The 72,089-nt window shown below is 33.5% G+C and overlaps 1 protein-coding gene and 1 long non-coding RNA gene across 2 annotated transcripts in view; both read left to right on the forward strand.

Annotated features, from left to right (window-relative positions):
- The first annotated feature begins 22,080 nt into the window (after positions 1–22,080).
- On the forward strand, positions 22,081–40,720 carry LOC118184257 (reticulon-1-like). Its single transcript, XM_035353899.2, has 8 exons — positions 22,081–22,976; positions 23,849–23,884; positions 28,929–29,136; positions 32,267–32,405; positions 32,493–32,562; positions 33,742–33,788; positions 35,771–35,829; positions 40,127–40,720. The coding sequence occupies exons 1-8, from the start codon at positions 22,259–22,261 to the stop codon at positions 40,170–40,172; spliced, it is 1,323 nt and encodes a 440-aa protein (XP_035209790.1). The 5' UTR covers positions 22,081–22,258; the 3' UTR covers positions 40,173–40,720.
- Positions 40,721–71,638: 30,918 nt separating this feature from the next.
- The window catches only part of LOC146995329 (uncharacterized), a 4,734-nt gene continuing 4,283 nt past the window's right edge, over positions 71,639–72,089 (forward strand). The window contains exon 1 of the long non-coding RNA XR_015043198.1: positions 71,639–71,733. This is a non-coding gene — a long non-coding RNA (uncharacterized LOC146995329). The remainder of the gene's footprint in view (positions 71,734–72,089) is intronic.

The following is a 72,089-nucleotide window of genomic DNA, read 5'->3' on the forward strand; positions in this document are numbered from 1 at the left end:
AACAAAAATGCACTGGTGAACATATCTTGCAGGGTAATAAAACCATTAAAAAAGCACAATAATTGCAAATAAACACATAATATGTTTAATAAATAAATACAGTATGAGAAAAAAAAAATCAAATAGAGCTAAATTATAGTTTTAGATCATAATTTAATATGCCTTTAAAACGTTGTATAACACAATACTACCACAGAATACTAAAAATATGGGCAAAATAGCTAAGTACAAAATATAAACAAACACACGTGGTGAATAAAACTCATATATCCCACTTTGGAAAATTATTTAACAATAATTAGATAGCTATCGGAGACCTAAAATACCATTAGTGCTTTGTACTATAAGTATAAAGTTATGAAAAAATACTATTATTGACACATATGTATTCAGTTTTTAGTAATAGCCCTTTGAAAGTACCTATTTAGCACAAAAGCTATCAGCTCTTGTGAAAACCCGGTTGTGTAAGTCCCGGTTATGCAAATCGGAACCAGAGGCTATTGCAAATTTACAAATTAATTTTTAATAATTTAATTAAAAGTGATATCAAAAATCTGGTTAGATAAGTCTTCCAGATCAGACTTAATGTAACTAAAGTTTCTAGGATAATATTAAAATGTTGACATAATGCATAGAAATAGGCTGTATAAAAAAGCAGTTACATAGAACAGAACCAGCTGCCTCTATACTATTGAATGAACAGAACTTACAGCATTAAATTCACATATAAATGATATTAAAACTGAATACGCTCTTACTACTAACAACAATTGAGCATTATCAAGAATTTGAAGTAGGATTAAATAATAAGATTAAGTTATATTCAGTAATCAAGACCACAGAATCAAATGTTAAAATATAAAGTGCCTGTTACTAGGCTCTACCGAACTGTGCATACGACCTTAGTCAAGGTCGAGTTGTTGTTGACAATAAGGCTGACGCAAAATGAAGCTGGTCAGTTATTCAATGTTACTCGCAGCTCAATAGATAGAATGTAAGAAGCCTACCTTGGCAGTGATAAGACGAACATGGTAATCCAATGTAATCCTGGGTAATGAATTTTTAAACACTTTTATCAATGATTTCTTGGACTAGAATAAATTTCGTAAGGTTAACACTGTTGACACACACAAAAGAGACGCTACGAAGACAAGAACAATGGACGAATAACAAAAACACTAATTTCACAAAAACCACTAGACGCACAAACACATAACTTATATCAAAATGCTCCTTCAACACTCACTCAACTTAAAAACAACTTTTCTATCACTTGTAATTAAAATTTCCGCTAATTACAGGGAATAATTGCGGAGCGCTTACAGACACGTCTTACTCCCTCGGCGGACCCCTGAAAAAAAATTCTACATCCATTTCTGACTCTCAGACAAGAACTGTAGAAATTACCAATTCAGTTAATGTTTTCAAAACATCCTTTTCAAGGCCCACCAGCGGCCGAGCGGTAAAGTCGCTGAACACTGGTAGTTCGGTCCGAGGTTCGAATCCCGTGAATGGGCTGGCTGCATGGACGCTTTCGTGGTTTTCCCCATGTGTAACGTGTATACGAGCCAGTTTCCCTTAGAAAGTCCTCCACGAAGGCATCCCTCCCCTTAGGCAGATAGCCCTCGAGGCTTTGCCATAATCACACACACACACAAAACATCCTTTTCAGTAAATCTTCGAAGCGACGAAGGCAAACATCTCAGTGCAGAACAACGTACTCAGTCTTTTACTGCAAGAATTCAAGAGTTGCTTCGAACCAGGGAAGACCCAATCCCATATAGTGAACATCGTATTAATCCTGGAAATAGTCCACCAGTTTCAGAACCTCCTTACAGAATGAATTCTGAAAAAAGAATTAGATTCTCTCTTGGCTTATGGTATAATCGAAGAACGTGAATCTCCATATGCCAGTTCTGTTGTTTTGGTTCCTAAACCGAAGGATAGCATAAGACTTTGCGTCGACTATCGCAAACTAAATGCCACTACTATAGCAGACACGTACCCTTTACCACGCATGGACGATCTGCTCACAGAAGCAAAGTTAACGGCCTATACATCAACCATCGATCTTAAATCAAGGTGTCATCAGGTCAAAATACATGAAGCTGATCAAGATAAAAACAGCTTTTTTTTTCCCATTTGGGACTTATAAATATTTGCGCATGCCTTTCGGATTACGAAATGTGCTCGCAACTTTTCAACGCCAAATTGTCAAATTTAAAGCACGCTTAAAGATGTGTTTGCTTTATCTTATTTAGATAATGTCATTATTTTATGAAGGAGTTTTGATCAACATGTTAGAGACTTACAAATTTTATTTCTGTATGATTCATTATTATTATCAAATAAGCAATAGACATTATTTTTAAGTGTAATGGAGTAACTGGGCATGATTCTGGTACTTAATATGGAATGATCTGTGCATATAAAAAAGAAATCGTAATATGTTATTTGCAGTTCTCAATTTTCGAAACATATTATTTTCAGCGTTTAATTCTGTTTATATAATTGATCTGTTATTAGCATTTCTATTTAACCAAATTCAAAAATCAGTCCTAATATTAAACTTTAAAAAAAAAATTATCAGTATGAAGATTCTTATAGTTTAATATAATGTGTGTCAAGTAATTGCTCACGTGCAATAATATTATTTGATATCGTGCTTAACATTTTTATTTTAGTTTAATTTTTGAAAACGCTGTTGTTAAAAATGTGATGGGGGAACTCTTCGAAAAACTTCTTTCTTTTTGAGTTCATGGAAGTTTGATGAATCTTTGCTGAGTCTAGAATTCAGGTAATGTCTCTTTGTCCTTATCTGAGTGTAAAAGGAGAAAAAATTCTTTCCGTGTAAATAAATCACCGATTTGTTGAAAAAATTCTTGTTCCTTTCAAGAAGAAGCACTTTCGTTTTTACAGATATTAAGTGAATTATTTTCTTTGCTTTCACTAAGTAAAAAAGATTGATATATTACAGGTCCGTAGCCGGTTAGTCACGGTATCCGACACAATTATGTAAATTTTTCTTTAACGTATTCCAACAATATGTATTGCGTTGGTTCACTATAACCAGGATACCACTTTTCAAATTGTTACTACCAAAAAATATTATCGCCCTGTATTATTTTTAAAGAAATTAAATAATAAAGATCTGGATGTATGAATGTATGTTTCTGGCATTGTGAAAAAAACGACGATACCTAGAGCAATTAAATTTTGAATAATGTAGTCCTCCACGCAAACATATCAACCAGCTAGTTCGAATTATGAATTTCCAATTTAGCCCAAAGGATAATTAGTCTCGAAGCGGCATTTTGAGTCGAATAACTAAAAGCGTTGAATTACTTTTCAAATTGTTGCCACCAAATATCATCGCCTTGTATTAGATTTAAAGGAATTAAATAATGAGGAAATTTGAATGAATGTATGTATATTACTCACACTGTGAAAAAACAGCAGCACTTAGAGCCGTCATATTTTAAATGTAGTCCTCCACCCGAATATAGGCACGTGGAAGCCCAAATTTTGAATTTCGAATTTGTTTTATTAACTGTTTCATATTTTGTAAAACTCTAGCGAATTTTTGATTAAAAAACTCAACGATTTCAAAACGAGCAGTCGCAATACTGTACGGAATGCAACTTTTTTATCTCCAGCGCGCGAGACTGTTTATGCTGTCGGCATATCTATCGGCAATTCTAAAGAGTTTCGAGAGCATTTAGGGTAAATACATTTAGCCTAAATGTTCTCGAAACGTGTATGTGTGTGTGTGTGTAAATAATAAAAAAACGCGTCTTTGGGCATAATACTATAAAATCTGAAAGAGTACAAATATTTTCTTAATTACTTATTTCCCATTTTATAAAACTTTAATGAAATTTTGATTGACTAACTCAGCAGTATGAAACCGAGCAGTGACAATACTGTTCGAAACTAAACTTTTTTATATCTTCATTGCATAAGACTATTGCCAATCGAAAAAAATGTAAGATATCTTTCTTTCAATTTTAATTAACAAACTCGACTTCACTAAAGCAGTGTGTTGTCAGTGTCGGAAAAAAAATTCTCTTATCTTCCACGTGCCAGCATGTGGCTATTCAATAAAGCCTGATATACTTTCAAATTTAATCTGGAATGTTCTTGAATAATAAACTAAGCGATTTAAAAGCCATAGTTTCAGTTCTTAAGAATGCTTTTTTTTCTACTTTTTAATGTGATATAATAATGTTACTAAACACATATTAAAATGATGGGGTGTTTAATTAGAAGTATTCAATATTTTTATGAAAGTACATTAGAAGAACTCATTAAAATCATTATATTCTATTTCTTTCTTGTGATAACTATATTATGCGTCAGGCCTCATGTGCGGCTAGAAATAATCTAGCGAATATAGAAACATGTATCGCAAACTCTAACACTCTATCGAAAATTCTAAAGATATTGTTGCGTTTTTTTACTGACACCAGTTGTTACGTTATTTTCTTCCTTCACGTTCGTACGGGGTTCGTGTGGATTTGAAGTGAATAACGACGACACTTGATGAAGTATCGAAACACACTTTATTTAGCCAGTACTAATCAGGACAGCTCTAAAATCACGTTACAGTCGTCGAAGAACTGCTATAAACATGCTTACACAATCAGTGACACAGCTTTCAGTTTATCAGGCTATAACGGTGAAGACAGCTTCACCGCAAAGCACCCGACTCTGCTCGGTCGTTCTCGTACTCCACGTACTGTCAAGATTATCCACTCTACAACTCGCGATGCACTCGACGACACACAGAGCACTGCTCCCGACTCTTCGGTTCAGTCGTTCCCGGAGCTCAACACGCTTTCTCGACGATGCACTATCCGCGATACACTCTTCGATGCACTCGACGACCCACTCGGCGCTAGACTTCGAGACACTCGCTCAATGACTGACTATCAGCTCTCTGGACGAGGCACACATACTAACTGACTGCGGACGAGCAGGGTTTATATAGCTTTCGACTTGTGTTCGAGAGCATTCTGGGCTAAACCGGTAAGAATTCGTTCCAGAAGGTTCTCCAACGCCAATTTTGTCGCCAAATGTGGCAATCTTGTCATTTTATGGAAACCCTAAAACTGCTTTGCGGGGAAGCCATCTTACCGCGCCTGTACATTTCGTAACAGTATACTGTGCATATTGTGATTTTGCTGTTGAATCGAATTTTATGTGATGTAAGTGAGATAAACATGATATTTCATAAATAATCTTAACACATAAAAAGTTAATAATGAAAAGTTATTTTTTGGGGGGTAGGCATCTTACTAAGAGCATTGGATATTGCTATGATGAACTTGGAAAAGAGTAAAAAAATATAAAAATGTATGCGAACACTGCATTCGGAGTTCTAAATATATACTGCTATTCAGCTGTTACAAATTTTGGGATTTTGTTGTTGAACTGTATGTGGCCTAAGTGCGAATAAAACGTTGCTTAATAATAAAGCTAAAAAGACACACACACACACACACACACACACACCAAAAAAAAAAAAAAAAAAAAAAACTGGTCAGCTGTGCTTAGTGAGAACGTAAAAAAGCTTAACAAACACTTTTGAGTTGCTGCTAAAATCTACAACCTTTTTTTTTTTTCTTTTTTAAGTTGTAAGTTTTTGAGGTTCCTCATGAAAAAGTCTTGCATAGGGGCCCAAGAGTTCTACTTTCCCAACTGGTAATGCCATGTATAATATGTTCATGTAATGCGTGTCAGTAATATATTTTAGAGTGCTCTAAAAACACTCTAAAACATGTTGCTGAGAAGTTTAGTACTGTCAAATAATGCTTTGTAGTATGAAATATTATACTCGAGATGTCTGTAGAAAAATCAATGTTCTAAATTTACAAGAATTCTTATGATATATATTTTAAACAATATTTTATCAATTTGCTGAAATCTGCAGTTTTTTTTTTTTTTTTCTATTATGCTCCTAACGACAACTATTAATAGTACAAAAAACCTCTCAGCTCAGGTCTATCCAATCGGTTTTGCAACGCCATCTATCAGTCATTACAATCGCCAATAGTTTTGTTTAAGAATATAGCTTTTGTTACCAATACCAGGGCCCACCAGCGGCCGAGCGGTAACGTCGCTGAACAGTGGTAGTTCGGTCTGAGGTTCGAATCCCGCGAACGGGCTGGCTGCATGGAAGTTTTCGTGGTTTTCGCCATGTGTAACGTGTATACGAGCCAGTTTCCCTTAAAACGGTCCTCCACGAAGGCATCCCTCCCTTAAGACAGATAGCCCTCGAGTGCTTTGCCGTAATCTAATAAACCAAACCTTGTTACCAATACCAGTATTGAAATTATTGCTAACGGCCAATTTTACCAGCTCTGTTGATTTTGTTAGAAATCAGCCTCAGTCACACCGGATTTGATGTGAAGCGATAAACTGAACTGAAAAGACAATGAGATACATTCAAACATGAAAATAAGAGGAGGAATAATCTTGTTGTTTACATTAGCTACATATAAGTCACGTGATCGCCGATGTCATCGGAATGTATCTCATTTTTGTATTTGCTTTTCGACTGTGTGCACGAGTCTGCGAGCCAGTAATGATGAATACGATCATTTTAAGTGTATAATTCTATTTACTATTTATTTAATCATTTATAATACATATCATATTAATAAATAATATCATATCACAAATCATTAATAATTAACTATAACTTAACTGTTCTTAGAGATTTATTCCAACGACTCGACAGATCTTAAGCATCGGTTAGATGTGCGAGAGCCTCTTTAGAGAATAGTTCAATCCTATATAGAATATATCACAGTGGCACGCAAACTTGACGCTAATAGTTAACAGCCGATTAACCAATATGGATGTTCCGAAATTAATAGTGAAAAGAATGGGATTAAAAACGGATTTTACTTTGTATTCGAATAAGATTAATAATGCACCTTCGAAAGAAATTCCATATGTCGACGAACTTTTCGGTTTTAGAATTGCAGTTCAAGGACAAGTTCAAACGGATGGCAAGTTTCAAAGAAGAATTAGAAGACGCTATTTTGCTATCTGAGGATTATTCTAAATAAAATTAGGAAGAAGGTATATCGAAATCCGAAGAATATATATCACGAACTGACTTCTAAAATAAAAGAATGTGTAATTGCAAGCAAAGTTACGTTGACGGCGAGGGATTCTACCGAAAAAAGGCAGTTTAAACTCCCAAAAATTAAGTTAAGGAGGTTTAGTGGGGAAGCTAAAGAATTTCTCTCATTTTGCGCACAATTCGAAAAAATACACACCGATGTAAGTTTGCCCGCTGAAGACAAGTTCCAGTATTTATTGCAGGCTATAGTGCCAAAATCGAAAGTTGCAAGGGTCGCAGAAAGATTTCCAGATACTGCAGCAAATTACCAAAGGCAGTCGTGCAAATACGGGAACGTATTAGTAGAGAAGATTTACTGCTGCAAGATCTCATGAGTATAATGATGAAGAATATTACGTCGGCACGTTCTTAAACGGATCTTCCGATATTATATGAATGAACTAGAAACGAAAGTCGGAGTATTAGAATCCTTGGGAAAGAGTCAAGAAAATTATGGTGACTTCTTAACAACTCTTGTCGCATCGTGTCTATCTGAAAGATTAGTTATCGCGTGGAAAAGGAGAGAAATAGTGTTGATTCGTCTAAAATGGATTATAGATCTTTGAAGAGTACTACTTTGATAGACGGTCGAAAAAAATTACGTTTGGCGGTAGATGGTAATCGATAAGCCGCAATTAAATACGTATTTAAAAGGTATGCAAAAAAGGTATTAAAAATTTATATTTATTGAAAACATATAAATAAAAGTACAAACTATATATATGTATTGAATTTAAATATTAAAAATTAAACACATTTATTTTACGTCTCTTGATAATTCTTTAAAATTAGGTGAATAATTGGTGACAGCACTTCTCATTCTTTGAGATGATGCTGGGTAGTTAATACTGATCGGTGTTTGGATTCACGAATTTTAAAGTGGAATAAAATGATTCACATAAGTACGTTGTTCCGAATATTGAAATAATTCGACAAGCAGCCTTTTTTAATTCAGGATACTTCGATTCTGGTACAAATTTCCAAAATTCAGTAATCGGTGTCGACTTATATTTCAATTGTAGAGCTTGATCTTTTTGCATCTCTATTAATTCTAATTCTCCAGATGCTTTTTGGGTCACAATTATATTGGAAATGGAAAACTCACCTTTAATTATGTTAATTTCAAATGGAATCAGAAAAAAATCAAGAGACGATTTAAAATATATAAAGTCTTAAAATCTATTTTGGAATTCTATCAATATTCCTTCTAGCTTTTTTATATACTCGTTGAGTTTTTCTTGTTTAATGTTGTAAAACAAATTTTTAATTCGAGGAAAATGACAAAATGTTTTATTTTCAATGTCCTTTTGAAACAGTCGTAATTTAGTTTGAAAACTAAATATACCCTGTGAGGGGTCAGATATTAATTTATCTTCCCCTGTAATTATAAATTCAGTGTTTGCAAATGTTCCATGACATCAGTCAAAAACCATCGTCTAATTCTGAATAGATTATTTCCTTTTGTTTTAGAAATGCAGTTATCGGATCAAACAAATCTACAAATCGATTTAATATGCTGTAGCTAGATAACCATCTAACAATGGAAAAGAAATTAATGTCATTTGGAAGTTCTTCGTCCTTTAATTCTTCAAGGAAATTTTTGAATTGTCGATTATTTTTTGCGTTGTTGCGAATGTAATTTACAATGTGTAACACTGTTTTCATAACATCAGCATATTTTAAATATTTTGTAACGAGTTGTTTTCGGTGAATTATGCAGTGAATCTTTGTGAATTATGGAATTTGAGCTCTTAAAAGCCCAATAAGACCGATTTTTTTTTACCCAGCATTGCCGGAGATCCATTGGTTGCAATGCTTACAAGTTTATTAAGAGGCACATCAAAAGTTTTCATGGAATCTAATGCATTTTTATTATCGACACCGTGGGTTGACTCTTGAAGTGATACAAAATCTAAAAATTTTTCTTTAAAAACGAAGTCAGGTGAAATAAAACGTATGAAAACTTCCATTTGCGGAAGATCTGTTATCAGGGTCAATGTTCCTTCTAACTTTCTTCGGGAACATGCAAGGACCTGACTCAGAACAGAGAGCTTACTAAAGCTATGTTCAAAACTGTGGGAAGTAAACAGGATACACAAGAAGGGTATACAAGACCCTTTATTTTTCTCTATTTACAATGACTTCCGTACTTCGGAATACACCGACCCGCTACTTGGGGTCAAAATGTAAAAGTATAAAAATAAAACTAAACTCTAATTTAACTTTAGAATAATAAACGTGGAAGATTGGCCTTATATTAACAGGAAGCGTATGTAGTACAGAGACTGTGAACACTACAATACGTTTAAAATTTATCAAGAGGATTAAAACCTCTGGCCTGGAAGGCAAACAGCAACTGCGTAACTTCTAAGGTAAGCGGCCTGCTTTGACTCACTGCTTCCTCTCTCTCGCTTGGCAAAAGGCCACAACTTAAATACTTGGCGTTCGCCAGACAAACTTTCATAAAAACCTTAACGCTTATAATTCTGGCCGGAAGTAGAAAATAAGAAGTGATAGTAAAGATTTAAAATAAAAATAAACGTTAGTAAAACTTAAGATCCTTACATACTTCCCGCCAGAGTTAATTAGTTTGAAACTGAGGTCTTAAACGACCTTGTTGAAAACTTTTAGCTCTAGAATCTAACGCGAGGCCAATCTTTTACAAACATACTTCGCTAGAAACTAGAAATTTAAAAGAAAGAAATTTGTTTTTTTTACAATAGCAGCTCCCAGGATATACAACAATTTTTTTTCATCTGTACTGCATCTAAACAGGAGCTTTTATTCAATTCTGGTTCCTTCCAGAGATCTGGAAGGAAAACTAGTTTAATGAAATGTTACACAATGAAATGGCAAGTAACATATACAATTATACTTCTCTTAACATTCTTATTTCATTCATGACTATTTTAATTATCTCTCCCCGTGCTCTCTGACATGTGTTGTAAAAGAACACCAAACACGAATGTGTTTCTGTCTACGTGTTCCACACTTCCTCCTACAATCAAAACACTAACGTGTTAAAATTCAACATAACAAGACCTCTTAACACACCCTAATTTCAACTCTAAACCCTGAGGTACTATTCTGAAAGTGTCTAACTCTAAAGTGTAGCGTCAGAGAGCCTAACTACATCATTCAACCTTTAACACATATTCGCCATGCTTTAGTCTTTTTACAGTCACACGAATAAAAATTTTAACATTCACTTTTACCATATCCCGGTATTTCTTAACATTTAAAATAACAGTTCACATTGTATATAAGAACATATCAACATGCTGTTAATTTTACACATTTGAAAACATACATTAGTAGTACCTTGTTAACTTCTATTCTTTTCAAAGCAAGTGCCAATTCTTTCTACATTGAAATAATGCATTTCAAAAAGTCTTTCAGACTAAAACTTCTTTCTTGCTAGAATGTTTTAAATAAAATTTATACAATAACTTTTTACAATATTTAAGTCTTTACACAACGCTGTTATACATCAACTTTAATTTTACGCGCGAGTAATTGAAAAACATAATACCAAAATCTGTAACAACTCATTTCTCGCCCTTTTGGCGATAAAGGTAGACCTCGCATGAGGTAAAACTTCTTGAAATCTGCCACTTGCAGTAAGAATGAAAGATTAACTTAAGTTTGCAAAGTAACATAAAATTTTACTTATCTTTGTGATATTCAGACATCCTTTTCTGGGCCCAGTCTTTAAAGGTATTGCAGATAGTTGTGTGATTTATCCTCCTTCTTGTACGGGCTCGCCCTTTAGTGCTTTCCTCTGGAAGCTTCCTTTTTACACCAATTCGGCCACCCTTGAATACCTTCTTTTTCTCCTCTGCTTGTGGTCTTGGCCGTTTGATGGCAGCTGGTCTTGGCGGAACCGGGAACCTTCTTTCGTGTTCCTGCTTGGACCTCGTTGCTGGCCGTTCAAATTTTCCTTGTACTTTTTCCTCCGCCGCTGATGGCCCTTCCGCAGTTCAGTGACTTTTGCTGCGGAGAGTCCTGTCGGATGAGTAGATCTTCCGTTTTAGAGCCGGGTTATAGTTGCCGTCATTTCTCCTGGTTCTCTTCACATACGTCGTCCTTCTCCCTTCTTCATTCTGGGGGTGTTCGTGAACTCTCTTTTCTGGACGGTGGAACGGCTTCTTTTTCTTGCTACCTTCAATTTTTCCGCGGGGCAATTTTCTTTTCACTTGCTCCTGCCTCTTATTGGCTTGCCCTTGGACTTGTCGTTTTTTCACCTCTGGAGCTTGTGCCTGCGGTGTCTGCCGTGCCGGATCCTGCAAAAGATCTGAAAATATTTGCATTTTATTACGATCGAAGTAGGGCTTGATTTGATCAATGTTTGCGGAACAGGTTTCACCATTTCTGGCTTTTAACACTACTACAGCGTGAGTTATTTTTTCTATAACATATGGTCCTTCAAATCGTGGAAAAAATTTGGCAGTTTTATCTTCTGGTGCTGAAGAAAGTGAATGCTTAATTTTTAAAACTTCATCCCCTACTTTATAAGTTACTCCCCGTCGCTTCAAATCATAATAGAGCTTCTGTTTTCTTTGTGCTACTTCCGTATTCTTTTTTGCTTCTTTTATTAGTTTTTCTATATCACCCATTTTAAATTCTGGGCCTCTTTGTTGCACATAAAATAATTTATCTAACGGCGTTATAATCTTTCTGCCTAGAAATAACTCAGCAGGAGTTTTGCCCGTAGTATCATGTTTTGCGGTCCTAAGGGCGAAAGCAAATTCATTGACATAGTTATCCCAGCTTTTATGAAAATTTTTAACATAACTACGGATAATTTTCACTATATTTCTATTGACCCGTTCCGCTATATTTGATTGCGGCCGATACGGGACCATTTTTAAATGACGTATGCCCAGTTTTTGGCACATGTCTTCAAATATATTACTTACAAATTGAGGACCATTATCCGATATAACTTTTAGGGGCGCCCCGTATTTTAAAATATATTTATTTAAAATAGAATCAGTAACTACTTTCGCGGAGGCTCGTTTTAGGGGAACAATTTCGGTCCATTTACTAAAATGATCAACCATAACAAGGAGATAGCGACTTTTATTTAACTGACTTTTTGAGAAAGGGCCCAATAAATCGATGCCAATTCTTTCATTTGGAAATTCGGATTTAATACTATTTAGAAACCCGGCCGGGCGGAAATTAATATAATTAACTGCTTGACATGTTGGGCAGGACTGGACATACGCCCTTGTTAACTTTTGCAGTTCAGGAAAGTAGACTGCCTCGCGTACGCGTTGGATAGTTTTTCGAATACCAGCATGAGAAGCTAAAGGGCTGTCATGGAGCTCCTGCAGGATATTTAATCTAAGACTAGCTGGGATAACAGGTCGAAATTCGTTGTTGGAATTCGTAGTTTTTGTATAGAATAATAGACCATCTATTAGTTCGTAATGGGCCGCCCTATTTCTTATCGCCACAATATCTTGGTGGCTAAAATTTTCAGGATCCTTTAAATACTCATAAATACTTCCAAACTCAGGATCCTTACCCAGTTCGGTTATTACAGTTTCTCGGGAATTTATTGTACATGCTGTGAGCATTGCCACCTTTACAGTATTACCTTGTTCGTCTATTTTAATTCTTGATAGGGCATCTGCTACGATATTTTCCTTTCCGGGGGTATGCTTGATTACCAGATTATATTCTTGCAGCTTGAGTGCCCATCTTATTAACCTGGGGGATAAATTTTTCCCTGAGTACAATCTAGTTACCGCCGCATGATCAGAGTACACTGTTATCGGCGCCTTTCCAAAATAGACTCGGAACTTTTGCACTGCTAACAGAACTGCAAGTGCCTCTCTCTCAGTCGCGGAATAGTTTCTTTGTGTTTGATTTAAAGTTCGGCTAAAAAATGCCACTGGCTGCTGATTTTGCGAAAGTACCGCTCCTACCGCATAATCCGAAGCATCCGCTGAAATTTCTAAATTTTCATCCTTTTCAGGAAATTTCAACACAGGGGCTTGCGTTAATGCTTGTTTTAATTTTTCGAAAGCACTATTGGCTTCGGCCGTCCACGAGAATCTTGCCTTTTTCCTTTTTAATTTTAACAATGGCTCAGCGATAGCCGCAAAATCTTTTATAAAGGACCTATAATATGAACAAAGTTCTAGAAAAGAAGAGAGCTTCTTTGCCGTGTTTGGAGTCGGATACTTTTGTACAGCGATTATTTTTGATTCATCTGTCTCGATCCCTTTTTGAGATATTTTGTAACCTAAATATTTTAATTCAGGGGCTACAAATTTGCACTTTTCGACATTAACTTTTAGACCGGCCTCATTTAATAAAGAAAACACCTGTCTTAAATCCTGTACATGTTGGTCGAGATTATCACTAGTAATAATAATATCGTCTAAATAGATAAATGTGGACTTTCCAAGAACAGGTCTTAACACAATGTCCATGCATCGCTGAAATGTTGCCGGGGCCCCTGAAAGGCCAAACGGCATACGCAAAAATGCATAAGTGCCAGACTTGGTTATAAAAGCAGTCTTAGGCACGTCCTCAGGCCTAACCCCTATTTGAAAATAACCAGTCGTTAAGTCTAAAGTCGTCATAAATTTGGTTGATTTTATGTTCCTTAAAATTTCTTCTATGATCGGTAACGGATATACCGGATATTTAGTTATGGAGTTTAATTTACGGTAATCAATAGCGAATCTCCATCTTTTTGGATGCGTCAAAGGATAGTCATTATTTTTCTTACATAAAACCACCGGGCTAGCATAACTACTTGAGATGGGCGTTATGATCTTTTTACGTAGCATATCGGTAATATGCCATTCTATAATTTTTTCCTTATTCTTATCATACCGGTATGGTTTTTGGCGAACTGGCATTGCATCTCCGGTGTCAATACTATGGTTAGTAACCTGAGTAAATCCTGGAATATCACTAAATAACGAAGCAAATTCACTTACCACTTTTCGGATTCTTCCTTGCTCGTCATTAGGCAGGTGGTCAAGATTTACCATCGGCGGTTCAGCCTTTTCAGTACGAACTGGTTTCATTGTCAGCTTAAGGGACGCTTCATTAAAATCCAGTGTTGCTTGTGCGTCTGAAAGAAAATCTATTCCTAAGATTAAATGTGCTTGCAGATTCTTTACTATAAAAAACATCACCTTTACTTGTTCGTCCTTGATACGGATATACAAAGGTACTTTACTTACGCACTTACATTTTTCTCCTTGCGCCGCTAACACTGTCGTATTATCCGAATTATATATGCGGTATTTGCGAAAATACTTCCTAAAAAAATCTTCTGCCACACAGGAACACTGCGCGCCGGTATCCAGGAGTGCGGTGGCTGGGATATTATTCACCAAGACTTCAATCTTCGGAAGAGTCAAATTTTTCACCATTACTGTATTTAACTTGAAGGAAGAGGGGTTTTCTTGGCCTTCGGATTTCCGCACCCTCTCGTCAGCAGAAATCCGTTTTAGTTTAAATTATTTTTCCTTTCCGTGCTTTCCTTCTTTTTCCACTGGCCTTGGGACTTTTTTCCTGGGTTGCTATTGAACTGTCGACGTTCGCCGGCTGTTTTTGAATGCTCGGGTTTCCTTGCCCACTGATTCGCTTTTTCTCCGTAGCCGTGTGCTTGAGTTTGCTGTAGTCTTGGCGTACCAAATTGGTTTCGCTGTTGATATTGGCGTCTTCTTTCGACGTCCGCCGTTCTTCTACTTTCAAACTGGATTGCTAGCTCAAATAACTTTTCCAGTGTAGTCGGATTTCTTAATTCAATAAAGTCTTGCACTTGGGGCAGTAACCTCGGCAAAATCACTTGAATTATTTCAGGATCCGGACGGTTTCCATACAAGAGTTTGAAAACGTGAATTTTTCTTAAAATAAAGCTCGAGAGGTTTTCGATTCTTTGTTGATATATACTGAAAAGTTCCGTTTCTAATTTCGCACGATCCCTTACAACAGGGAAGGCTTTTAGTAGGGCAGTCTTGAAATTTTCGTAAGTATAGGTGGGACTTCCTGCTTGACCCAAGAGACTTCTGCCTATACATTTGAACCAGTTAAGCGCTTGGCCCCTCAAAACGCTGGTAGCTAATGTAACTTTTTGAAACTCGTGCACTGGGTAGAGCATGAAGTGGTCATCCAATTTTTCCAAAAAACTGGTTACCGGTGAGTTTCCATTAAATGTTGCTTCTGGTTTCATCGAAGCGCGCATGGTCTCGACGATGTAACCAAATCCTTCCAGGGCGGCAGCTGGCATTTCTGGATTCTGAGCCGTTTCTGCAGGCAGCACAGGTTCTTCTTGAAACTCGGCCATGGTTATTCTTCTTCGTTGGGCGCCACTATCAGGGTCAATGTTCCTTCTAACCTTCTTCGGGAACATGCAAGGAGCTAACTCAGAACAGAGAGCTTACTAAAGCTATGTTCAAAACTGTGGGAAGTAAACAGGATACACAAGAAGGGTATACAAGACCCTTTATTTTTCTCTATTTACAATGACTTCCGTACTTCGGAATACACCGAACCGCTACTTGGGGTCAAAACGTAAAAGTATAAAAATAAAACTAAACTCTAATTTAACTTTAGAATAATAAACGTGGAAGATTGGCCTTATATTAACAGGAAGCGTATGTAGTACAGAGACTTTGAACACTACAATACGTTTAAAATTTATCAAGAGGATTAAAACCTCTGGCCTGGAAGGCAAACTGTATCTGCGTAACTTCTAAGGTAAGCGGCCTGCTTTGACTCACTGCTTCCTCTCTCTCGCTTGGCAAAAGGCCACAACTTAAATACTTGGCGTTCGCCAGACAAACTTTGCATAAAAACCTTAACGCTTATAATTCTGGCCGGAAGTAGAAAATAAGAAGTGATAGTAAAGATTTAAAATAAAAATAAACGTTAGTAAAACTTAAGATCCTTACACTGTGATATCTGTCGATTCGTCAAGGGCTAAGCTGAATGCTATACAGTTCTTCAAATATTTTTTTAAATTATATTCAAGAGATGTATTAATTGCAGTTATCTGCCGTTCGATTGTGTGTCTCGAGATGGGAATTTGTGAAACAATTTTGTGCAATGCTGCATTATTTGGATCTAAAACTTTAAGTACGTCTTCCAAGGTCTTTTTAATAAACTCTCCCTCTTCATGCGGTCGTTTTGCAGGAGCAATATTCCAGGCAATAACAAAACTGGCTTCAGCCACATTATTAGCTTGATTGCTAAAGGTAATCAAAATTGACTGTTGTGTATTTAAATTTGATTATAAAGAAGCAAGTTTATCTGATCTTAATTTGGAATTTGGTGGATACTAATTAGAAAACTGATAATGATTGGTTTCATAATGTCGACGTAAATTGCTAGCTTTATAATTTTTTACCTTAGAATTATAAATAACACATAATTCTTTTCCGTTATTGTCAATAAAAAAGAAATTCTCCTCCCACTCATTATTAAAACTTCTACTTTCTTGCTCGTATTTTCTTTTTTTTTTTTTTTTTTTAATTTTATTTTCGTTCTGTGTCGTCGTAAAAGAACTGGAAATAAATATAGAAATTTAGAAGATACAAGTGTTACTAAAACAATAACAACACGTGTTATATAGTACGAAACGAATTATAGTTAACACCAAAAATTTCAGATTACAAATTAAATCCGTAGCAGAGTGATACAAATTGTTTCCTCCACAGCACAATGTCAACTGCGTTTCAATAAAAGTTTGCATACTCAAAATCGGTCTGGAGACGGTCGATTTCGTAGGCCGTCATTCGTCGAGAAGCATTCGGGCAGACAAGGCTTTGGGCCTTGATTCCCATATGTTGCTCATAATTCGCGAGGCAGTCGAAGGGGAAGACAATCCGACGAACGGAACTGTTACGCCACTGTTTATGTTCATTCGCGCAGTTTTCGATGAATCATATCATTCTTCTTGGACGGAAATGAAATTTGTACAACGTTGCACTTAGTCTTTCATATTTGTTCTCAGTAATTTAAAAGCCATTTTGAAACACATGTGGAACGATAATAATTTTTTTTTAATATAAAAATGAAAAGGGAAATGAAAAGGGCTCTCGATAAACGTGCCACAAATAATCCTTCAAAGAGTCGCAGGTTGGCCACCCCTCATTTATAGTAAACGCTGAAGCGCTGAAGCATTTGAAGTCATTTAATTTTTTAAACAATGCATTTTAATAAATTCTGCTTTTTAAATATTATTTATGGCTAAAAAATCGATTTAATTTTGTATTTTTATTTGAAATGTTTTGTTACATACATACGATATTTTTAAAAAAATTATGCTGTGGATGATGTAATTAATGACGTCATTTTGTTTTTTAAATAATGCTTTTAATATGTATAAATTTTGCGCTTTAATATGTATAAATCTTGTATTTTAAATATTATTTATGGCTGTTACTTAAATATTAAAATATGATTTAATTTTGCATTTTTATTTGAAAAACTGATTTTATTATTTATGATTATTGGCTAGCTTATTGGTTACAGGATATGTGTGCGTTACCGCACTATTTTAGAAATTTTATTCGTTATCCCTCCACACAGTTTTAGAGTTTGTTCTAGTCTGAATTTTACTCTATATTTGTATAGCAATGGCTTCTTCAATTTTACCAATGAATGTCGCTGTTGAAAATTATCATGAATTATTAATATCGGAATCTATATAATTCTCCTTTGAGATCTTTTTTTGGCCAGCCTGGCTTTCCAAATTAAAGGTTCATTTATTACCTTCACCCCGATATTCGGAATCTTAATAACAGTACCTATTATTGGAAATATTTTTTTTATTATTATTCTCAAATTTTTACTTTTTTTTAATCTTCATGACCCATTAATTGGGCTATAAATTGTTTTGGTTATGTATATAATTTTGTTTTTTAATTTTTTTTTATTCCCGTACTTGCATTTTTTTCACTGACATCTAAATTATGATTCTGATTTTTGTAAATATATTTCATTTGTTATAAAAAAATTAATACATTATTTTCAACAATGACTGAGCTATTTTTTATTGCCACACAGATGTTTTACACTTAAATTACTATATTCTATAAAATTACTTTATTTTGAAGTGCTTCAGTTCAAGTAATATTTTAATCTTATTAAACATTGGCGCCATGTTTTACAGCGGTGTTTTTATTCTTTGTTATAAAAGTAATCCTTTAACTTTACTTTAGTATTTTACATTTCTAGTAAATGTATTTATTTACAATCGCATGCCATCTTGAAAAACGACGTTTTCAACTAAAAATTAATACATAATTTTCAACGATTTTGAATTTTTTTAAAATTTAGAATACTTTGCTATGCTTAATGCCGTTTTCCAAGATGGCAGGTGGCGAATTGTTTCATTTCAGGTGGCGAATGTAAAAACCGCGCCAACAATTGGGAAAAAAAGAAAAAAAAATCTCCAAACACCCGTGCACCCGTCTACCAAAGGTAGAAACCATTAAACCTTTGAAGAGTTTAATGAGTTTTCTAAAACAGGAAGTACAAGAAGAAGAGATGGTTTTATTCTCCCGTAGTGTTTTGGAGCTAAATGAAATGCTACGAAAAAGAGCCTTTAACAGAAAAGTATACTGAAATACCGTCTACCATGACGAATCAAGGAATGTGTATGACGGTGAGTATGGCAAATCAAGGAAACTCAGGTAGGCGAAATTTTAATTGTTTATTTTGTGATAAAGGTCATTTAAGTCAGGAATATTTTATGACTAGAAAGTTGAGTCTAGTACATTTTTTTTTTAAACGGAACCTCGTTTTGTTGTTTACGAACAGGTCACATATCTAGAAATTATTAATCTAAAAATAAGTGTATTCAGTGTAATAGAAATCATTAAATTCATATGTGTCCACGACAGAGATTTAAATAGTAAAGAATCAAAACAGAAGTTATTAAGACTTTGTACACTAACTGTAATGTTGAAGATGCTTTACTAACGATTGTAGCTTTGAAAATACGAAATCGAAACTATGAAAGAACGGTTAGGGTTATTATAGATACAGGGTCTCAACGTATCTATTTGAGCAATAGAGTAAGATTAATTTGAAGTCCAAACATAAACAGAAACTCGTTCTTTGTCTTTTTGCAGGGAATGAGTCTAAACCACGTATACACGATGATCATAAAATCAAAATCAGTCATATAGAGAACACTTTTTCGTTTAATATTTCTGTATTATCAGAAGGAAAAATTTGTGAGTAAAATTCTAGTATACGGTACGGCCTTGGCGCGATTTTTAAAATTGTTGCCAACAGCAAAATGAGCCATTTACTATTCATCATAAATACCGGGTGTACCGTATACTAGGATAAGTCAATTTGTGAATTCATTCCAAGAGTTATTGCTACTGCAACAATTTTAGGAGTAAAAGGAAGAAATTTATTAGTAGTACCTGATTCAAGTATTAAAGAGAAGGTATGCTCCTAGGAGCTGATGTTGCATGGTATATATTAACTATTGTATCAATGATACTGAGAACTGAACTGATTCCATTCGAAACTAAATTTGGTTACATTTTAATTTTGGAAAGAAAACCTGCCTGATAAATTCAGAAATTGTGAACAGTGTGTGCTATATGAGAATGAGAATTTTCTTAATATTGGATCTTGTGTTTTATCTTTGCATTCTGCAAATTACAGCATTCGTGAGCTATTGGATCTTGATGTTATTGCTATCAGGGACCCATATGAAAGTTGAAAGTCCTAGTAAGACATTAGACAAGTAAAGTTTTCTGATGCAATATATCAGTTTTAAAATAATTTGACTTCCTGAAGGAAGGTATAAGGTATTGCTACCATTCAAATATGAAACCTTTTTAGTGAGTAACAAAGAACTGACTCTAAGCACGACATAAGAAATCGTGCACGCGCGCAGTGAAGGATATCTAGATCCTCACATATTTATACAGGGTGATTCAGAATTCATCATCAATATTTAGTAGAGAGGTATGAAATAGAAAAAGAACGAGATTTCACGTAGGAATGCATGGGCGCATATGCCATGTAGTAGGGCAAAATAAACCCAGTTTAATAATGGAAAGGGTAGTTCGGTCCGAGGTTCGAATCCCGCGAACGGGCTGGCTGCATGGGCGTTTTCGTGGTTTTACCCATCTGTAACGTGCATACGAGCCAGTTTACCTTAGAAAGTCCTGCACGAAGGCATTCCTCGCCTTAGGCAGATAGCCCTAGAGGCTTTGCCATAATCACACACACATACTCAATGATGAAAAGAACACATAAGAAGGAAGTGGTAAGGAAAAAAAACATTTGTCATCTCACATGTAAACATTTCTTTGCATCGGTTTTACAAGCAACAGGTGCTCGAACTGTCGACCATGTGCTAGAAGGCATGACTCACAACGGCGTTGCATGGACAACCGGACTTTCTGGAATATGCCGGGAATTTCTCGGATGATTGCTGCAGCAACCCGATATGCGTGCTACAAGGTCCATAGCACTATCAACAAGGGTCTCGTACACCATCTTTTTCATATCACCCCATAAAAGAAATCGATTGGACATAAATCCGGTGAAAATGGTGGTCAAGAAACCGGTCCACCCCGACCAATCCATTGACCACCAAACTTTCTGCTTAGGTAAGCACACACAGCATTTGTGAAATGTGCAGGAGCGCCATCGTGTTGGAACCATATTCGCTGGATAATACCATCAGGAACCTTGTTCAGAAGATCTGGTAATACAGTCTGAAGAAATGTCAGGTACGTGGCACCTTCCAAATTGGACGGTAGTAAATACGGGCGCAACAAACAGTCATCGACAAATAGAAATAGATGAAGAAAAGTTTTACTGAGCATTTTTAATTTTTGTGAAGGAAGTATACCATTTCATGCAATGATTTTTCCTAAATATCAATCCATTGGTGGTCTCCTAAGCTGGATGTTATGTTTTGCAGATAATGCGCGCAGCGAGCCTAAAGGTAGAAATCTAGGAGAACTTTCATCAACGGGGTTAGAACATGCAGAAAACGTTCTAATTAAAAGTATCCAATCTAAATATCTCCCTGTATCTAATAGTACCTATCTGCAACATATTTAAAGATGAAGAGAGACTTTTTAGAATCAAAACGAGCTATTGATTCCCCATCCTTTATCTCACCCATATTATTGCTAGGGAAATGCACTCAAATATGTCAATTCAAAGTCTTCCAGTTGACCTGGGCTATATCCTCTGTACGTCTGGAGGAAGTTTGGAGATTGGCTAGTCAGGAAATTCAAAAGATCTTATCCATTGGATCTTGTAGGGCATGTGGCCTGGAACTGTGATTTTTTTCCTCTTTGTAGAAGTTAATGCATTCATTAATTTAAGATACAAAATTTTCAAATACATAAAGACATAGTAAATGAAGAACAGTTATTATTACAATATTTACAGGTGCATGTGCATCACTAGGCAAAGTTCAGTATAACTTTTATTGTCTTTAAAATTCCTTTTTTAAAATACTACGTAATGCCAGTGTAGCGTCATTTGTTGGAAATAATCATAGTTAAAAATAAACATATAAAATATTTCTAGCCCATAATTCCATTCATTTTTTGTGAACTGCATTAAGATAACTTAAAAATTCACTGAAATATTAATTTTTATTTAATTAATTTTGGTACATACTGTATTTTTTAATAAATACCCCTGCTCTCAATCATAATTGCCTAATTTTCTATTTTACAACTTCTTTGTCATTTTATTTTATCTGTTTATTTACATATGTATAAAGAAAAAATATTAAATTTTGAATAAGTTAAATGAAAATTCATTTGCATTTGAAAGAACGTATTTTTCCTATTAAAGTTACATCTATGCGCATACAAAACAATTATTAAATTATGAAAAATTAACGAACACGATAGAAGAAGATGAACAAGGATTATTTTTCCCACATAGGTCAGTAAACGTCTGTAGCATCGGCGCTGGAAAGATTGATCAAGCTCGGCGACCTGACGTCATACGATGCATGTTCTTCAAACCGTGACAGAAACGTGTTTAATGCAACTGGATGACTAATACGGTATTGCAGGTCACCGTCTTGACGCACTGTATACAGTAACGAGTCTGTATATTATTTAATCAGCTGACATTTTTATCAGAATGGAAGAAATAAAAACATCAGCATTTATGAGTACAGAAGAAGAGCCTTTAACATCCCAATATAATTTTGGAAACGAAAAGCCTTTGTTGGATATGGAAGGATTTGAAACCTTAGAATCATCTAAGAATATTAATGAATTAGATACAGATCAGATTAAAAATCCTATCGATGATACGATTGGTAACTTCCAATCTGGATTAGTTTCAACGACACGCCCTCTTGTTACTAGTAATGATGAAGATATAACAGAATCAAGTAAGGGTATTTCCCCAACTCAGACTACCTCTAATTTACCTGATTTTATAAATGTTGATAAGAGCTCATCATTGATAGGTAGTAGTGCCGATACTAAAGTGGAAGATTCGTACCGCGATTCCGTTTCAGAGCTACAACGCAGCAGCGGCGACCGGTTATTGATCGACGTAGACGAACAACACGGTGACGACTCCGAGCTCTTAATAAGTTCTACTAAAGATCGAGAGAATACGCCTGTTTCATTTGATAAAGTGCACGAATCAGAGGTTGTGGAGACATTGCCAAAAATTGAAGATCTTAAAATAGGTACCAAACCCAAAGCAGATACTGATAATTACCAGTCGGGGATTCGTGCGTATGAGCCAGCTGCGCAACCTGCCGTGAAAACTGAGGTCGCCATGGAATCTGAAACTGTAGGGAATGCTAGTAAAACTTCAGAAAGCGAATGCCCATTTTCTCCAGGTATTAAATCATATTTTACTAATAAAATTTAATTGTAATGTATTTAGTTATATAAATATGACATTAGTATTATTTATAAGTTGTTTCTTGATATATATAATAAAAAACGACTTTCACCTTTGTTGGTGCAGTATCTGAATTTGTTAATATATTTTTGTTGACTTCATAGACACGTATTAAAATCCTAAAACATTATCTTTTGTGAAAAGTACTCTTTGCAGTTTATGATTATCGTGGTTTTTCTGCGAAATTCCTTTTTTTAAAGTAAAGAGTGTATATGAATAAAGATTACTGTACTTGCATATAAAATAAAATGAATTTGCTTTGTTTCTTCTTCTTCCCCCATTTTTTCTCTTTTTACGATATGTTAGCAGACTACATATATTTTAAAATGTTGAGGAAATTTTGGAGGTTTCGACAGCTTGTAAAGATTTTTTAAAAAGCTTAAAACTAATTACCTGTTGTTATCAGCGTTTAAAATTATTTAAAAAAAGAATGTATATCCTCATCATCGTGGCTAAAGCCGCAAAGAAAAGCAGTTTCTTAATTTCAGTTCCCAGCGGAGGAAGGGATTAGTAAAGCTGTTACATGTTTATATTTGCGATTCTTCAGTGTGTAACTTATTATCAAATCAGTTTTGTAAAAATTTCCATTGAGGCTTCTTTTCGTATGGAGAGTCTTAAACTCGTAGCCATAACTAATTGTATCAAGTTATATAAAAATTGTATGGTTCTCTTTTATATCTTTTTATATGTGCCATTTCTTGTATCATTGAAAATTTCGAATTTTTTGTATAATTTATTAATATTTCAAGTTAAACCAATTCAATCTCCTAAAACTGTCAATGTTAAGTGGTGGATATTTTTTTGTAGGGGCATGGTTTAATCCAGAAAAATTGCATCCAGTTGGTACGTATGCTTTTTTGTTTTTTTCCTGTCATGAAACTTCATATCTTATTTTAATTAATACAGTGGAGTAGCGAACGTAACTGGCGCCCGGGGCAAAATATCTTTTTGGCGTTCCCCTTCCCTGAAAAAACACAGTGATACGATGAAAATCTTATTTGGTGACCATTTGGCACCCCTCTGCCAGTGGCGCCCGGGGCATCATACACCCCCTTGGCCCCTCCTCGCTATGCCATTAAATTAATAATCCATTTTCTTCTGAAATATGCTTGTAAACTTCTAATTTCATAATCTTTTTCTTTTTTTTTTTTTTATTCTTAGATTTTTAGATTAAGAAATGGTAGGTAAAATTTGCTCAAAAACTTTTTGAGATGACAAATAGCTGTTTAAATTTTTTACGAAGTTTGCATTCTGTTGTTGACACAAATTAAAAAGTGGGTTAGAAGAAATTCCCTGTCAAGTTAATGAATCCTGCTAGAAAGTATATTCTTGTTCACTAAAATGTGGTTAATATTATATATATTTATAACATAATCTGTTATGCTTATATTGTTATATATTTGTAATCATCATCTCTTCTAATTTTGTGATATTTAGCATACAAAGGTGAATAAAAACTGAAAATTTTTAAGTTTTCACAAAGGAAGTCCTTTCCATGTAAGATCATGATGCAGAAATTAATGCAGTACAGTAATGTAATACAGTCAAAAGTCGTTAATTCAGACATCTATAATCCGTACCTCAAAGCTACAAACTTTCTGCGCATGCGTCGCATTGACGTATGCACGTAAGACCTTTATGGCTGTGAATATGCGTTTGCGCATGGGCAAAATACGTTTATGAATGCGCGTTAAATGTATAACAGACGGTATAAGCTAAGCTAAAATTATCTAATTCAGTTAATGTTGCAGATTGCGTTGTTCTTTAATCTTCTAATTGGATCCATCTTATTATTTTTTGCAGACTGTTAGAGCAATTTTATAAAAATAAGCTTGAACTTTCGATTATGTCAAATAGAATTTCCCATATATATTTACTAATATGTAAAGGATCTACAAAGCGAAAATATGTTTCAAAGTCCATTAAACAAAAAGTGGAATTGCTGCAAAAAATGGATAAAGGCATATCCTTTGTTTATCTAAACTTTAACGTTTGTTTATCTAAACTTTGTTTATCTTTAACGCTGGGGCACCCAATGAATTGGAAGTTGATCTGTCAGCACTATCCTTATCTTCAGGGCAGATGTTTTTATTTTATTTGGCTTATAATTCCTTACTAAATGTAGTATTTATTTCATCTCAATGTACTCCGTCTTTGATATGATTTAAATCAATTTCCTCATCATTATAATTCGCTTCCGATAGCGAAGAAAGTGACAGAGGTTATTGAAAACGAAAAAATTTCGATTGACAAATTAGTCGGTATTCTCGACACAGCAATTATAGGACTTCAACAGCGGAACTTTGTAACTGAACAAGAAATTATGTCTGTTTATAGAATTAAAGAGAATGTATTATCACATAAAAAACAAAGCAACTTAAACAACTTACATTGAAAGAAATGTTTAATAAAGTAAACAAATAAATATTAAGCTTTTTTTTTTTGTAAATTTTGATACCCTTTAGATCATAATTGTTCTTTATTTCATAAATTACAGTTTCATATTATTAATTTTATAATTTCTGCATGCCATCTTATCAGATTTAAACTGATGATCTGGAATCGCCGAAGTCCCGACGAGTCCGGATAACGACTTTTGACTGTATGTAATAAAGTATTAAAATTCAGTGAAAAAGAACGCTATCATAGTTGGAAAAACATAACCTGATTACACTGTTAAAGTTGGAATAATTATTTTATATATGTATGAATGTACTTCTTTATGGTGCATATTGTCGGAAAAGCTATTTTGAGCAGTTTGGGGCTGTTTTCTAAATTGAGCATCTGTTATTGTTTTAGTGTATATCTAACTTGCATAGTCTGAATATATTCATGCATATGAATTTTTTTTTCTAAATATTTTTTCCAGATAATTTCATAAAATCAATTATTGGAATGTTGTAATTGGTGCTGTAACTGTATGTATCTGATACCATCTTAGTAGGAATCATGCAAATCTTCAGAACGTGCCACTCTGGCAACCATATATTTAACAGTTATAAATTTAATTGAATGTTGTTTTCATACGAGTTCATTTTGTTATATACTGCTGGCAGTTAAAAATTGCAACATCAGGAGGGAATGATCTGATGAATGTCAAAATCACATGAAAGTAAGAAGTTGCAAATGATTAGTATTTTGGCGCATTTAGACAACACAGGAGATAGAAGCAACATCTGAAGCATCTGTGTAAAAGAAAAATTGTGTAGTGGATTTCTCATTCAGAAAGTGCTATGTAAGGTTTGAGTTTGCTCAGAATGTCGTGTTATGCCTCGAATAAGAAAAGGAAATGCTTACCAGCAAGTTTCGAAATTCAATAGAGGTAGGATCGTTGCCTACCGAAAGTATAAATTATCGTTCAGTGGTATCTGCGGTTGCACTGGTTGACATCCAACCACTATCATGCGAATATAGAATCAATGAATTGCTGAAGCTCATACTGAACGGCTTGCAGAATCTCAATACCCTTGTATGGCTAATGCCAGAGAGGTCAGCCCTGCAAAACCATACGATCACATCACAGACCATTAGTCAGAAAGTGGACATGTTTGCAGCATGCCCAGTATTAGCGCGTAAGGTGCATCAAAGTTTGTAGCAGCATGGACTGTTAGCAGGGTGACCATTACTTTGGCTTCCCTTGACAATGCAGCATAGAGAGACCGTAACTCGGGTGGGCCAAACGACAAAGCTGGATACAGGAGTGGCACAATGTCACCTTTTCAAACGAATCCTGATTCTAAGTGCAGTATTCCGATGTCCATACATATATGTGTCTGTAGTGTCCGAGGAGACAGCACATAACCTGCTTGAATTTGATATTGGCATAGGGGCCGTGTACCTGGTGTGATGGTTTTGGCAGCCACTGGGTACATGACACACACATCTCTAGTTCGGATCAACAGTAATTTGAACGGAGATGGATACATTCCTGACATATCTTGCGTCCAGTGGTTGTGCCCTGTCTTCAAGGCCCCCAAACGCCATGTTCCAACAAGATAGTGCAAGACCACATGTTGCACGTGGTGTTCTGACCTTCCTCGATGCACAGAGTATTCAATTGCTGCCCTGCATGGTCTCCAGATCTGTCACCCAGTAAAAATATCTGGTAATGGGTTGCTGAGAGACTGTTCCGCCACCCCTCTTCAGCTAATACGGTTGATGAAGTGTGGCATAGACTTGAAACAGCGTGGAATGAATTGTCCATTTCTGTCATCCAAGCCCAGTTTGACTCCATACCTAATGGGGTAAGGGCTGTTTCCACTAATTTTGCATTCTCTAAACCTTCAAAATGCTTACAAATTTTAATTATTTTGTCTTCATACCATACTTTTTACATCCAATAAATATCTTTCCTTCATGGTGTTGCAATTTTAATGGCCTGCAGTCGATTTTTCAAGAAAAATAGTGATATGTTTTTCTTAAAATTTCAAAAATTTGCACTTTAGATTTATCTGTCACTGTGAGAGGCTAATCTTTCGAATATGGTAACAGGTAGTTTGGCGACATTTTGGTAAGGCGATAAAGCTTACTAGCTAGAACTTTAGCAGTGTACATGGATAAAGTTAAGAGTGTGCGCAGTACCATTTTTGTGCAATTCTGGGATTTTTTTTAAGTGAAAATAGGTTGACGTGTATATGGATACCGCATACGTGCAATTCTTAAAAACGTGGCAAGCAGTGGGCGATTCTGCACTTTCTCCCAATTTCGCACCTAATCTTCGCCATGATTAAGCACTTTTGTTCCATAAAAGTTCTAGCATAAGCGTACTTCGGCTAGCAGATTTTTGGGGAAAAAAATGCTGAGTAAAAAAAAAAAAAATGCCTTTACTTTGTGAAAACAAAAAGCTGTCAAAAAAAAAAAAAAAAAAAAAAAAAAAAACTAGCAGGTTGCTGTAGCAGGGTTGGTCGGCAAAAAATTGCCAAGTTACCATAATCCAAAGATTAACCCAGAAGAAATTTGGTATGAAATTTTTAGAAAATGCATTTTTTCACAAAATTTGTAAATGGAAAATTTTCTTCAAATATTAATTTAATATTTTTCAAGCTAAAATTTTCTCCATACAAAAGTATCTGCATATGAAATCAGTGATTTATAATTTTCTTAATTTAATAAATAAGAGTACCATAAAGTAGAAATAGCTTATCAGTTGTTAAAATCGGTCAGGATTTAAAAAAAGATAATGTTTTGAATGATGAAATGTAATGAATATTAACATTATTTACAGAAAATTAAATTTTTAGTTTATTATTTGAACATGGTTAGGTAATCACCTTACTCTAACAAATATTAGCTCTCTGACTAGCACATTGCTGATGATGACTTGTATTTAAATAGCATTTTTTAGCTAAATTAGCATAGTTGCTAATTTTAGTCTTTGTTTTTATGAGATTTTCATTCTTTAAAATGATATTTAAATCATTAAAGAACCTAAGAAAGCAAAATGTTTTAAATTTTGCCCCCCCCCCTTAAAAAAAGCTCATGACTCAATAAAGGTGAATAAAGAAATTAAAAGGTGCTAAATTATCATATTCTAAAAATTACAAAATACATTATTGTAACATGAAATATTTTAATGATAAAGACTGCTTATATTAAGATCTAAAGTAATGAAATTAAATTGAGGAAATGTAATTTTTAAGTGGTAAAAATTATTCATTTTATTTTGTTTATTAGCAGATGTGTAAATTATGGCTAGTAAATAATGTTTTTGTTATCAAATAGCTTTCTAAAAAGTGTATTATTTGTTCTCTTGTACGTTTCTGTATGCTTTTAAGTTAGATTTGTCAGGAATTAGGTATATCTTTCAAATTAAACATGCATGATAGCTTTATTGAAGTTCGCTAATGGTAAATAAGATATAAATGTATTTGAATATAATATTTTTCAGTTGCAGAATATATATATTGGAGAGATCCAAAGAAAAGTGGTATAGTTTTTGGTGCAATTGTGGTCTTGCTTCTTTCTCTGAAATATTTTTCATTTATAAGCGTTGCTGCATATCTGACTTTGGCTTTGCTTTTTGTCACCATTTCCTTCCGAATTTATAAAAATATTTTACAAGCTGTCCAAAAGTCCAATGAAGGACATCCTTTCAAGTAAGTTTTCGTTTGATATTTTTTTATTAACTTGGAAATTTTGAAGAAAATTGTGAGATGAATTGTCTGTTAATATGCATGAATGTTATGTTTATATGTCACGATTTCGGTCATGTTAGTATGGGAAACCAGTTCTGCATTGGTGCCAGTGATGGCCGTGTGGTGGTTAGAAGGAGGCCAGGTGAGTGCCTGCAACCAACCTGTCTGCTGCCTTGACACACTGTACCTACAGTACTGGAGTTATGGTCTGAGGAGCAATTTCGTATGAGGCAGCACTCTTCTGATTATTCCTCGCACCCTGACTGAGTTTATATGTTAGCCTGTTGATTCAACCTGTTCTGCTACCATTTATGAATAGCATTCAAGGCAGTGTTTTCCAACAGGATAGCGCTTGCCCTCATACTGCTGACCCAGCATCCTCTACAGAGTGTGGACAAATTGCCTTGGCCTGCTAGATGACCAGATTTTTCTCCATTCGAGCATATATGGGACATTGTTGGATGACAATCCAGCATCATCCACAACTAACATTAACCAGCCCTGTATTGACCGACTGAGGGCAACAGACACGGAACTATGTCTCATAAACTGACATTCATCATCTGTACGACACAATGCATGCATGCTTGCATTCGAAATTTGTTATACTGGTTATTAATGTAACGTTGACTTTTGTGTAGGCAATATTATGAAGATTATTTCTGTAAAAAATATTTGTCTTCAACAATAATTTTGTTTATAATAATTAGTCTCGTACTTGAAGCAAAATTTTCAACCAGGTATTTTTGCCAAGATTACCCCTTACCAGAACATTCCAGCGATCAGCTGTTTGTAATTGTTTATGGACAAAAGAGAAAACAGGGTTTGTGCTGGTATAACATCAGTGGGAAAATGATATTCCTCTTTTTTACTCATGCCTTTAGATGCTGTAGTTGATATTCATTCCATGCTTTAAAAATGCCTAGTATGAGGTACTTTACATTAGAACAAACCCTTCAAAGATTTTTTTTTATGAAGAAACAGGTGATGATAATGACCAGAATGAAACTGATATTCTATTTTGATATTTATTCAGGTAAATCAACACCTCCAAAATTACCAGAATATGAAGAATTTGATCTTGGTGGAAGTATGGTGATAAATTTGCTGAGTGTTGTTGAAATTTCCACAATCATGCTATTTACTTTGATGATTTTTTTACATTATTTCATCTTCTGTGTTATTTAAAAGATAAGGTTTTGTTGCTACAAGAACAATTCAAGAAAACCGCTTACACATGTGCCCATTAGAAACGATAAAATTTGTCCGTAAGAAAGACTGGTTATTAAGATTTTTAGTATAAAGAGAAAAAAAGTAATTTTTGTCTAATCGAACGACAATTCGATTGTAACTGTTGGTTCAACATTTGGAAAAATTCAGCTCACAAAAAGTGTTTCCTGTTATTCAAGAATGCAAAGGGAAAAGGTTTTTGTATTTCAGCCTCATCTTATTGAACAATACAATACCAAAATGGGAAAAGTTGATTTATGCGACAATTTAGTAGCCAGTTACAGACTAAGAGTTTGTGGCAGAAAATGGTGGTGGCCAATATTTACATTGATGTTGATGTATCCTTGACAAATACATGGAAAATATCAACTTACTACTACTGTAGATAAAATGTCTCTTTAGATTTCAGGTGGAGATTACATTATTCCTTTTGCAAACTCGTATTGAGAATGTAAAATTAGCTAGAAATAGATTAGCAACAAGAAGACCTAGTAAATTCAGTGTTCAAAAGCTATTGCATGGAGATGGTAGCTATTTTATCCTAAAGTCTGATGATTACAGAAGACTTCATTGTAAAGAATGCCATAGCCAGACTGTGTATAGATGCAAAGTACTTAATGTAGCTTTGCATTATGACTGTAGTGAAGCTTATAATGCTTGAATCTTTCAATTGAAAATAATCTTTATTTGTAAAAGAAATACAATATAAATTTTAATATTATATTAATTACAAGTAAATTGATTTGTAGATTTATAAAAACGTTATACAGCTAAAAAGTAATCCAATACTGCATTGAAAGAAAATTTCGCACGAGTACAGGCTTACTCAGTAAACTTTTATATTCTTATTCTGCTGACGTGCGAATGCAACACTAGATTTTTTCACAGGTAAGAGCTTTCCCCTTCCTCTTTCTTTAAATGTTCAGTGTAAATTTAAAGTTATAAATACTTAATTTAATACATTTGTATAAGGGGGGGAAAATCATTCCTTGTAGTTTGGGCAGTTAGTGGGTTAATTTTCTCAAAAAATTATAATTTTCCACTTTTTATGCATAAAATTATTTTAAAGAACTTCTTGGAAGTTGAATGGCTTCAAATAATTTCATATCTGTTTCTTTTTTTTTAATTGTTATGCATTTCTGAGAAATGTTTTAAATTAAATAAAAATTTTAATTTTTTGTTATTTAAAATTTTGAGACTAACAGTTTCTACGAAGTTTTATGACTGTTTTCGATTTCTTTTCGAATACTACTATCATAAACCAACCTTCTGTCCTTTTATTATGAGCAGAATTAGTAGATTATGAAATTTCCAGTTTTCTAAAAATCCTTTAGTTAAAATTTACTTAAATTTCAAGAACAAGGCAGAAATTGAAAATGTTTATCAAAAACATTTCTATTAAAAAAAAAAAAAAAAAAGATACGCTTAGTGGGTTTGTTGTTGTAGCCGTGCGTACTATATTGTATAACAAGGATTTATTACATTATACTAGTTTCCTGTAGATTAACATGGGAATACTTGTAATTTATTTCTTAACTTCTCCAGTATTAAAATGTTGTAACATATTTTAACGAGTATTAAAATTTATTATAAATGCTGAAAATGTTAGGAATTTATTAATTATAAAGAAAATAATCCATATAGATATATGTTTTAAAATATAGTATTAACACGTGTCCCATAATGTACTGGACTTGCACAAATTTAGGATCTTTGGCAAATGAATACGTGTAATAAAATTACAGAATTTTTACATCTGTAATGTTAATTTTATTTTTGTTTTCCCACTGAAAATTTATTTTGTGCGATATGTAGCTTGTTTGTTTCTTTTTTAAATCACATTCTTGTCCACCTGTTTTAGAGAGTATTTGGAAGTGGACATTACTTTATCACAGGACAAAGTTAGTGAAACTGTTGAAACGTTAATTCATCATGTGAATTGTGTTACTGGCAAATTACGAAGTTTAGTTCTTGTGGAAGATCTTTTTGACACATTGAAGGTATGGGATACTTTACTTCATTTCCAGTCTACATGGTTAAATTTATCATATACTGATGGCATTTTATTTTTTAAATTTTGAATATAGCTGCTAGTATTGGCTTGGTGCATGACGTATGTTGGAGCATGGTTTAATGGACTGACTCTGATTATCATAGGTAATTTTTATTTCTTACTTTAATATGCAATAATAAGTTGAATAAATATGAAATTAAAAATGACTTGTATGTAATTATTTTTCATTAAAGCGTATATATGCTTCATTTTCCTCTCAATTGCTTATTCAATATTTTAATTAGTCTAACTTAATTTAGCTGCTGGCTTTTTTAATCCTTTGGAATACCTATCAATATTACTATTTTTATTACAACATTTAATGATGCTTACTATGTTATACCATAGCAGTTGTAATGCTTATACTGCTACAAAAGTTGTTCAAAAGCTACTTCAGAAGTTTTACCTTGTTTTGAGAAGCTTTATGATTGAAAATACATGCCTAGGATAATGATATAAAGCCATTATCCATCATTTATGAACACCTAGTGTAACTAAGATAGCTAAACTATCTGATCTGTATTGTAGTAATTACGGTGAGTTTAGGTATGTATTTTCAAGGTCAGGATAATTTTGTATCAATGAGTATAATTTTCTCATCAGTACAAAATTCTTGCATGTGTTTGTATATTATATTAGGTTGGTTGGTTGGTTGGTGTCGCGTCCTTTAAGAAATCAAATGGATCACAGTCTTTTCACTATACAGCTCTCCCTGGACAGGATATTCCCCCAAGCTTTGCTGAGCTGCATCTATATTGTATTTCTCACATTAATAAAAAATTATATTTTATTTATATAGACCAGAGGTTCTCACACAGGGGGGGATTTGATAGCTTCTGGGGGGGTCAGGCTTTTATTCACCTGCCTAGTATTTAGTTCACGTATATAAAAAAATACTGTCAACATTTTCTGTATTTTTTCTTGTTTAAATTATGAAACACATAAAAAAGTAATCTAAATTTAAGTAAATGTATAGTTTTTTAATTTTGGAAAGGAGGGTGAGGATGATTGTGTAGCAATGATGAAAAGGGTATATGGGCTGAAAAAAGGTTGAGAACCACTGATATGGATTTATTTCACAAATGAATAAATTGATATCGAAAGGATCACCGATTGGCTTCATATTTGTTTTTAACTAGAGACTTTTAAATTAGGAATAAAAGTGCATTAAGCATTTAGAAATAAGTTTTGAGTTGCATGATGTTCATGTTTGAGTTTATTTCCTAGTGCAATTTTGTCTTCTGTATACGATTGTTTATGGTCCTTTTTTTTTTTATTTTCAGCTTTTGTATCCGTGTTCACTTTGCCGAAAGTCTATGAAACTAATAAGGTAATTATAATTGAATCTTATTTTAATGCTAAGATTGAAAGGTGCAACACTAATGTTAAGATTATTGCAAATAATTATGCTGGTTATTACATGGATTTGCATTGTTCATATGCATATTTCTTAAATTTTAGTGGAAGCATGGCAGATTATTTATTTTGAAATTTAGAATTTTGTAAAGTTAAACATGCTTTATGTGCTTAATTGCTGAACATGCTATTCAGTTTAAGTGCTTAATTGTTCTAGTGTCTAATGAAGATTATCGATAAATGTTGGATGCTTCTAAATTCTAAGCATGAGATATATTAAAATACTAAACTGTTTATTTACCTGTTTGGCAGCTGTTTTTTTATTTAACATATGTAGAGACATACTTGTAGCATTATGTTAACACGTTGACTGCCATGGCACTTTTCAGATCCTGGTCCGAGAAGACAAATCTATTTAATCATGTTATATTATTAATTTTATAATTATATTTTTTATTCATTTTTTAATAAATTTTCTGTTCATGCAAGCCAGCATTGATTTTTTGTTCTTTTCCCAGAAGCCGTCTATCGATATTAGCACTGATATATTCCGAGTTTAATCATAGCTGCACAAAAATGGCAAGTAAATACAGTACGAGTTATCTCGTAGTTGGCAGTCAATGTGTTAATAGCTTGTCAATATCATTCGTAGATTATTTCAATGTAAACAAATCTTTTGATATTAAAAAGAGGGATCCAGAACATAAACATAGAAAATGAGAATCATGCTAAAAAATTGTGCCTTTTATATACATTAATTTAATTTAAAAGATCTAATGTTGAATTTTTTTAAGATTGTAAGACACACCTTTTTATTAAAGAAAATAAGAATTTGTCTTATAGTCTAAAGGAATATGCAATTTGTTTTTATTATAGTTGTAGGATGTTTCTAAAAATTATTTGATAAATTTGAGGTGCATCTTTTCATCCAAAAATGAAGTAGTGATTATATTATTTGCCACTCTTGTCTCTTGAAAGGTGTATTATGTAAAGCTTAAAAATAACAGATTAGAGAAGAGTCTTATTTATTTAGCACTGTTTGAGAGCTACATATGACTTCATTAGATGAGAATTTGTTTTAAAATGGGAAATTTGACACCAGTTTAATGCATTTCAGACAGGACTAATGAAAGTATGTGTTACATTGAAGATATCATTAAAACCAAGGACGGACTTTGTATAGTAATCCGAATTTTCAAGAATGCTGCTTTAATATATGAATGCTTTAGTATCAAGTTTCAATAATTCATTTTCTTATACTAAATTGTAACAATACTCTTATCAGAGATTTTCAGGAACTGTTGTGATTTGAATTTAATCTTCTTCCAGCATCAGAAATATCAAGATAGGTAGTGTTGTCTGCAATATATACTTTGTGAAATATTCTATAAGAGTTATCTTAATTCAGCTGTGGGAAAAGTGGTGTCTTGAATCCAAAGATTTTGGCTGTAAACCATCTTTTGCTGTAGTTAAAGATGATTGTAATTTTCTCCTTCAGCTAGCGATGGTTATTTGCTTAATCTAAAAAGGGTCATAATCCTTTCAGACCATTATCTATTCTAAATTAATACTGGGATTGCATTCTGTCATTTTAAGCTTGGTAAGATCCTTTGTTTATGTTACATGATATGCTGATCTTTCATGAAGATTGATCTTTAGGTTTCAAATCCTCTGTAGATTTTTTTTTATCATAAGTTATCCTCAGATCTGAATGTTCATCTAACTCTCAGCAGTCTGCTGTAGCTTAATTAAACATTCAAGTTAAATCCTTAAATACATGAACTGAGGGGGAATAATTTTGGTACTCTTCTGTTATTGGAATCAAATTCAAAAATGTATATATGGTATGCATGTGTATATGTATACATGCATACATGTATTTTAATGAATAAATGTAATATGTAAAATTATTATTTGTAAGAATAGTTTTAATAAATATGAATAAATAAATTACAGGCCCAGATTGATGTTTATGCTGAACTTGTTCGCACAAAAGGAAAAGAAATGATTGAAATGTAAGTACTTTTTCAGAGTGTTATTCCTAGCTTTCAGGAAGGTCTAAACTTTGTTGTTTAATGTAACAAGGCAAACCAGAAAATCTCTGAATTGTTAATGAAAATTTCAAGAGCTGTAAATTGGTATAAACATTAGCAAATTTTATTTTTTTTTTTTTTTTTTTTTTTTTTTTTTTTTTTTTTTTTTTTTTTAGCTAATCATTTGCACTTTTGACAGACCTTCATCATTTAAGCATGCTTTTATAAATCAAGTTCACATGTTTAAACATATAGAGTAAATTGGTACCTGTAAGTTAAAATAAAACTAGTAAGCAAAAAATTTTATGCAGATCAGTAATGCATTTGAAGCCATTTTGGGAGTCTTTCAAATATTATTTGATTTTTGTGTTTTCATTTTGGTGCACAGTAGTTTTCAAAGCTTGTAATCCTAAGGCAATGGAATTAACTTAATGTTATCATGTGAGTGCATTCATGGCAAGGTAATAGATTAATCCTTTTGAACGATATGACTACTTTTATCAGAGTTGGCAGTTTTCTGCTAGATTGTTAAAACCTTTAGTTATAACTGGGAACCTGTCTTAGTGTAATTATAACTGTCAGAAAATCATGAAATAACTGAAAACTGAATAAGATGTCTGTTTTAAAGCAAAGCAGACTTAATGACAATGTTTACTGTATTAATTCAGAGGTTTTATATAATAGCAAATCTTCATTTATTTAAGTTGTCTGTCTTTTTTACTAAGCAATGTACAGTAAAAGATAAAATTAGCTATTTAAAAATCTGGGGATTACATGAATGAAAAGCTGGAGAAATCTTTTTAAGTCCTGCGGTTATAGGAAATATCATAATTGTACAAAAAAGAAAAAAAAATTCTTTTCATTAAACTGTGCAAAATTCACTATTTAAAAGTTGAAATATTTTGTAAGATTTCTAAGGATAAATATGTATTATGGCGATCTGCAGAGTCACCCAATACTCGCAAATTCCAAAGAATTGAACTGCTTAATTTGCCACCAAAGAGCTCTTTTTTGACAAGGCCATGTGAGACCTTTTTCATCGCACTTCTTATTTCACCTGTAGGTATTGCCATGAGTAAGCGTCTGCTCAAACATCAATGCTCTGAACAGCTGCTGGCCATAAATCAACAAATGCTTCCGGGCTACCACAGTATAATGAAAAAAGAAGCTGATTTTACTAGAAAAGTCATGTAAAGTATAAAATGTGGGTTCAAATTAGTATATGATATCGAGTTATTGACTGTTGATCTATATTTAACCTGTTTCTTGCAAGTTTTCACAAGGTTGTCATCAGCCATCATTGCCAACCATTTTTCACAAGTATTTACTGAACAATCTTTTAAAATGAGTGTTAAATTTCTTTAACAGTATTTGAGAACCCTGGAGGGGGGACCATTTATATCCATTGATTTTGAGAAAAATGAATTTTTAGTTTGTGTAACTTCATTGATAAAAAAAAATATTGTTTCAAAATCGGGCAAAAAAATTTGTAGTACACTTTCAGCATTTATTTAATGAAATTTGTATTATAAACAGTAAAATAGAGAGATGAATTTTCAAATTTTTTAGATGGCTGAAATGCTTTTTACCCATTTGCCTTGCTGTCATAATTTGCTTTTACTCAAGTTATTTTTGAAGACTTAAATCATTTTTGCTTTTACTTGTTCTTTAACAAGCTTTTTTTTTTTTTTTTTTTTTTTTTTTTCTTGCAAGCATTTCAGTCTCTGCTTTTAGTGTATCACAAAGGCTACAAGTGTTTTTTTGGGAGGGGGGTAACCAAATCCAGTATTGAACTTGGAATAAAAATAGCTCTGAATTTTGTAGAATCACCACTGGAAACGGAAACGAGGTATCTGCCTTCATCCCCTTAACTAAAAAAAATAGATATGAATCTATTGAAACTCTCTTTTACGTAACTTTTTATACTCCCTTGATGGAGAATTGATAGTGCTTGCATCACCTTAAATGTTTTTCCTTTTTTGCAGTTAATAATAAATATGTTTCTACATTGTAATTGTGATTCTTGTATTCGCAGTTTGGATTATTCCTTAACAAGGTAAAAAAAACTTTGATTCTACTTCAGTATTTGCTTACTGCCAATTAACTATGTTTAGATGACAAACAAATTTATCATATGATACTTGGTTTTCTTGGATTGTTCATTTTGTAAGTGTCATGGAATCTTCGGCAGGTATATTTTTGTACTCTTTCTTTTTTTAAAAAAAGAATTATGAGACTTACCCTGAGGGAGTTAATAAACTTAATTTCTTTAGAAATAATTTCACAGGGAATTACATGTTTCCAAATTGCATGTAGTCTAACGGTGCTTTTTCGTTAGTGGCCATTATCATGAATCAAGGAAAACATTGGACAAGTTTACATGATAAAATGCAAAATGCATGTGTGATAAAATGGCATCTAATATTTGAAAATATTAGGTTTATTTAATTAATTTCTTGCAGTAAGGCATTACCATTGCTATATAAAGTATACTGTATAGTACTGGCACTTCTGCAGTGTCTCTAAGCTGAGAAAGTCTTTGTGACCATTATTATTGAGAAGAAAAAAAAGAGCTTTCTGAATTAGAAAATTGCTATAAAGCTACAGTAAGGAGAATACATAGAATGCTAGAAGTGGAATGGAGGGAAATTTAATGTTTTAGAAATAGAGACAAAGCTAATTCAAATATCATGTACAGTTGTTACTCATATAATGTATTTAAGCTTATAAGATGAAATTGGTAACTTGTGAATATGCCTGAAGACTTGTGCAAGATTTCCAATCATTTCTAATTTTGCCAAATGAATTGTATAGTCAAAAGTCGTTAATCCGGACTCGTCGGGACTTCGGCGATTCCGGATTATCGATTTTTCCGGGTTATAGATCATCAGTTTAAATCTGGTAAGATGGCATGCAGAAATTATAAAATTAAAAATATGAAACCGTAATTTACGAAATAAAGAACAATTATGATCTAAAGGGTATCAAAATTTACAAAAAAAAAAAAAAAAAAAAAAAAGCTTAATATTTGTTTGTTTACTTTATTAAACATTTCTTTCAATGTAAGTTGTTTAAGTTGCTTCGTTTTTTATGTGATAATGCATTCTCTTTAATTCTATAAACAGACATAATTTCTTGTTCAGTTACAAAGTTCCGCTGTTCGAGTCCTATAATTGCTGTGTCGAGAATACCGACTAATTTGTCAATCGAAATTTTTCGTTTTCAATAACCTCTGTGTCACTTTCTTTACTATCGGAAGCGAATTATAATGACGAGGAACTTGATTTAAATCATATCAAAGACGGAGTACATCGAGATGAAATAAATACTACATTTAGTAAGGAATTATAAGCCAAATAAAATAAAAATAAAAACATCTGCCCTGAAGATAAGGATAGTGCTGACAGATCAACTTCCAATTCATTGTGCGCCGCGGCGCCCCCCCCCCCCCTTCCCCAGCGTGAAATTGATAAACAGATTTCGGATTTTGAAACATACTTTCGCTTTGTAGATCCTTTAAATAATAATAAGCCGGATCCAATTCGAAGATTAAGAAACAACGCAATCTGCAACATTAAGTGAATTAGATAATTTTAATTTTAGCTTAGCTTTTACTGTCCGTTATACATTAAACGCACATGTGTAAATGTATTATGCGCGTGCGCACACGTATATTCGCAGCTGTAAAGGTCTTACGCGCACACGTAAACTCCTATGCACATGCCTCAACGCGACGCATGCGCAGAAAGTTTGTAGCTTTGAGGTCCGGATTATGGGTGTCCGAATTAACGATTTTTGACTGTACATGCAGATAGGTATTCATGATTGTGATCTGTATGTTAAGCAATACGAGGTGCGCTTGAATCACTGTGTGACATTATATCTGTGTATGGCCTATATCATCTGATAGACAATTGGAAACTTAGACCAATTTTCTGTTTGTTTTTGCAACAGGTCTACTATAAACTAAAGATAATGAATTTGTAGATGTGGTTGTATAGCTATGATATGCATAATTTTTCAAAATCTTATGAGGTTATATTTCATTTATTTATTGAGACAAAATGGATTATATGTAAAAATGTTTTTTTAACAAAAGTATAACATAAATAAATATATATAATTGTTACATACAACATTCTTTGAAACTGAAGTGCATGTTTGCTGTTAATTGGTTTTAAAGTTTTTATTGTATATTATGTTTGTTTGCAGTGAATTGATTTTAAGTCTTTATTGTGTATCAACTTTAATTATATGCATTTTGTTATTTTCTTAACAGGGTTAATGCCAAAATGCCCTTGGGCAAGAAGAAGAAAGAACAGTAAAATTTTACCATTCCTTTTCAACCCTTTTTATAATGGAAGGCAGAAAGTTGCATGTTGTGTACTTATGCGAAAGTCACGCTTGACTAAACAGTGTTGTAACTAGCCACTTTCGTAGATAGATATTGAAAACACCTTTTCTTTTCACTTCCCCTGCACTAAAAAAGATGTTTAATACATGAATTTTTTAAACATTTATATTTGTTTTTCTAAGATGTAAATGCAAAGCTGTTTGTATACTAGTGTAAATGCTGTTTGTGATTCAATTTTTTGAATTTAATGAATTAGTCCTGTTGTCAGCTTTCAAGATTAGTGATTTATCATTGTGATATCATCCAAATGTGATTTGTGTGTATTACATTATATTCTGGTTCTTCACTGTATAATCATGTAAAACTTGTTTCTTATTGCATAATATGTTAAAACTTTTCAGGAATTCTCAGCTTGTTAAATGTTAACTAAATTTTTTTGTCTAAGCATGTTAAAAAACCTATTGTAGACATCCTTAACAATTAAATAAAGTTGGCTTGTTATACACTTCAAAAGAGAAAGATGTCTTTCTGTGTGTGTATGTAAAAAGCTCGTTTTAAAAAACATATCGGTTAATTGAAGCAGAAATGTCTTTTCCAGAACTAATTTCGTACAGATTATCAACTTAAAAAATCAACCTTTTTTGTATGTACTATAATATTGCATATGAATAATTTACTGTTTCATACATTTCTTATAAATTATCATTTTTTTTTGAACTATCATATTACATCTTAATTTCCAAGATAAAGATCCTTTTCTTAAAACATCAAAGTAGATTTTATTTCACTCCTCCCTCACAATCTTCCAGAGTCCATCCAATGTTTTGGGATGTCGCTTATAAAGGATTGTTTAAGTCCAAATGTACAGTAATCCATAGGAGACACACCAGGGGACTTGGGTGGGATACATTTAAAGCAAAAAGTTTCATTTCTCATTTTTTCAAAAAAATAGAGCAGTTGTATGGCTTGCAACCTTGTCCTGATGGAACTTAACACAGTGAAGATTGTTTGGATAAAGAGATGCAATTTCTTCTGTAAAAATATGTGTTAAAACATATTTCTGATGGTAATCTGAATAAATTTTGACATTTTCTTGTACTTATTTTAAGTTTTCTGTTATAAGAGAATCCAGCAATCACAAAACCTTTAGAAAAACTTTTCCTTGTTTTCTCTGAACCAACATATTAAGTCTTTTTCTTCTCTTTTTCTGGTAGTAAATCGATCTTTTTCTATTGCAAACAGAAGTATATTCAAGCCTGATCAATTGTAAAACTATATACAGTACAAAATCCGGACCCCAAAGCCACAAACTTTTTTTTTTTTTTTTTTTTTTTTTGTATGCTTTATGCATGCGTGTTTGATTTTTCCTTCCATAATAAAACATGTGGAGGTTTTCACTTAAAACTTCCGATTCTTAATTTCATTTAGGCACTAAATAAAATACCTCATTATGAAAAAAACAATAATGTAAGTATAAATTTGCGAGATTGGCATACACGAAACATAAACGTATTTTATATTCCTGATGAGCCATTTTTATTATATTTTGCTTTCATCACCCCTTGTTTATCAATGCATGACAGCTTCAGTAATAACTCATGCAATTATGTCTAAACTTTTTTTTATATTGGTAATTGAAAAACAAGAGTATGGCAACTTTTTATGCTAACATTACGTTTGGCGATGATTATAGATTTTTAAAAGCTGATGAGGAAAAATTCAACAAAAATTTCTTTTGATATGCTAAAAATTGATTTTGTTAATGAATTTCATAGGCCAAAAGATTACATTTAGTGCTATTTTAAGTAAGAATAACGGATATGTTATTTCAGCATAAACCCAGAAGCGACGGCAGAATTTAGGAAAAACAAAATTTTTGGAATTTGGAAGCACCAAGCGGCAAAATTAAGAGATGAGAAGTTTTTACAGTGCAAACCTTTCGTAATCAGAAAACATAAACAATCTTGAGCATTTAAAGGAGTAAAGATTTTCCCCGTTATATATCATGCAAATAAAAGAGCATGGATGACACAAACATTTTTGAATTCGGTTGGTTTACCCAATGACTCAAAAATAGTCTTGATTCTAGACAACAGTTCGGCTCATGCTTCACTTAAAGTTTTATTCAAAGATAATTTATCCATATTATTCTTCCCTTCAAATTGTACATCTGTGATTCAGCCTATGGTTATCAGAATAGTGCGCACGCTGAAATGCATAGTAGCATTTTTAAAATCCATGTTAAATTTCTTGAATAATGGCAAGGCTATTCACGAATTTTTGAAATATTTTAGCATAAAATCTGCTGGGTGGAGCATCGCAAGATCATGGGAGGATGTGTCTCCAGATACGTTAGAAAATGCTTGGCATAATTTATGGCTTGCTACCATATTTCACGGTGAGAACGATGAAGATGATAGCCGCGAATTAGAAAGTTTTCGGATATCGCAAACTAAAGGTGAAATTTTCCAGTTATTGGATTTTGTAAAGAAATGTGGAGAAGCGGTAATAAATGAAGATGATATAACAGAAGTTTTTCATTGCAATGACAATGCCCCAATCATCAATCAATTAACAGATGGTGAAATGTGTACTATGGTTCTAGATTCAGAAAATGCTGTTAATCAGAGGGAAGGAAGTGACAAAGAGGTTGTTGAAAACGAAAAATTTTGATTGACAAGTTAGTCAGTATTCTCGACACAGCAATTACAGGACTTGAACAGTGAAACTTTGTAACTGAACAAGAAATTAAGTCTGTTTATAAAATTAAAGAGAAAGTATTAGCACAAAAAATGAAGCAACTAAAAGAACTCACATTGAAAGAAATGTTTAATGAAGTAAACAAACAAATATTGAGCTTTTTTTGTAAATTTTGATACCCTTTAAATCATAATTGCTCTTTATTTCATAAATTACGATTTCATAATTCTAATTGTATAATTTCTGCATGCCATCTTACCAGTCCGGAATTGCTGAAATCCTGACGAGTCCGGATTTCAGACTTTGTACTGTATTTCTATTTTTCACCTACCAAATAATTTTCATACAGTAATCTGTATATAGTCTTTATGCTGAGAAACATGTTTTGGTGTTAGGCGATGAACATTTTTTTTTTTTTTTTTTTTTTTAGCTGTAAATTAGGTTTTAGACTTTTGTTAACAGTTCCTACAGAGATATTTAAAAATTTTTCATTAACTCTGGATTTTCTTTTAAAACATGAAGATGTAACCTTAGATTTAATAAGAGCTGTATGTAGCTTTGTTGGTTATACATTTTTTTGCATTTTCCCAGTCAGATGTAAAGTTTGATGTTTTTTTCATATTAATTATTTCACTCATCTTTCATGTAGAAATAATAAAACCATGTTTTTCATGCCTTCTTTTGATATTTGAATAAGAGTATTTCTCTTCGGACAGTGCAAAAATGTAGCCTTTGATCCACTGTTTATTTTTCAGCGACATTTTAAAGAAAATAATATTTTTAATGCTGCAGATGATAATTAAACCTTATTCCAGTTTGATGATAGTCATGCTTGTGTTTTAAAATTAATATTTAAATTCATGGAGAAAATCAAAATCATTTAAAAAATGTGTAAAAACATCCTTTGTAGTTGATCATTACACTTCGCTGAACAAAATAATTAAACTATATATGCTATTATGAGTGTTTCATTACTGCTTTTCTCCATTATGACAATCTAAAAGTTCACTTGTTATTTTAAATAAAATACAACTTACTTATTTTTAAAAAGTGAAAATATTTTTCCCATTTACCATGGAATAACAATTTATGAAGAGAGACCAATAACATATCTATGGACAGTAGGTATAACAGTGTTTTACTTACATGAAAGGTATTTATAAATTTTTTTATGTAGATCATCTGTTATGTGACATACAATAGTAATTTTTCTTGTCGTGTCTATTGCAGCAAGTTCCTGTTGATGCTTGTCTGAATATGATTTCATAATCCTGGCAGATCTTTAGGTAGGAGTTTCATATATAAATCTGTGTAGAGAGGGGGATGAGAACCACAAATATATATACAGTCAAAAGTCGTTAATTCGGTCACCCATAATCTGGAATGATCTATAATCCGGACCCCAAAGCTACAAACTTTCTGCGCATGCGTCGGGTTGACGCATTCGCGTAAGACCTTTACAGCTGCGAATTTGCGTGTGCGCGTGCGCAAAATACGTTTAGTAATGCGCGTTTAATGTATAACGGACGGGATAAGCTAAGCTAAAATTATCTAATTATCTATTTCAGTGAATGTTGCAGATTGCGTTGTTCCTTAATCTTCGAATTGGATCCGGCTTATTATTTTTTGAAGACTGTTAGAGCAATTTTATAAAAGTAAGCTTGAACTTTCGATTATGTCAAATAGAATTTCCGATATATATTTACTAATATGTAAAGGATATACAAAGCGAAAGTATCTTTCGGAGTCCATTAAACAAAAGTGGAATTGCTGCAAAAAATGGATAAAGGTTAACACCTTTGTTTATCTAAACTTTAACGTTTGTTTATCTATCTAAATTTTGTTTATCTTTAACGCTGTGGCGGCGCAATGAATTGGAAGTTGATCTGTCAGCACTATCCTTATCTTAAGAGCAGATGTTTTTATTTTATTTGGCTTATAATTGCTTACTAAATGTAGTACTCGGTCTTTGATATGATTTAAATCAAATGCCTCGTCATTATAATTTGCTTCGGATAGCGAAGAAAGTGACAGAGGTTATTGAAAACGAAAAAATTTCCATTGACAAATTAGTCGGTATTCTCGACACAGCAATTATAGGACTTGAAGAGCGGAACTTTGTAACTGAACAAGAAATTATGTCTGTTTATAGAATTAAAGAGAATGTATTATCACATAAAAAACGAAACAACTTACATTGAAAGAAATGTTTAATAAAGTAAACAAATAAATATTAAGCTTTTTTTTTTTTTTTTTTTTTTTTTTTTTGTAAATTTTGATACCCTTTAGATCATAATTTTTCTTTATTTCGTAAATTACGGTTTCATATTTTTAATTTTATAATTTCTGCATGCTATTTTACCAGATTTAAACTGATGATCTATAACCCGGAAAAATCGATAATCCGGAATCGCCGAAGTCCTGACGAGTCCGGATTAACGACTTTTAACTGTATATAAAACTAGGTGATCTTCGTTTTGCCTCTTCACGTTTCACAAAAGTCTGAATAACTTTTCAAATTGTTGCTACTAAATATTATCGCCCTGTATTATATTTAAAGAAAATAAATAATGAAGAGTTTGCATGAATGTATGCATGTTTTTCACATTGTGAAAAAACAACAATACTTAGAGCAATCAAATTTTTAGTAACATAGTCCTCCACCCGAGTATGAGCACCGGAAGCCGAAGTTTTGAATTTATTTTCTTGAGTCTTTCATATTTTGTAAAACTTTATATAAAAAAATTTTAATTAACAAAAAAATTATTTCAAAGAAACCAACGGCAGGGAAAAGGCATTTTTATTTCCAGCACGCGAGATTGTCTATCGGAAATTCTAAAGATATGCTGTTTTTAAATATTTTACTGTGTATTTAAAATTTTGTAAAACTTTAACGAATTTTTGATTAACAAACTCAACAATTTCACAATGAGCACTGGCAACACTGCCAGGGGGGGGGACATTTTTATATCCAACATGTGAGATTGTCTATTGGAAATTCTACAGTTTGGCTGGTTTTAAATATTTTTAGTCCAAATGCTCTCGAAACGTGCATGTGTATGTAAATGAAAAAAAAACTCCCATATGGGCATAATATAAAATCTGAAAACTTTCAATTTTTTTTAATTACATTTATTTATTTTTTATTAATCATTAATTTATTAATATGTGCTTGTAGTTATAAAGGAGTTGAATCGCTTGCAGTTTTATGCATTGATTCAATTGATAATACAGTCAAAAGTCGTTAATCGGGACTTCGGCGATTCCGGATTATAGATCATCAGTTTAAGTCTCGTAATATGGCATGCAGAAATTCTAAAATTAAAAATATGAAACCGTAATTTATGAAATAAAGAACAATTATGATCTAAAGGGTATCAAAATTTAGGAAAAAAAAAGCTTAATATTTATTAGTTTAATTTATTAAACATTTCTTTCAATGTGAGTTGTTTAAGTTGCTTCGTTTTATGTGATCATACTTTCTCTTTAATTCTATAACAAGACATAATTTCTTGTTCAGTTACAAAGTTCCGCTGTTCAAGTCCCGTTAATTGCTGTGCCGAGAATACCGGCTAACTTGTCAATCGAAATTTTTTCGTTTTCACTAACCTCTCTGTCGCATTCTTCATGTCTTTATCCATTTTTTGCAGCAATTCCACTTTTTGTTTGATGGACATCGAAACATACTTTCGTTTTGTAGATCCGTTGGAAGTTCCAGCATCGGAAATTCTATTTGACATAATCGAAAGTTCAAGTTTACTTTTATAAAATTGCTCTTACAGTCTGCAAAAAATAATAAGCGGGATCCAATTCGAAGATTAAGGAACAATGCAATCATTAACATTAACTGAAATAGATAATTAGATAATTTTAGCTTACACCGTCCGTTATACATTAAACACGCAGGCGAAAACGTATTCTGCACTTGCGCACACGCATATGCGCAGTAGTCAAGGTCTTGCGCGCACGCGTAAAACGTCTGTGTGCATGTGCCAACGGGGCACATGCGCAGAAAGTTTTTAGCTTGGAGGTTCGGATTATAGATCATTCCGGATTATGGGTGTCTGAATTAACGACTTTTGACTGTAATCAAGTGATGCATATAATTTCATTGTCTTATTGAAACCATTTGCTTAGTTTTTCACCATTTATGTTTTAATTAGGTTAGTAACTGTTTTTATATACATTGACATAAAAACAGTGCTTATTTTTGAAAAAAAAAAAAGTTTTTGTGGAATATTCTCAGTTTGTTTCAGAAAAAATAGAGTCGGTGAACAAAATTTTTTTCTTACTTCTAATAAAGGGTATTCAAATGAAAAGGTATGAAATAACACTGTAGGTATAATTTAAGTCTTTATATACAAATAATTACCAGAGGCCTGAGCACAACTATCTCATGAACTATATCATATCACAATGATCTAACTTTCATGAGCCAAAAGACAGTTCTATGCCTGCGACAGGAACCAGGCCTACACTATGTCTTCCAGTCTGTCAGCAGAGTTAAAGCACTTCCCTTTGAGATGTCTTTTGGGGGATCAAACACATCGAAGTTGCAGGCAACACAAAGTGGGACAAATGGAATGAAATGAGAATTATAATTTAGTTATGAAAGCAGACAAATAATTCAGAAGAATGTATTTTATTATATACATTCATATACTTGTCTATAAATATCCAAAAAAATATATTTATTATTAACTATTGGTAACTATAAAAAGATTTGTAAAAACAATAATTTCTATATTACGGTTTTAATTAATTAAATATTTTATTTAAAAAATTATGATTTTCTTTCATGGACATATTTTTTATCCGAGTGAATACTTAGCTATAGATTCGGATCATTTAATAAAATGTGAAATTTCCACATGAATTGGTCAAATTATATTTTAGGCTTAGTACAGATTTTAAAGTTTTAATGTTCAGCTGCGATTTTTCAATTCTCCATATTTTATTGATACTAGAAGAAACGATCTGTTGCTGCATTTATTCCTGGAAGGGGGAGCGCATGTTCACCAATTTTCAAAATATTTTCATAAGGAATATTATTCTGTTTAAAATAAAGGAATAACTCCGTCTAATTTTTGTCTGCTTCCACATTTGCAGACAACCAACATTTAATTTTTTCATCAGTAATAACATAATCAGTAATTTTTACCAATGGCACCTCATCAAAAATATATTCACAAATATTATTTTTCAGAAAATGGTTACTAATATATTAAAAAGATTTTTCCACATATTCCCATAAAATCTCCTTTTTTAAAGTCACCCAATGAAAGTTTTTAATATCCTCGAATTGAACTGTCTGTTATTCAAGATATTCCAAGCAGTTATTTAAAAAATTTCTGACTTCTTTCAGAAAATCTGGTCGTTTAATGGCACCTTGTTCTTCCAACCTAGTGATGTCCTTTCGAATAACTAAAGGAACGTAATCGTTATAAATTCTTTCTCGCAATTTTGTTTTTAAATTATTGATTTCATTTGACACTTCCTTAACTGAAATTTTGTCCCCTTCAATAATTTTCGCAGCATTGTGAAATAATATAGCTTAGTTGTGGATGAACTGAAGCCAAATTTGTGATGTGTCGTTTTCAAAAAAAGAGCTGCAATATTCTTGGACATTTATCTTGTGATAAAAAGTGATTTTAATGGTTTGTATATTTTGAAAAAATTTTCTACAGCTGGTAAAAGAGCTAACCATCGTGTTTTGCTGTAATCAATAATTCTTTTATATTCGATTTCTGTACTTTCACAAAAATCCTTCAAAGTTTCAACACGCACAGTATATATATATATAAATACGAACAAATCTTTGCAATAATATTTTCAACATCCACTGGAAGTAAGTCAGATGCTATTTGAATAGTATTGTGTAGAACCTACTCGAATAATTTTTTGGTTCAAACGTTCGTTAAGTTTCGTAAAAACATTATTGATGCCTCTTCTAGCTTTTCCAACAAAATTTGTATTAGTGTTATCCTCACAATAGTCAATAATTTTCTTGTTCAAATTATTCTTTTTTTTTAAAATAGTACTTACGGAATCAAAAATTATTTATGAAGTTTTACCCGGCAATGAAACAAAATCTAATATTCTAATTTTAATTCCTGTTTTTGGATCAAAAATCTAACAAATAAATAGGGAAATAATTTTAAATCTTAGTGGTTGGAAGCATCATAATATATGGATATAAATATGTATTTATCTAATTCTTTCTGAAATTGTGAAAAGGAATATGGTGAAAAAACATTATAAATAATTGCTTCGGTTTTTGTCCTTGCACATGCAAATTTTTTGTCGTACAGTGTTTTGATCATTTGCAACATACAATCAATTGATCTGAAACTTTGATTGTGTTTTATGGTGTGGAAAGCAAATAGCCCTTCAGCTAATGCTAGCTGTCCCTCCATTGACAATACATATTCCTTGACGAGATGTAACGACAATGATCGAACACCACCGAGTAAATCTTAACTCATTACATCGCCTAATTTAGTTTACTCTGCATGCATTTTATGTGTTTTTATTTATATTCACTATACTATTTAGTAAATAATAGGTAATATATTTTTACAGTACATTAAAATCAAGACGTGGGGTTATTTTAACTTTGCATGACCTTGGAGAAGTATGGACGCACCTTATCGTGGAGCACAGTCCCTCCTTGAGCAGCCCAGGCAGTTTGCTTTTCATGGACTTGCATACACTACAGAGTATCTCACAGTGCACGTCACTGTTAATAGTTTTTCTTTGCTTGAAGAAGAATTCAATGAGTATCGGACCTCGGAAGTCGAAAAAGATGGTGAGCATCTCCTTGCCTGCTTGAAGGCACAGCTTTGGATTTTTTTAGAGAGAGGTGATGATACATGCTGTCCCGCTTTGTCTCTAGCTCGAAGTTATGGCATCAGCTTCTGTCTCCAGGAAAGCGAGATCTTTATGATACTTAAATAGGTGTTGCAATGCTAGCCTGATATGCAGTTCCTTTTGTGGTTCACTGAGCTTCTTCGGAACACATTGTCAGCACACCTTCTGATAACCCAAACTGTCGCATATAATTTTCTACATTGTTCCAAAGCTGGGTCCCACCATCACTGCCAACATTCTCATTGTGACATGGTAGTCCCTTCTCACCAGGTTATTCACCTTTGTTGCTGAATTCGACCACGATTATGCTGAATTCGATAGTGTATGCTTGGTCTCATCTTGGGTCATCATTCAGACACTGCCAGCCTTGATGAAAACAGGCATTCCAATTTCTCACTTGTCGGACATACAGTCTCCCCCTGTATATGGCCACCTCTGGCAATGAATATTGGCTGGTTTAACCCTTTGCATAATCAGAAATCTGATAACACTTCGCTGCTCCTCATTCGTCGAATTTTGAAATGTGAACGCTGGTATGTCCCCACGCATTGTCGTATCAATTGGAGGAACACACAACTGCCTGCATCATGTGCACAGCCACATCAGACACTACATTTATGTCCCTAGCTGTCTATGTATCCCAAAATGGTATATTTAAATTTCAGCCGGTTTGCTTTTTACATTTCGTGTCTTTTCATTTGAACACTCATCATACGAGGTGTGACACACACACACACAAAAAAAAAAAGATACTAAGTGTGTAGCTTGAAAACAGAGTAGAGTTGGCAACAACTGTTTTGGTGACATCATGCCTCACACCTCCTCTATCCATGCAGCCAGTTTTCAACTTAACCGACCACGCCAGTGGGGAGTACTGCATCATTGAGTGAGCGTGTGCAACTGCATTCTGCCAGAAAAGTGTCTAATGTAAAAACCGAACAATGAATTAACATCAAGCTTCTTGTGAAACTTAAGAAGTCGGCCATGGAGGACACATTTCAAATGTTAACCGAGGCTTATGGAGATAAAACTTTGTCTCATGTACATTTGTTTGAATGGCATAAGCGGTTTTCAGGGGAAAGGGACAGTGTGGGAGATGATGAACGTGCTATGTTGACCATGATTGAATGCATTCCCAGTGGTCAGACTGTTAATCTATACTACTACTTTGAAGTACTAAAAAAGACTTTGTGAAAAAAATTAGAATAAAAAAGGCCACAGTTGTGGTGTGATGGGTGGCTGTTGCACCAGGACAATGCACCCACTCACCTGGCCCTATGCATCAAGCAGTTTCTGACCAGCAAAAACATTACTGTGATGAGGCATCCTCCTTATTCACCTCATTTAGCTCCATGCGACTTTCTTTTATTTCCTAAAAATTAAATCTTGCTTAAAGGGAAGCCATTTTACCTAAGCTAAAGAGGTTCAGCCAAAAACAGAAAATCTGAAGGGCCTTCTAAAAACCGAATGCAGAAGTGTGTGAATGCTGAAGGGAACTGCTTTGAAGGTGATAATGTCACGGAGAACTGATTCTCTAAGTATAATGATTTATTGAACCAGTCTTTTTTTTTTTTTTTTTTTTTTTGTCTGTGTGTGTGTGTGTGTGTGTGTGTGTATTAAACAAATTAGATTAACTTCTAGACTTGAATTAAGTTAATTAACATTTCAATTCTGCTTTTGGTGTCTGTCACCAGATAGCCTTTCAAAAGCTATTAATTTATATATACTGAAAACATAAATGAAGTGAAATGAAAGTTGTCAATTTTGTAAACATTAAGTTGTTACAGTGCTTAAATGCAATAGAACTCTTGAGTCATTGTTAAACGTAGTGTAATTAATACAACGCAAAAGTAAAATTTTAGGACGTTAATGTTAATTTTTTTCATTGCACATTTATTTTGCCTAAACATTTTTGCATTAATATTAGTTGTAGCCACCAAGAGCAGTAGAGTATAATTTTCTTAAAAGAAATCATCATGAAAAACAAGTTTGCTTAAGTACTTCATCAGCAACTTTATGACTTCTATAAATTTTATGAAGGAGTAGATTAGTAGGCTGATTAATGTCTGGAAATGTGGTTCTTAGGTATGCTTACCATAATACTTTTTTGCTTAGTCTGGGAAAATATTCATAACATGAAATAAGATCTACTAGGGATAAGTACCTATGATTGAAAAGGTTAAAAAAGCTGTTAAGAGAAAAACCAAATGAGTTAAATTTTTAATAACTCAATTGAACATACCCAGTAAGGAGTTATTAGTATTTATCACTTTCTTTAAAACTTTTAACATTCTTTAAAAATTCTTTTTTATTTTTAATGACATTGAATTTAGCTCACTGTTAATTTTGCAGTGTAGTAAAGTTCCATGGTGGATTAATTCTACCTCTTTCTTCAGAATATATGATGGTAATGTTTTGATTGATATGCTAGAAATGTATTCTGTTATTTGAATAAGATTGGGCAATGAAATGTTTTTCTTTGTTTGAAATGATTGAAAAGTTTGTCCATTTTTCTTCACAACTTTTATTTTTCCAGATTTTAAAATTAGCATACCTAAAAGCATTTGCAATCACTATTTCATCAAAACAGTAATCCATGTGTGTTGTATTAGTTATGAAAGTTACATTAATTATTTTCACCTAAAGTTTCAATTTCAGACTATGTTAATTCACTGTTGTTTATCCAAATATAAAAGCTTCTTCTCTACAAAAACTGTTTTCCCATAACTCAATGTAAGGAATACATCTGTAATAAAATGTTGTAAACACTTGTAGGATTTTTATTGATGTTAATAATTTCATTACTTTTTAGTATTCTACAACATTTTTCTCCTTCCTTCTTGAGGCATAAATTTATTATCATGTCTTTCCTTGAGGTTTGTTTTAATCTTCCAGTTTCCCTGAAATTATCAGTAGCACTTGTTTTTGTACTCTTCATAATCAAATTGCTTTGTTTAGTAATTTGAGTTGCCTTTGCACAAACCACTAATAGATTTCACCACAGTCGTTATCGAAAAACTGTTTTATCATCACTGGACAGTTCTCTTGTGAAAAAAAAAAAACTAAGATTTTATTCCTTTGTAGTTTTCAGATATTCTGTCAAAAGCTGGAAATAGTGAAAGAAAACAAGTGTTGCCATTTTGAAGAACCTTTTTATATTCTTTATGTACAAATTTGCAGAACTCTTAGTTTAGTGACTTGACTTGTATACATGTGGAAATATTTATAAATTTTGGCCACTAAAGCTTCTGTTTTAGTAGGTGGAACATCAGCTTCAGTTTCAAGGCAGTTGTGTATGATTTGAGCATTGCAACGAATGCCAACCGTATTTTTCTTTAGTTCATTTAAAAATTTATTTTAAATATTGTTTTCTTCTCTGTGTTTAACACCCTCTTCCCATATTAGGATTGCAATTATGTTCACAAAAATCATATAATTTTGTTTTCTGTGTTATGAGTCTTTATAATTAACATTAAAAGGTTTTTCAGTATTTATCTTAAAGAACAAAATCAGTTCAAATGAACAATTGGCTGACTTAAAGCTGAGATTGTGAATAGCAGCATGGAAATCAAAAGTTCCTTCTTTAACTGCTGTTAAGAATTCTTTCTCACTAAACACTTTATGCTTCTTTTTCATATAATATACGAGGGTTGTGGCAAAAGTCATGGCAACTATTTTTTTCTTGTAGGATCACAAACGTATATGTGTCGTGTGGAAGTTCTGCTGGCATAGTGTGTATGCAGAACAACAGATGGCTGTGTGGTAGCGAGGGCTTTGAAATCAGTCAGCTGGGGAGTGTCGTGCGAGATGGAAGTAACCCGTGTTGAGCAGCGTGCTTGCATCAAAATAGGCGTTCTCTGAGGGAGAAATGCGATGGAATGTCACAGTGAATTAGTAGAAGCCCTTGGGAATAATGCCCTACCATATCGTACAGTAGCACGGTGGGTAGGAAAGTTTCAGCAAGGACGTGTATCAACCAGTGATGAGCAACGTTCGGGACGATCGGTGAGTGTGCTGACCGACTTGGCACGTGCCGTCATCGAGTACATCATGGATGAAGACAGACGATGGACGTTACTGGAGTTAGAGAGAGCAAGTGGCATCGAGAAACGTACCGTCCACAGGATATTGCGTAATGAGCTACAGCTACGCAAAATCGCTTCGCGGTGGGTACCGCATACACTGACGGAAGTTCAAAGGTGGGTGCGCTATGCAATATACTCCGACCACTTTGCACGCGGGCAACAGGATGGCGATCAATTCTTGTCACGAATAATGACCATCGATGAATTTTGGGCCAGGGCATACGAACCAGAACTGAAACGTCAGTCCGCGGAGTGGCGACATCCTGGATCACCAAGGCAGCAGAAGGTCCGTCAGAATCCTTCGTCAGTCAAATTGATGGCGATCGTCGCGTATGACATCAGGGGTGCCATTGTTTGCCACTTTGTTCTTCATGGCAGAACAGTGACCGCACAGTACTACAGGGACTTCCTGATGCGACAGGTATGACGTGGTGTTGTGAAATGAACTGAAGTAATAACCGGCGCGAGGCGCTGCTGCTTGTGACGTCAGCCTGCGTGCTGAGTGTTTTCGAATGTTTTACGTGTGGACGAACGAAAGCTGAGCTCGGAAGAGTGATACTGTTTTGATGGAAATAAAGAATGATTTATTAAGAATTTTTTTGTCTTTATTCATAATGCACCCAGCCTCGGGTAGAGGCAGGCCCGCAACTGAACGAACTGTTTTAAATATATTTGATTTATATATTTTCTGTGTTCTTTGTAACATAGTGGTACCCTCGGCGGGACCGGGTGCTTTGAATTAGAATTTTCCGATTGAACTTTTGTTATTGAATTTCGATTTTGAATATACTTTGAAGATGGATTTGATCGCTTTAAAGGCTCAAAGAAAAGGACTTAGAATTGCGTTTTCGCAAACCTCAAGGAAAACCGAAAGTGAATTAACTAAAGAAGTAAGAGATTTGAAAATACTTTCGATTTTGAAGTGTCAACTTTGTGATAAATTCCAGAGACTTGACGTATGCCAGAGTGCTATATCGCAGCAAATTCTGCAGACTGAAGATGGAGAAAAATTATTTAGTGATGATTTTCAAGAAGCGGAGAATTATCGAGATAAGTTTCTAGAACAGTGTGCTCAAATAGATGCGGAAATACAAGCCTCTTCTCCTTCAAATAATTCCGAATCTAGGAAATTTAAATTGCCTAAAATTGAGCTTAAAAAATTCAGTGGTGAAGCTAAAGATTACCTGACTTTTTGGAGTCAGTTCCAGAAAATCCACGATGACAAAAGTATCGCCGATGAAGATAAAATGCAGTATTTATTGCAGGCCATGGAACCCAAATCGAAAGCAGAACGCCTAGTCCTTAGCTTCCCGGCAACGGCAGCTAATTATCCTAAAGCCATCGAACAACTAAAAGAGCGCTTTGGACGCGAAGATTTACTTGTGCAAATCTATGTGAGAGACTTGTTAAGCCTAGTGATGAAGAACGCTGTAACCGGAAGAGCAAAAACGGATCTACCCTCCCTGTATGATGAACTAGAAGGAAAATTGCGAGCGTTGGAAAGTTTGGGAAGAACCCAAGAAAAATATGGGGATTTTTTGATCCCCTTAGTGGAAAGTTGCTTACCAGAAGAAGTACTGATGGCATGGGAAAGAAGCAGAAATCACGACTCCATTGAAACTAAAGGGAATCGATCTTTGAAATATTTAATGAATTTCTTAAAACAGGAAGTTAAGGGGGAAGAGATGGTTCTCCTCGCAAGAACTGGTTTCGCTTCCCAACAGAACCATCGAAAGAAAGATTATAACCACGAACAGGTAAAGCAAAATGATCCCGTAACAGCATCAGCTCTAGTAAGTCTTGAGAATTCAGGTAAGAGTGTTCCGAACTGTAATTTTTGTGAAAAGAAACATTTTAGTGAAAAATGTTACTCTGCAAAAAAAATGACTTTAGCTGAAAAACAACAATTGTTGTTGAAAAAAGGTGCTTGTTTTTCTTGTCTGAAAAGAGCGAGTCATATTAGTAAATTTTGTCCTTTCAAAGGTAAGTTAAGTTGTTCTATTTGCAAAAGTTGTAATCATTTTGATGTAATGTGTAATCAAAAGCTAAAAAATAATGATCAGATAAATGTTTCAAAAGAGAGTTCTCTTTCTAACTGTAGCAGAAGCGAAACTGTATTTTTGCAAACGCTTTGCGTTCGAATTCGGTGTCAAGGTCGCGAGAAAATTATTCGCTGCATAATTGATAGTGGAAGCCAAAGTAGCTACGTTAGTGAAAATATGATGAGTCAGCTTAAAGCATCTCCACTTCGGGAGGAGACAGTTATACATGCACTGTTTGGGGGGGACGAAACGAAACCTAAACAACATGAAGTGTTTTCGGTCGAGGTCAGCAATTTAAAAGGAACATTCGCATGTAGTTTTGAGGCATTATCGGAAAAAAAGATTTGCGGTTTTATTCCTAAGGTTAAGGATAAAGAGATTTTGAATGAATTAAAAGAAATCGAATTTTCGGATCCATTGCGAAAGGAAATTGAAATTAACCTTTTAATCGGAGCAGATGTTATAGGAAAGTTATTGACGGGAAATTCTATTGAATTACAGTCCGGGGTAACGGCTGTCGAAACGAAACTTGGATGGACGGTATTTGGCAAACGAAATTCGGGTGAAAAGGATAATATTTTGAAAACATTTTCAATGCATGTCAGGAGAATTCCTCTGAATGAGTTATGGGAACTTGAAAAAATAGGAATATGCGCTCCAAACGAAACTGTTAAAATGAATGAAAGTTTTAATTTATCTGAATTTGAGAACAAAATGAAAATTCTTCCAAATGGAAGATATGAAGTAGAACTTCCGTGGAAATGTGATACGACACATTTAACCGATAATAAAGAATTATCCTGGAAAAGGTATCAAAAGATGATCTATAAACTCAGATGTAGTAAATTTTTCGATGATTATCAAAATGTGTTCAAAGAATGGGAAAGGTTGAATATTATTGAACGCGTACCAGAAAACGAATTGAATAATGAATGTCATTATTTGCCGCATAGGCCTGTAATCAAATTAGGAAGTGAAACCACGAAAATTCGTCCTGTTTTTGACGCTTCTGCATCTGAGAAAGGGAGACTCTCTTTGAACGAATGTTTGTGTAAAGGAATAAATCTTATTGAATTAATACCTGATATTATAGATCGTTTTAGAATGTATCCGATTGGTATTAGTGCCGATATTGAAAAGGCTTTTTTAATGTTATCCGTCGCATCTAAAGATAGAGATTTTCTCAGATTTTTTTTCCCATGCAATGAAGAGAAATTAATTTATAGGCATTGCAGAGTTGTGTTTGGAGTTTCTTCGAGCCCCTACTTGTTGAACGCATCTATAATGTATCTATTAGAAAACTGTCCACGTCAATATAGTGAAGTTGCTCAAAAATTGAAATCGTCATTTTATGTGGATAATTGTTTATCTAGTGTTTTTAGTATTGATGAACAGTTTATGTTTATTGAACATTCCAAATTAATCATGTCAAATGGATGTTTTAACTTGCGCGGTTTTGAAAGCAATGTGGCTGGTACAAATGTTGACAAACATTCAGGGGATACTTCCGTTTTGGGGGTAATTTGGAATTTGGATAATGATACGCTGAGGTGCTGCACAGACACAGATACATTGACCTGTGATACAAAAATCACAAAGCGGACAATTTTGGCAATTGTGCAGACAATTTTTGATCCTATTGGTTTAATAACGCCAACTACATTGCTTCCAAAACTGTTGTTGCAAAAATTGTGGAAAGTGAAAATTGCATGGGATGATGAATTGTCTCCGAATGATGTAAATATATTTTTGAACTGGTTTAAAGAACTTAATGTTTTGAAAGATGTTACTTTGCCTCGATACTTGTTTATCAATGACACGTCTGAACTACATGTATTTGTGGATGCTTGCAAGGGGGCGTATGCAGCGTGCGTCTTTGTTCGATCAATATTTAATTCTGAAGTAAAAATAAATCTCGTACGGGCGAAGTCTAGAGTATCGCCTTTGAAATCTTTAAGCATTCCTCGCTTAGAATTAATGGCCTGTTGTATAGGTTCTAGACTTGCAAATTCTATTATCAAAGCTCTCAGTTTGCCCGATTTAAAAGTTACCTTCTGGTCTGATTCAACCACTGCCCTTTGGTGGATAACAGAGCAAGGAAATTGGTCCGTTTTCGTCGAAAATAGGGTTAAAGAGATTCGAGAGTTGACGCGAGGTCATTCATGGAGACATATCCCAGGGAAACTAAATATTGCCGACTTGTTGTCGCGCGGATGTTTTGCGAAGCAAATGCTTCGGTCTAGATGGTGGGAAGGCCCCTTGTGGTTACGAGAAAGCCCTGAAAACTGGCCCACTGGTGAGATTATTTATTTGCATGAAGAAGTAGAATTGGAGAGGAAAAAGATAAAAAGAGTGAATATTGATCTATCAAAAGACGCACCCCCTTCGCATCGAATCAGTGTATCCAATTATGATAAAATGATTAGAGTATTTGCATGGATATTTAGATTTGTAAATAATTGTAAAGGTGGTTCTGAAAAGAATGGAAAGATTGAACTTTCACAGTATGAAATTGAAAATTCTGAGAAAAATTTAATTCGTTTGGTTCAAAATTATTATCTGACTGATAAGAAATCTTATAATTTTATTGAAACGCTCATTGATGATGATGGTATTCTAAGAGTTAAAACGAGAATACTAAATAGAGATGACTATGAATCTTTTCTGTATCCAATACTGTTACCAGAAAAATGTGATTTTACTAAGTTATTAATCAGAAATGTGCATAATAAGAACTGTCATGCTGGTCTTCAGATGATGCAATGCATATTACGAGAAAGATTTTGGATAGTCAGAGCTAGAAAGGCCATTAAAAATGTCCTCTTTAACTGTATCGTTTGTAAAAGATTTAAACTTAAGACCCGGCATGGAATAGTTATACGACCAATACAACGCATCTTTCCTCTGGAGATACAGTCCAATGATAGAAACATAATTCCTGATAAGAAACTGGGTGCAGAGGAATCTAATTCTAGTGCTGGGTGTACGTTAAAAAAGAGTATTGCACCTGATAAAATGGTGATGCAACAATATTCCTCCTCTGGACGACTTGTAAAAGTTCCAAAAGACTTGATCTTTTAAATAATGTTTGTTATGAGTTTGAGACTCAACCTGAGTCTCAAGGGGGGGGGAGGATGTTGTGAAATGAACTGAAGTAATAACCGGCGCGAGGCGCTGCTGCTTGTGACGTCAGCCTGCGTGCTGAGTGTTTTCGAATGTTTTACGTGTGGACGAACGAAAGCTGAGCTCGGAAGAGTGATACTGTTTTGATGGAAATAAAGAATGATTTATTAAGAATTTTTTTGTCTTTATTCATAATGCACCCAGCCTCGGGTAGAGGCAGGCCCGCAACTGAACGAACTGTTTTAAATATATTTGATTTATATATTTTCTGTGTTCTTCGTAACACGTGGCGTCCGGGATAAACGTCCGGATCTTGTGGACAGTGCAATAATTCTGCACGACAATGCAAGACCACATAAAGCAGAGTGTGTACGGTAGCTACTCCGACGTTGGGGATGGGAAGAATTGGAGCACCCAACCCTACTCTCCTGACCTTTTGCCCTGTGACATTGATCTCATTCCCAACCAATACATAGTAGGCGGTTTGCAACACGAGAGGGCATTGCTAATGCTCTGCGCCAAAAGATGACCCGATTCACACATGGTGCGGCAAATGCTGAGGCTGATGGTATTCAGCGCCTTCCACACCGTTGGTAGCATGTGGTGACAGTAGCAGGGGACTACACTGACGGTCTTTAGGCCCAGGTTTGTCATGTCAACTTTATGCGTATTGTGTTATCATTCTTTTGCACGGTGAATGCCATATTGCCCTGTATACTACCGTAATAAATTCGTGTGTTACGATATTTCAGTGCTATTCATTGTCCACACATGTAGTTAACACACATGTCCTTTCGTCTGTATATCATTTTCCAACCGGATTGGTATCTTCAAGAAAAAAAAAAAAAAAAATAGTTGCCATGACTTTTGCCCCAACCTACGTATTTGAGGAAGTACTTGCAGTTGGTTTGCCTTATCGTTCACACATTTCAAGTGATTTGTAATGTCAGTGCTTATCGTGAGCTACTGAAAAGTCTGAGAAGCACATTTCACTTTGTCAGTATGATCCTAAACCTTTTTTAATTCATCAGTAAACAAACAGTTTCTTTTTTGCATTAATGTACAGTATAAAATAATCACAAATGCCTACTCGCAATTTAAATTCAATTGAGATAGGGCATGCACAACATTGATGTGCCCAGTGTAAGTTCCATTGTTTGCCAACTCTAATTGAAACAAAATATCTAAATAATGAAATATCTGGATCTCATATCCTACAAGCTATGTTAAATTCCATGAAAAAAAAATGAAACATCTAAATTATTAGACCACATGCTATAGTTTTGTGGGAGAGCATCTAGATAGCATTAAAAGTGCTTATATCTAAATATGAAATCTATATAGACTGGTAACAGAAAGGACATTTTAATTGCCAAATCGCCGTTTTACTCGAGGCTGCACTACTTTTGCTTGTAGAGTTGGAACTTTTAAAATTTTACCAAATAAGCAGGACAAAATGATAAACTGGCTGGGATGCAGGAACTACATCATAAAACTGGGAATTTTACCAAAAAATCTGGCTTGGACGTAGGGACTACATCAAACAAGAACATCTGGCAAACTTATTCTTAGATAAATCAGGAATGATATTGACTTGATTATTATAATTATTGAAAGCACTACAATAAGTAGTGCTTTCAATTTATGAGGGGCAATTTTAGTATTTGAATCTGTTGTATCCTTAATGATAGTGCTTTTGATTTCCACTGTAGTATGGTTCATAAAATTAATGCTTAATGCATGCATTAATCCGAGTTTGAAATATGAACCATATTAATTTTATACAGTCTTGCATATAATTCCTGTAACAAAATCATGTTTTTTTTTTTTTTTTTTTTTTTTTTTTTTTTTTTTTTATGCTATTTTCTAAATATATTGGCTGGTACTTCTTTTCATTTTTAAAAGGTTTGGTGCATATGGTTTTTCAAAGATTTAATTTTTCTTTTTTAAATATTGAAAGAGCGCCTGGGAAGCCAAATTTACTCTGTCTGAAAATTTTTTTTATAGAAAAAGTAGATCTGATTTATTGACACCTGTAGCTTTAAATTGATGTTGAAACCCTTTTTCTTGAGAAATATTTATGTCTTGCAATTTAAGATCTACTCCCATAATGAGGTTATAGGCCAAACTTTCATGAGTACGATATTATGCAATTTCACTAATTAAACACTTAAGTACTCTAGTACTTGCTACGAGAGATTAAGAAAATACTCCAATAGCAAAATGATGTCAGACAGCTATCGCTGATGAAAATTATGCATATCAATACTTCCAGCTACATCTGTGACATATGCTCACAGCTAAAGGGTTTTGTATACAAATACCTTTTAGGCAAAATGCACACAAATACACAAAATATAGCAGTAAGCATAAATAATAGTAAACATATTCAACATATATTTATTAATGTTTATTTTTGCTACATGTGCTTTTGATTGTAGAGAAAAAGTATTTTAAATAAATTAATCAGCAGTTAAATAAGCAGATCATATTAGAGCAATATTTTTTTTTTTTTTTTTTTTTTTAACTCTTGCAGATTTAATTCAAGAAATCAGTGGTCAGTAATTTTTAGTTTTTATCTGTTTAAGTAATTTAGTTAATTTTCGTTTTTTTAATATGGCAAAGAACGTGAGGGTTATTTGCCTAGGGTGAAGGATAATCTTGGATAACTTTCTAAAGAAAACTGGTTTATGTTTACTTTACACATGGGGAAAACCAACCATGCAGCCAGCCTGTTCACCTGGAAATGAATTCACAGCACTCAGGAATCTTAACCACTCAACCACTGTTGGGGCTTAAATAATTTAGTAAACTTGTTCATTTGAAAAAAGTAAATTTATTTTGTTAAAAATATTGTTATTGAAATTGTGCATAACTTTCAAGTTATCAGTTGTAAGATATACATTATATCAGCACCATCAATAGAAGCATGAAAAAAAATTATTCCAATAAAGTAAATAAGTGAAATGAATTGTTAAAATAAATTTGTTGTTTTAGAGGATTTACATACAACACATAACATTATTCATCACTTCTTTCTAAAGCAGTAAGAAATGAAAATTATGATTTTTGTGAACTGCTGAACTGCATTTTAATTTACTTCAGATTCGGAATCTGATTCTTCTGAGCTGCCTTAGTGTTGGTAAGGTAAGAGCTGTTAAATGTGTGAAAACAAACCACAGATATTCATGCCCAATTACTGCCCAAAACCTCAGGTTTCAAGAGTCTCCAAAATTTTGTATTTTCCTCACAAAAACAAGGAAAGTGGGAATTAAGTGCATTTGAAGGATTCCTAGGATGCCAAAACTAGATGAACCCATGCAAAATGTAGTGAAATTTGGGGAAAAAAAAATGTAGCAGTTCTAAGACAAATCTCATTTTTAGAAATATATGTGGGAAAAATATACATCTTAGAAATGAAAAACACAGGATTTTATTTTTAACAGTACACATGGTTGTGCAATAAAAAATCAGTTATTTTCTGATGGTAGACATTATAAAGTGATCTTTACTGTTGCATTTCCCCCCCCCCAATGTGTATGAAGAAATGCAATAAAACCATGTACATAAATTTATAATTCTTTTTTCATTTTAAAATTAAAATAAATACTAGAGTAGTGAGCTATGTTAAATTCAAATCATGCCTTTGGTAATATTTTGCAATGGCAAATTTCTAACAAAAGTACCAAAAGTAATTTATGAAAATTCATCAATTATCCGAGAAAATGGTAAAGGGTGATGTCAGAAATAGTGGGGAAGGGAACTGAGGATAGCCTGCTTCTGAATGCATCATAAAGAAGAATCTGCTTCAGAACCACTTTTTCACCCATTAAAGCTGAATACCATATCAATAAATACATCTTGAATGGGATTATTATGTTTATATCTCCGAATCCCATCCAGGAAAAAGGGCATAAAAGTAAATACTGCTGCAGATGATTTGCATTTGGTACACGAATGGCAATTTTGTGCAGTTCTTAGCCAGTTATTTTTTATCCAATTCGGTACATAGCTGTATTAAAATATATTATTGTTTTGATCGATTAAGAAACACAAACTGGGCTTGCAACATACATTTACTTCTGAAAAATTAGTACAGTACAAAGTCCGTAATACGGACATCCATTATTCTGAATGATCTATAATCCGGACCTCAAAAGCCACAAACTTTTTTTTTTTTTTTTTTTTTTTTTTGTATGCTTTACACATGCGCGTTTAATGCTTCGCTTCCGATAGTGAAGAATGTGTCAGAGAACGAAAGGGAAAAACGTTTATTGAAAACGAAAAAATTTCGTTTGATGAGTTAGTCGGTATTCTAGACACAGCAATTACAGGACTTGAACAGTGGAACTTTGTACCTGAACAAGAAATTATGTCTGTTCATAGAATTAAATAGAAAGTATTGGCACAAAAAACAAAGCAATTTAAACAACTCACATTGAAAGAAATGTTTAATATGTGTGTGTGTGTGATTATGGCAAATCCTCGAGGGCTATTTGCCTAAGGGGAGTGATGCCTTCGTGGAGGACTTTCTAAGGGGAACTGGCTCGTATACACGTTACACATGGGGAAAACCACGAAAACGCCCATGCAGCCAGCCCGTTCGCGGGATTCGAACCTCGGACCGAACTACCAGTGTTCAGCGTTTTTACCGCTCGGCCGCTGGTGGGCGAAATGTTTAATAAAATAAACAAATAAATATTAAGCCTTAAAAAAAAATTGGTACCCTTTATATCAAATTGCTCTTTATTTCATAAATTACGGTTTCATATTTTTAATTGTATAGTTTCTGAATGCCAACTTACCAGATTTAAATTGATGATCTATAATCCGCAAAAACCCCTAATCCGGAATCGCCGAAGTCCCGATGAGTCCGGATTACGGACTTTGTACTGTATTTGTTGAGCATTTGGCAGCTAAAAGGCAAAATTGTTAATAAAATTAATACTTTGAAAAAAATGTTACTTATCCAAGCTGATACTGAATTTATAAATTATCTTCATGGTAGAAATCAAAATCCCATAGACATTTTTATTAAATTATTACTTTTCTAATTCTACATCATAAGATTTTCTTTCCTGAATATTAACTTTGTTTTCAATTTTTTAAATCTTAAATGTATCTTTTTGCGACATAATACAAAATTTTCTTTAGAATGTTGTCATGTGAAATTTGAACCAGACTAAGGATAATACTGAATTTACCTTAGTAACAATCTTGTTTTCTGAAGACTTATTATTAACTTATTATTAATTATTATTACTTATAATTAATTAGCATTTCAGTATGCAGCACTGAAGCTAAAATGTTAGTTGCCATGGTTAAAAAATCGCATTGATTTAAATATTTAAACACTTGGAATGAACATATATATTGAGAGATGTAAAAGAAAAATTGCCATTTTAAATCTGATGCTTCTGCACAAAAGTTAAGATAAAGAATTTTTTTATCTTTCAGGGAAAAACTAATAATACAGTGGTCATCAAAATTAAAGGATAATGACAGATATAAAATGTAACTGAAACTTAATGAAAAATTAGTAATAGACATTTGTACAAAAGCATTAGTTAATATAAATTAAACTGTTTGGCAGTTGATTATTCACAAAATAATCATATTAAAACCAAATTTATGCAATTTGGAAAAAGATGGAATTTTTTTCCTTTAATATGGTGTATGGTCACCTCAGACAGATATGCATACCTCACATCTTGATTTCATAGACTTTAATAAGGTGTTGATTAAATCTTGACACTATGCTTCCAAAAATGTATTTTTCAGATCCTGAAGGGTCCAGGGAGGAATTTGGCTCACTGAAATTCGACGCCCTAAGGCATCCCACACTTGTTCAATCAGATTCAAGTTCGGTGAGTAAGGTGGCCAATTCATTCGGAGTGATATCTTCTGTTTGCAAAGTGCAGTACAAAAATCCGAAATCCGGACGTCCGTTATCCGGAATGATCTAAAATCCGAACCTCAAAACCACAAACTTTAATTTTTTTTGTATGCTTTACTCATGAGCATTTGATTTTTCCTTCCATAATAAAACATGTGGAGATTTTCATTAAAAAATTCCGATTCTTAATTTCACTTAGGCACTAAATAAAATACCTCGTTATGAAAAAACAATCATGTAAGCATAAATTTGTGAGATTAATAATTTGGCTCCGTAGCTGAGTATCTGCTTGGCATACAAATCAAACCGAAACATTCACCTATTTTATATTCCTGGTGAGCCAGTTTTATTATATTTTGCTTTCATCACCGCATGTTTATTAATACATGACAGCTTCAGTAATAACTCATGCAGTGATGTTTAAAATGTTTTTAAATTAGTAATTGAATAACAAGAGTATGGCAACCTTTTGTGCTAACATTATGCTTGGCGATTTTTAAATGCTCTAAGAAATGTTGACGATGAAAAATTCAACAAAAATTTCTTTTCATATGCTAAAAATAGATTTCGTTAATGAAACTCATAGGCCAAAAGCTTACATTTAGTGCTATTTTAATTCAGAATAACTGATTTGTTATTCACCATAAACCCAGAAGCGGCGGCAGAATATGGCCGCACCGAACGACAGAATTTAGGGAAAACAAAATTTTTGGAATTTAGGGAAGCACCGAGCGGCAAAATTAAGGGATGAGTTATTTATAATTTAGGGAAAGCACTGAGATCCAAAGTTTAGGCACTTTGTAGCAGAATTTAGGACCCGCAGAAACTGCACCGGGCGCGTAATGGCAAACCGCACATTGAGTTGATCAATGTGAAACGAATTTCGCTTACTGCGCATGCCCAGAATAGAATTTGGCGCAATTTTAAAGGAAGATAAATAGGGTATATAGTTGAGCTGGGCGTAAACAGTTCGGAGTTTTAAAACTTGTCAGATTGTAAGTTGCTTCACTACTTAAAGTGAAAATATTGATTGTAAACAAAGCAAATTTTCCTTTAAGAAGGATTACAAAACAGAAAACATTAAAAGATATATTAGCTGAATGCTTATTGATTATACTTCTGAGGAATACAAGAAATTGAGTATTTACCATACTTTCTATTCGTATATACTTTCGCAAATTAAGGAATAAATCCAGTTTAAATTACTGAATTAAAGTCAAATAACTGATATTAAATGCAATGTTTATGAACAAAATAAACCAAAATTAAATGAAACAAAAGCACATGCAATAAGCACACAACAAATTTCCATAGTATTGGAAATGTAGATAGTAAAACAAACATAACTAACAGGCTTGTGTAAAGTTGCTTATGTTTTAGTCGCCAGTATTTCCTCCCACGCCAACGATACACCATTGAGCATGCGCAGTAAGCGAAATTCGTTTTAACATTGATCAACTCAATGTGCGGTTTGCCATTACGCGCACCGGGCGGTATCTAGCGCCGGCCCTAGATAAAGCCTAAGTATATGTTGGAGTTTGTATATTCAGGACTCACATCAGTTTTAAGCATGTGCAAGAAATAAACGTAGGTATAGTAAATAACTAAATTATTACAATTTAGGCTTAATACAGTACGCAATAGGAACAAGACAAAATTTAGCGGAACAACTTTGGCTTTCGTCTCCAATCTTTTGATACACAGCCAGTAATGTATTACGAATGCTATTAAGCTAGGCTAAAATTATCTTTTCTGATTCTTAAGCACTTCACTCTCACCATGCCCATTGTGGAATTATTTCATTTTTACAGGCAAGTGCTGCAAAATCAGCAGAACCCCTGTACTTGTGTATCAAAGTATAAAGAATTTCAGTTAATGCAGCAGACTGCGCTGCTCCTTAATCTTCTAATTTGATCCAGCTTATTATTTTTTGCAGACTGTTATTATTAGAGCAATTTTATAAAAATTAAGCTTGAACTTTCGATTATGTCGAAAAGAGTTTCCAATTCTGGAGCTGCCAAAGGATCTACAAATCTAAAGCATGTTTCGATGACCATCAAACAAAAATTGGAATTGCTGCAAAAAAATTGATAAAGGCATATCCGTCTCAAATTATGCGATGAGTAGGGCATTGGAAAGTCAACTGTACATGACATAAGAAAAAAAGAGAAATGAACTTTTTGAAATTTTTGTGGATTCCAACACCCCACTTGCAATGAATAACAGAAAAAGTGTTCGTTATGCTAAAAGTGACGATCATGACAAAGTGATGATTGAGTGGGTCAGACAGCATCGCAGCGAGGGCGTGCCATTGACGGGTCCAATGCTAATGGTTCAAGCCAAAATATTTCATGAAGAAATGAACTTCAACACTCAGTGGACATATTCGACAGGTTGGTTAACCAAATTTTAAAATCGCCATGGTATAAGACAATTAAAAATTTCAGGTGAAAAAGCTTCAGCTGATACTGAAGCTGCTGAACAATTTGCAGATGAATTCATTGAACTCATTACTAGTGAACAATTATCTCTAGAGCAAATTTACAACGCGGATGAAACTGGTCTTTTCTGGCAATATGTACAGCGAAATACCTTGGCAACCTCTACAGAAAAGGCTCCAACTGGTGTCAAAGATTCCAAAGCAAGACTAACAATTTTAGCGTGCGCAAATGCTGCAGGAACGCACAAGTGCAAACTTTTCGTAATCGGAAAACATGCACGACCTTGAGCATCTAAAGGAGTAACGATTTTCCCCGTTATATATGGCGCAGATAAAAGAGCATGGATGACACAAGCGTTGATGAATGATTGGTTAGAAAATTATTTTATACCCGAGGCTCGACGACACTTGAATTCGGTTGGTTTACCTGACGACTCAAAAATAGTCCTGATTGTAGACAATTGTTCGGCTCATACTTCATTTAAAGTTTTAGCGAAAGCTAATGTATCCGTGTAATTCTTTCCTCCAAATTGTAGGTATATCATTCAGCCTATGGATATCGGAATAGTGCGCTGAAATGCAAATATAAAGTAGCATTTTTAAAATGTGTGTTAAATTTCTTGAACAATGGCAAGGCTATTCACGAATTTTTGAAATATTTTAGCATAAATCTGCTGGGTGGAACATCGCAAGATCGTGGGAGGATGTGTCTCCAGATACGTTAGAAAATGCTTGGCATAATTTATGGCTTGCTACCATATTTCACGGTGAGAACGATGAAGATGATAGCCGCGAATTAGAAAGTTTTCGGATATCGCAAATTAAAGGCGAAATTTTCCAGTTATTGGATTTTGTAAAGAAATGTGGAGAAGCGGTAATAAATTAAGATGATATACGAGTAACAGAAGTTTTTCATTGCGACAACAATGCCCCAATCATCAATCAATTAACAGACGGCGAAATCTGTAGTATGCTTCTAGATCCAGAAAATACCGCTACCGATAGTGAAGAAAGTTACAGAGATGTTATTAAAAACGAGAAAATTTCGATTGACAAGTTAGTCAGTATTTTCGACACAGCAATTACAGGACTTGAACAGTGGAATTTTGTAACTGAACAAGAAATGTCTGTTTATAGAATTAAAGAGAAAATATTAGCACAAAAATCGAAGCAACATAAAAAACTTACATTGAAAGAAATGTTTAATAAAAGGAAACAAATAAATATTAAGCTTTTTTTTTTTTTTTTTTTTTTGTAAATTTTGATACCCTCTAGATCGTAATTGCTCTTTTGTTCATAAATTATGGTTTTATATTTTTAATTGTATAATTTATGAATGCCATCTTACCAGATTTAAATTGATGATCTATAATCCGAAAAAATCCCAAATCCGGAATCTCGGAAGTCCCGATTTCGGACTTTGTACTGTATTCTGATGCCACATATGGGTCAATGAGGCCGAGCATTGTCCTCCATTAGCAAAAACTCTGGGCTAGCAGCACGCTTAAACAGTCTAATTTGGGATTCTAATACCTCATCCATATATATCTCCAAGCGGTTGCAGAACCTCCTTGAAAGATGTGCAGCTCAGTGCTGCCATTTGTCATGATTCCTCCCCCAAACCAAACCGCGGTCGCGGAAACGGAATATTTCATAGACAAGAGAAGGCAAATGACATGTTCCTTCCTCTCTCCAGATTAAAACACGTCTAGAATCACTGTTCAAACTATATATAAACTGGTCAACTCGTCAGTAAAATATATTTAGGTCCAATTGTCTTGGCTGTATTGAATATGACGATGGCACCAGTTTAAACGGGCCTTCCAAGGTGGAATGTGTGGGACACCAAGCGATTGGTTTTCTCGCATACCAGGGATGGGCAAACTACGACCCGCCAGAAAGTTCTATACGGCCCGCGGATAGAATTTTAATTTGCCAATCCGAGGCAAATTAAAAGAAATATATATTTATATATTATATATCCATCTCCTTTTCTACTTTGTTTAAATATTATATTTTTTCTTCCTTTTTCTCAAAGGACTTATGATTTTTTAATTTATCTGTTTTTGTTCTACAAAACATAAATCGACGGAAATATCAAGCACAAACAGCTTTCAACCGGTAACGTGTTAAAAGCAGAATTTTTTTTTTTTTTTTTTTTTTTTTTTTTTTTGTTAGTTATAGATGTAAATTAGCGTCAACAAGTGTTATCTCTTTCTCGGGGAGCAGACATATGGGAATCCAATACAGGTGAATTAGACGTCACATGTCGCAGACTGCGCATTTTAAGCTCCAACCTGCGGCTTTTTCTATTGGCGCGAGTTCTAATATTATTGATTGCGTACATTCTAAATCTCGCAGAGTGGGATTTGGAGGGTGACAGCAGTTTTCGCTCCATTTCGTGTCAAACAACGCAAATTTACTGTCTTGGTAGCAGAACATGTTTCCCACTTGCAATAATAACCTTGGGAAAGGGAGTAAATTGAAGGAGCAGGACGACCCCCTGTCTTGCCATTGTCCGCCCAGATTGACCAAACAAGTTTGCTAAGCCAAAGAACGTTCTTTGGCTAAGCGTCATTTCAAGCGAGGACAGTCGTAATAATGGATACAGCTCCTTTACCAAAAGTAAGTTCGCTTTTAAAATATATATACAATTATTTCTTAATATAAATATCTTAATTATTATAAATTATAGTTAGATTTATGTGTCAAAATTTAAGTATGTAATAAAAAGTAGTTTTAGTTTGCTCTTTTTTTTTAGGTGTCTGTAAATTTGCTTTAAGAGTGTAATGCTGTAACGTAGTTTTATTTATTATGTATTGCTAACACGATGAAAGCTGTACGTATGGATGGTACTTTTTGTAAATAATTCTTAACATTATTTTTATTTTTGAACAATTTACGCAAAGCTATCGAATTTAATTATTTAAATTTAGTTTTGCATGCATTCCTATTTCAAATAGGAAGAACAGCGGTGGAAAAAAAATGCATACTAAAGTTTTGATTTCTTTTATAACACAAGTGTGTAAATTATTTGGTAGTATTGGAAGAAATAAAAACCGTATACTTTACTGAATTTCCTATTGAAGTCATATCGTTTTCAGCTTCTAGTAGTTTTTAATAGATTTTTAACTTTCATTTTTTTTATAAATTCTGCTTATAGTTTGTGACAATAAAATTCACTTACTGTTACAAAGCTGAATTTTTCCAAAATATAAATACTAGCACTACCTGGGTCATATCAGCATTCTAAAACTTATATTTTTGCAAATATGTTGTTATTCTCGAGAGTGTAGGTGTAGCTAAGGCCTATTGAACATTCAAAAGTCCGGGAGGCCAATAAAGCTGCTAAGACGGCTTTCCGTTTACGATTTAAAAAAAATCTTGCATTCTTTAAAAAAGGCTGAAAGCTTCAGATTTTAAATTACGTCCTAAGGGGCGTTTTTTTAACATTTTGTGTGTTACCTTTATTTATTAAATATCATGTTCTTCGCACTTAAATAAAAACATTAATTAAACCATAAAAACATTCAACAGCAATATCGCAAAATAATTTTAAAATGAACATATCTTTAGAATTCCCAATACAGAGTCTCGCGAGCTGGATATATATATATATATATATATATATATATATATATATATATATATTTTTTTCCTCGTACAGTATTGCCATTGCTCGCTTTGAAATCGTTTACTTTGTTAATCAAAAATTCGTTGACGTATTACAAAATATTAAATAATAAAGCAAATAATAAAACCAATTTCAAATTCAAATTAGGGCTTCCACATGCCCATATTCTATGGAAGATTACCTTATTCAAATTTTGTTGGCTCTAGGTACCGTTGTTTTACTACAATGCGAGAAACATACATACATTCCTGCAGATTCTTCATTATTTAATTTCTTTAAATATAATGTTTGGTGGCAGCAATTTGAAATGAAACATATCGGGAATCGATGCAAAATGCCAAAACGAAATTAACAGTCCTTCTGGGAGAATTGCCCTTTTGGACTAAAAAAAAAACCCAGCTATTTTAAAAAAAATAGTAAGTTTTGATTTTCTGATGACAAACTGAAAACTATTGTATTATTAAATATTCCAGGTCATTCATGCAGATAACTATTTAATGAGAATTCATTTTCAGTCAAAGACCAAGCATAAAATTTTAGTACCTTGTCCATTTACGTAGGTTCCATATTCCTAATACTTGTGCCACAGCAAATTGTCAAACTTATCTGCCTCTTATCTTTTTTTTAAACTGTAGCACAATAAAATATTTTTTTTTTTCAGGAGGGATTACATGATAGTTCAAAATTATCAGATTTTTATAACTGCAAGAAATTTCCGAAGATGCTGTTAATGTCCTAAAAGGTAATTTTATTTTCTACTCTGTTTTAAATTAAAAACTATACCTAGTCCGGATTTTTGAAAATTCCAGATATTCAGTTGACTTATGCTATATACATGTATTTATTTTATGCTAAATATGTATTTACTGACAAATATACGTATATGCCAATATATAATATGTACACCAAATGTTTATTTCTTTTAATGCGAATAAGAAAATTAAAAAAACAGTATTTATTTTTAAAAAATGTAAGGCATGTTTTTTTCAAACTTAATTAAATAGTAAAATTCGTACATGTCTAAACATTTTTATTTCAACTGTAACAAAACGACTTTTTTATATGTAAGCCATAAAACCTAAATGTTTGATGCATTTT

This window comes from Stegodyphus dumicola, chromosome 9 (assembly GCF_044657685.1).
Source record: "Stegodyphus dumicola isolate Sdum_Otavi_A_Nest chromosome 9, ASM4465768v1".
In the NCBI taxonomy this organism is placed as follows: Eukaryota; Metazoa; Arthropoda; class Arachnida; order Araneae; family Eresidae; genus Stegodyphus; species Stegodyphus dumicola.

What these genes read in the sequence shown, in the direction of transcription:
- LOC118184257 (XM_035353899.2), top strand. Translation starts at nt 22,259, where the DNA reads ATGGAAGAAATAAAAACATCAGCATTTATGAGTACAGAAGAAGAGCCT. An exon ending in ACTGACTCTGATTATCATAG is followed by an intron (nt 32,563 to 33,741) that starts GTAATTTTTATT and finishes TTTTATTTTCAG; the next exon opens with CTTTTGTATCCGTGTTCACT. An exon ending in GGAAAAGAAATGATTGAAAT is followed by an intron (nt 35,830 to 40,126) that starts GTAAGTACTTTT and finishes TTTTCTTAACAG; the next exon opens with GGTTAATGCCAAAATGCCCT.